The 72,089-nt window shown below is 37.8% G+C and overlaps 2 protein-coding genes and 1 long non-coding RNA gene across 3 annotated transcripts; 1 reads left to right on the top strand and 2 right to left on the bottom strand.

The window, feature by feature from the left end:
* Positions 1–23,011: 23,011 nt before the first annotated feature.
* Positions 23,012–24,033, bottom strand: LOC109214239. Its single transcript, XR_002066136.1, has 2 exons — positions 23,883–24,033; positions 23,012–23,729 (listed from the first exon to the last, which is right to left on the bottom strand). It is a non-coding gene; the product is annotated as an uncharacterized LOC109214239 (long non-coding RNA).
* A 7,614-nt stretch (positions 24,034–31,647) lies between these two features.
* LOC109214238 (RNA cytidine acetyltransferase 1-like) lies at positions 31,648–46,971 on the top strand (the record flags this gene model as incomplete). Its single annotated transcript, XM_019378132.1, has 25 exons — positions 31,648–31,730; positions 32,542–32,713; positions 32,847–32,969; positions 33,238–33,411; positions 33,635–33,745; positions 35,553–35,686; positions 36,007–36,100; positions 36,403–36,501; positions 36,933–37,069; positions 37,324–37,418; positions 38,095–38,218; positions 38,301–38,388; positions 38,493–38,592; positions 38,688–38,740; positions 39,048–39,224; positions 40,661–40,698; positions 43,085–43,178; positions 43,506–43,685; positions 43,777–43,885; positions 44,286–44,355; positions 44,432–44,579; positions 45,270–45,399; positions 45,580–45,704; positions 46,074–46,139; positions 46,218–46,971. Coding segments are annotated over 25 exons (2,979 nt in total), but the record flags the coding sequence as incomplete, so codon positions are not given.
* Positions 46,972–59,070: 12,099 nt separating this feature from the next.
* Positions 59,071–61,234, bottom strand: LOC109214240 (calcium uniporter protein 4, mitochondrial-like). Its single transcript, XM_019378134.1, has 2 exons — positions 60,591–61,234; positions 59,071–59,739 (listed from the first exon to the last, which is right to left on the bottom strand). Exons 1-2 carry the CDS (start codon positions 61,164–61,166, stop codon positions 59,272–59,274), a joined length of 1,044 nt encoding a protein of 347 aa, XP_019233679.1. The 5' UTR covers positions 61,167–61,234; the 3' UTR covers positions 59,071–59,271.
* Between the last annotated feature and the right edge of the window lie 10,855 nt (positions 61,235–72,089).

The following is a 72,089-nucleotide window of genomic DNA, read 5'->3' as shown; positions in this document are numbered from 1 at the left end:
TTTTTGAATTGATTCTCATTTTTCTGCTTGGCTAGCCTCTGAGGATAAGGGGGAGGTGGCCTAGGCAAGGGTGCCTTGGCTTTTGGCATAACCGGCTTCGGCATGTCTATTACGTGTTCCCTAGACGGGTTCACGTCATTTTGCGTTTCCACCTCGGCATCTTGAATATCAATCCTCACTTCTTGATTCACGTTTTCATCAACCACATTCTGAACCACCAAAGGAACTTCATCTTCTTGCAACTCAACTTCATCACCCAAAACTTGCTTTTGTTTGGAGGCATTCACATCACCGCCTCTTCCACTCCGTGTAGTTACCGCCATAACATGATTGTTACCACCCTTTGGGTTAACCACCATATCACTCGGTAGAGCCCCCTTTGGGCGAGTATTCAAAGACTATGAGATTTGGCCTAGCTGGACCTCCAAATTCCTGATTGAAGTGTTGTGAGAAGCCAATTGCGCATCGGAGTCAGCATTCTTTTTCATCATCTGTTCAAACATCATTTCAATTCTACCCATTTCATTGTTGGAAGAACTAGGACCCTGGGATAGAAAAGGCGGTGGGTTGCTCGGTTGTTGGTACATTGGGGGCCTTTGAAAGCCTTGCCCCTGATTTCCTTGGTTATTGTTCCATCCACCCTAATTGTTGTTGTTTCCACCCCAATTATTGTTGTTGCCCCAGTTTCCCTGATTGTTCTGATTGTTATTTTGATTTCCCCAATTGTTGTTCCCTTGTTGTTGATTGTTCCAATTATTATTGCCTTGTTGTTGGTTAACCCAATTGGCCTGGGATCTCCATTGTTGTTGTTGGTTAGAAGAATTGCCTCTTTGGCCTAGGTAATTATTCACATCTTGCACCTCTTCATTCTGCCCATCATAACAATCATCTTGGAATCCACCACAATCATTGTCAAATTGATACGAATTCCCTTGGTTCTGTTGACCTCTCTGTCTTCTATTGTTCACAAGCATGTTAACACCCTCCATGGCATTTACTTGGCGAGGATTCTGAACTTGTTGCAACTGTGCCTTTGCTAATTGGTTCATTGTTGTTGTAAGTTCTGCTATAGCCTGTCCATGGTCATGTAGTTCTTTGTGTAAATGAGTGACCGTGGGGTGACCCTGTGGCACATTGGCTCTACTTTGCCAAGCGGAGGATGTGTCGGCCATCTCGTCAAGAATAGCACAAGCTTCATCATAAGGCAGCTTCATGAAATTTCCCCCAGCCAATTGATTCACTATGCATTGATTCGTTGTATTGATGCCCCGATAGAAGGTCTTTTGTATCATCGCCTCTGTCATATCAGTGTTGGGGCATTCCTTCACCATAGTTCTATATCTCTCCCAAATCTCGTGTAATGGTTCGGTGGGCTCCTGCTTGAAGGCTAAGATCTCATCCCGTAGTGCTGCCATGTGCCCCGGTGAGAAAAATTTGGCAATGAAGTTATCCGCCAACTCATCCCAAGTTGTGTGGAATGGTTGCAAGCCAATCCAGTGCCTTCCCTCTAAGTGAGAATGGGAAGAGCCTCAATTGAAGTGCATCCTCGGACACATTGGTTTGCTTGTTCCCCCAACAGGTATCCACGAACCCCTTGAGATGTTTGTAAGCATTTTGAGTGGCAGCGCCCGTGAAGTACCCACGCTGCTCCAGCAATGTCAACATCACATTATTAATTTGGAAATTGCCCGCCCGGATCCGGGGTGGGACAATTGCACTTGCATAGCCTTGGTTTGGGAGCACTCGAGGAACCGCTCTTGGTGGTGGTAGAGGAGGGTCTGGCATGTTCTCATTTGCATTGGCCTGGCGGCCTCTACGCTGTCCTTGAGGTGCAAGAGGCACCTCTTCATCGCCATTGTCATCAACCTCCTCCCCAGCAATCACGTTTCCAAGAGGGTCATTAGCATTTAATGCCATTTTGTACTTGAAGTTGTGACACACATAAATTCGTAACAAAGAAGGAAAGAAGAACAAAACACAAAACTATTTAGATAGATAGCTAAAACCGTTAGCTCCCCGGCAACGGCGCCAAAAAGTTGCTCGAGGCTAACCCTGCACTACTATTGAGTAGCGAGAGAGGTCGAAGCACCTTTTACCCGATTTAGGGTCGGGATCCATTATTAGAGGGAACTAGATATTGGAGTTGGGTGTCTATCTAAAGTGGAGTTGTGTATTTGCTCCAAATTGCACTTCTAAACATTTTTGGTTTTAATTATGATTCTAATTTTATAAACTACAATGCTCAAAACTAAAATAAGCTAGGATTAACTATTGCGAGTTGTTCAAATGATTAAAAGGCACTAGGGTAGTGACTTTCACCTAGGTGGTCAATTGACAGATTCTTGAGTCTAAAGCTAGATTGACACATTTGGGGAGTATGATATAACCATTGCTTGATTCTACTCACTCTATACCTCTCGGTAGTTCGAGTGATTTTGCCCGAATTAACTTTCTCAAGACCAATTGGGTATGCAAATTTGCACAAGTAATTAAGGTTCAAGTCGGGTATTACGATCTCTCGGTTTAACCCTTTAATTGGGGCTATCAATTCTCTTGAGTACGCCCCAATTCCTTGTTGGACTAATTTTAGAGACTTAGGCTCTCTTTCTCAAGAAGAGCAAAAGTCAACTAAACACAAACTAGTGTTTGCAACCACTAATTTAGCAATAAAATATGAAATTAGCCCAAATATCAAACACCCACAGTCAATCAAGCCCTAAAACACAAGACCCATCAACTACCCACACTAGGGTTGAGCCACAACCCTAACTGATGGGTCTAGCTACTCATAATTAGAGAGAAAAACAAAGAAATAGATGAAGATGAACTCATAAAAATTAATTACTAAGAAGAACTTGAAGACTCAATGGTAAAATTAAGCTAAAATTACTCAAAATAGCAAAATAACCCAAGTCACGAGCGCAGCTCTACGTACAAAACTATCTGATTACCTAAAAATGGGAAAAGAATTTATTTATACTAGGCTAAAAATCTCGAACAAAAATACCCCTGCGGGGCTAGTGCGGACCGCACAAAATCACGTGCGGCCGTACTAAGGCTCTTGACTTGAATTTCCAGCTCTCTGAACTTGGGCAATGCGGACCGCACAAATTCTAGTGCGGCCGCGGTGGCTTCTAATGCGGTCCGCATGAAATGGAGCGCGGACCGCATTGGGCTTCAAACTTGAAATCGACAACTCTCTGAACCTTCTTTCTGCGGACCGCACTAAATCGAGTGTGGAAGGCACAAAACCTCGTGCGACCGCATTGCCTGAGTGCCTGAATAGTAGCCTCTCTGAACCTCACTTGTGCGGACCACACAGAATGGTGTGCGGCCGCATTAGCCCTGTTTTTCCTGAGCTTTGTCTTGTCTTGGTACTTGTGCAAGTTTCACTCCTTTTTGAGCTGATCTTTGACACCTTGTCACCTTGTTGATCAAACCTGCAATCAAGCACAACTTGTGAGCCTTTGGGACTATTTTGTACACATTTCTAATCAAAACTTGAGCATGAAGGAGTGTAAAATGCGTCATATTCCCTAATTATCATCCCTTTCAAATGGGACCAAGCATGTAGCAATGCCATTGAGAGCATTAAATCCTACTTGATGAAGCCTCCGGTTTTGGAAGCCCCTATACTTGGAAAGCCGCTGATACTATACGTTTCAGCACAAGAAAGGTCTATTGGAGCGCTGTTGGCCCAAGAAAATAGTGAAGGGAAAGAAAACTCCCTTTACTACTTGAGCAGGATGATGACACCAAATGAGGAATTATTCGCCAATTGAAAAGTTATGTTTGGAACTAGTCTTCTCAATCCAAAAGTTGAAGCACTACTTTCAAGCTCATGTCGTTCGTTTGGTTTCTAGAGCGAATCCCATCAAGTTTGTAATGTCAAAACCTATCCTTAGTGATCGACTAGCAAGGTGGTACCTCCAGTTTTAACAATTTGAAATCGTGTACATCCCACAAAAGGCTATAAAAGGACAAGCGTTAGCGGACTTCTTGGCAGATCACCCTATACTTGATGATTGGGAGCTAACTGACGAACTACCTGATGAGGACGCCATGGTCATTGAAGTTCAGCCTCCATGGAAGATGTACTTTGATGGTGCTGCACAGCGTGGAGGAGCTGGTGCTGGTGTAGTATTTGTCACTTCTCAAGGTGAAGTTCCGCCCTACTCTTTTACGTTGACGCAACTCTGCTCTAACAACATTGCTGAGTATCAAGCACTAATACTTGGGCTCGAAATGGCTGTCGATATGAAGCAATTGCAATTGCAAGTCTTTGGTGACTCCCAGTTAGTGGTCAATCAGCTTTTAGGTAGTTACGAGGTTAAGAAGCCTGAACTACGCCCATATCATGATTACGCTAAAAAGTTAATGGCGTGGCTCGGTGATGTGACTATTCAGCATGTGCCAAGGAAAGAAAATAAGAACGCTGATGCTTTAGCCGCCCTAGCTTCTTCGTTAGCCCTGCCTGATCAAGCGCAAGTTACTGTCTGCCAAAAATGGGTAGTACCGCCGCCAAATGAGGCTGAAGGTGAAGAAAATGAACTCAAGCATCTTGTCGCTGTTTCTGAAAACGAGAAAGAAGAGTGGCGACAACCCATTATCGACTACTTGTACTATGGGATACTTCCAGAAAATCCGCGGAGAAGAATTGAAATCCGTCGTCGTGCACCTCGCTTCCTTTACTACAAAGATACCCTATACAGAAGATCATTCGAGGGAGTACTCTTGCGATGCTTAGGGGAAGATGAATCACTCCAAGCTTTGCAAGAAGCACATTCGGGGGTATGTGGGTCACACCAGTCTGGACCAAGGCTCCACTTCCATATAAAAAGGATGGGATATTATTGGCCAACGATAGTAAAAGATTGCTTGGACTACGCTCGAAGATGCAAGGCTTGTCAATTCCATGCGAATTTTATTCACCAACCTCCTGAAGTGTTGCACGCGACTGTGGCATCCTGGCCGTTTGATGCTTGGGGATTGGATGTTGTTGGACCACTGCCAAAGTCCTCTGGTGGGCACCTATACATCCTGGCTACAACCGACTACTTCTCAAAATGGGCTGAAGTTGTTGCTCTCAAGGAAGTAAAGAAGGAAAATGTTGCAAATTTCATTCGAGTAAACATTATTTATTGCTTTGGTATTCCTCGCTACATAATAAAGGATAATGGAAAGCCATTCGATAATAGGTTGATGAACAAGATTTGTGATCTCTTTGGCTTCAAGCAACGTAACTCTTCGATGTACAATGCTGCCGCCAATGGTCTAGCTGAGGCATTCAACAAAACTTTATGCAACTTGCTAAAGAAAGTCGTCTCCAAATCCAAACGAGATTGGAATGACCGTATGGAAGAAGCTCTATGGGCATATAGGACGACTCACCGCACGCCAACACAAGTGACTCCTTATTCACTGGTTTATGGAGTCGAAGTCGTCTTGCCACTTGAGCATCAAATACCTTCGTTATGACTGGCTATTCAAGAAGGGATCACTGATGAAGAAAATGCTCGACTTCGATTTGCAGAGTTGGAGGCCCTTGATGAGAAGAGGTTGGTAGCTCAACAGAGTCTTGAATGTTATCAAGCTCGATTATCTCGCGCCTTCAATAAAAGAGTTCGCCCGAGATCCTTTTAAGTAAGAGATCAAGTCCTCGCCGCACGAAGACCCATAATTACTTCCCACAAACCTGTAGGGAAGTTCACTTCAAAATGGGATGGGCCATATGTCGTACAAGAAGAGTACTCAAGTGGGGCTTACAAGTTGGTTGATGCAGATGGCATGAGAATTGGCCCTATCAATGGCAAGTTTTTAAAGAAGTATTACCCTTGAAGTTGCAGCGCTCCTTGACGCATGAGCCTAAACTGCATGTTGCTACACTCCTGGCCCGCATGAGTCTAAACTGTGTACGGCCCCTACAAAAAAATAACAAAAAAAATGGAGTCCGCTAGGTTGAAAACTTCGAAAGAGGCAGCCTAGGCAAAAGTTAGGACATATAAAAATAAAAAAAATAAAAATCACCCAGTCTGAACTACGGTATGACTTGATCCTCTTCACCGAGGTACGTAGGCAGCTTAGAGTTTCATTCTAAGTTCAGTCGCATAAGTTCAAAAGATATATATTGCCCCAATTGATGTTCAAATGAAGTATGAAGGAATGTAAGATCAAGCTGAAATGCCATCCTCCTGTTGAACTTTGATCTCATTTGATTTAAAGGGGGCAACCCTCCATGGTAAATTGATATTTTCAATAGGCCAATTTTAGGAGGATATCAAGTATTTGCATTGAAGTCCAGGGATTCTCTATGTCTTCAGGTTCGCCAAACCTTCAAGTTTGTTGGTCTCCAAGTCTGCCCTCTGCCTTAAAAAAAAAGGGAAGAGAAGAGAGGCGTCAAAAGGAAACACAAATATAAGGAAAAGATTGCTTGGCACTACGTTTCAAATTCACTGAGACTTGAACCCAAGATATTTGTGAGAACATAGCTCTTAAATTTCGAATGATGGCAAGTAAGACATCTTCCAATCTGGAGGCTTCCATACCAAGATATGAATTTTTTTGGTGAGATTGCGCAAATCTGGAATTGATAGCGTGGTGCAATATAAAGTTGAATTCAAAATATTATCTGGGACGATTTTGAAGTTGTTTGATTAAGAATTTTGGATATGTTCTAGATCTTGAAGTCTAGTTTTCAAGAAATTAAATGGTTCGTAATTTCGACGTTTCTACACCAAGATATGACTTTTTTGGCGTGACTGCACAGATCTGAAATTCGCTACGTGGTGGAATCTATAGTTGGTTTTAAAATATTATCTGGGTCGATTCTGAAGGTGTTTGATTCTAAGTTTTGGATACGTTTTAGATATTGAAGTCTAATTTTCGAGAAATCAAACGGTTCGTTATTTGGACTCTCCCACGACAAGATATGAATCTTTCGTTACAATCGCGTAAAGCGGAAAATTATGCAACTAAGATAAATGTCGGGCAATGTAAAGCAAAAGAGAAGCAATCTTATTTAAGATGAAATAAATATCCACTAGGTCAACCTAATATAAAGATAAAAGGGGAGATAATGCTAATAGCCTAATCTAAACAAAACTTGTAGTTGATCAATTCTTGATAGTTAATCTCCAGGTTCTTCTTCTTCTCCTCCAAATTGGCCGAATCATCAACAGTCAAAAAATTTACATTGTCATATGAAGAGACCTCAGTCTCGGCAGTTGAAATTTTTTCCTGAATCTCTTCAACCTCCTTTTGAGTCGCTTCTATAACACCTTCGAGGTTCTCCCTCTCTTGTTGTAATGTCTGCAACTTCTTCACAACTCTCTTCAGTTTCTTTTCACTAGAGGAAACTTTCTTGACTTTCTCACTTGCTTCAAGTTTGAACGATTCGAGACGCTCTTTAGCTTTGGAAATCAGCTCTAGCTTCTCATCTTCACTCGTCTTATCAGCCATATTGGATCGCTCTTGGTCATATGATGCAGCAAGTTCAAAAAAAGAATTCAGTAAACCTTCTAATGGAGAAAGATCCAAAATATTCGTCTTCTTCATATCCTCGAAAATCTCAATGATTTGCTCCCTATAAAATGAGAGCAATTCCGGACGAGTTTTGGAGAGCCTATTGCAAATATCCTCCCAAAGTACCAAGATGAATTCCTTTTTACGATTAAAAATAATGCTTTTTCCTTCAAATATAGATACCGCCGTATTTGTCATTGGTGGAATGCGAGTTATCTCATTTGGAGTTTGTCTTTTTAGGGATTTGTCATGAGGAAGAGATGACGCCTTTGAAGATGACTTCACTTTACACGTAGGCCCTCCAATAGATTCATCACTCACTTGCGGCTTGTCGTATGGGGATACCATCGGATGCCCAATGGCATTTAACTGCATAAAGAAAAGGCAAAGAAAGTAAGTAATTTATAGTGAAGCTACTTATAAAAAAAAGAAGGAAAACGGCGAGGTGATTGTATTTTACCTCTTTGTTACAAGCTGTATGCCTTCTTGAGGGACTATCAACACTTTGAACCTCTACGATCTCTACTCGGTTAGGCCATTTCCTTTTCCAATTTTGATCTTCATTGGTACTCTGGCTTGTATCTTGAGGAACTCGCGTGTTAAATGGAAGAACTGGAGGGTGTTTCCCTATATCTGTTGAAGTGCACACCACGTCTTTCAATGCTGCCTTTGAGGATTTAAGCTTCCTTTTTTTATGTTGTGTAACTACTTTTGGGATTGGAGTTGGTGGTTCTTTGACTTTTGAGAGCGTCTTTCCAACACCTTGATCTTCACATCCTAAAGGCATAGTAGATTTTAGCCTAACATTGTCTACCAGAGCTTGTAAATTATCTCGAGAAACTTCCCATGCGCTTTCTCCCACCAAGACATATAATTGGCGGAGAAAGGCTTCTCCATAGGATCTCCCGTTGGGGCAAAAACCGCACGTGACATAGACCGATACAGGGTACAAATCCTCCAAAATCTGAGTCCTTCATCTAGAGAGGCACTACGGATATCATTCTCCAAAAAACCGGGAACGTTCTGCTAAAACCCAAATTGATGACGAAACCGATGAAGGCTATATGGCTCGATGATGAATGAGTTATCATGCCTTAAAGGGAGGTGATTAAAACGTAAGCTCATGAAGTAATTTGACTCTAACTCTTGAGGGGCATCATTACCCACATAATAATAAGGATGAGAATTGATTAACATTGTTGGTGTCCAAACTATATCCTCCCCATTGTGGATGCGTTTTCTTGCACCCTTCTTATCAAAGTACCTCGCAGCTCCCTCTCCAGAGTATGCCACTATCAAAGGGATAGATGGACCCTTAGCAAATGGATAATAAGTTTTAAGGTAATGTGCAAGCCAGCCGTAAACATAATGGATAGGAAAATAAACTTCGACCTGATCAAGTTGTGAAGAACACGAAATCTTATTCAAACCATGATAAATACTTGTCAAAATTGGGATCGCAAGGCTAATCTTTCGCCCGCTTGCCATCATGCTTGCCATCTTAAAAGTCTCAGGATGAATGAAGTTCTCTGCCTTATTGGGAAATACAAAAGCACATAACCAAATTGATAAGAATTCTGCTATATATGTTTCATCTTTCTTGTCAGACCTCACCCTAAGCTGGGAGAATATAGCTTCTTGATCACTCGACCACCTAGTTGTCTCCGGAATAACTCCGTTAGGATTATGTGTTGATTTTAGGTGCGCAGATTTCTTTTCCTTTCACAGTGGGGCAGGTTTATATATTAAAGCTTTTTTATACCAGAAATTTGTCCACTTGCTCAAGGAGACCTTTTGGTTAACACCCGTACCTTCCTTAAGGTGATGAACGACAGCAAATAAATACTCGCAAGATCGAGGAATGAATCTCATCTATTTTTCGTCTAAACCGATAAGTTCTCTTGTCTCAGGTACCACTTTTTCGTACGGAGAACCTACAATGGGCAGACCTCCAAGGATAAGTAGGTCCCAAAGAGAGATAGATAGTTCCCCAGCTGATGTAAGAAGCGTGTTCGTCTTGGACACCAAGCCTCACAAAATGCTTGCAAAATGTTCGAGTTTCGATCATAAGTGAAAGTGAGGCATAGACAGTATCATAAATCTTTGCTGTACTTAGAGTTTGTTGGCTTCCGCCAAGTACATCTTCAGCCCATTCCCAATATCCTGGAATATGACGATACTCGCCCTCGATTGTTGGTGTGTTTCCCCAACATACTTCGCCTTGAATTATGCGACGCCCTAAGTTTGGAAGGGTGCTAGCAATGTTTACCTGGCGATGGGTTGGCGCTTGGAGAGACCACATCTTGGACAATGGATTAGAAGTAGACTTGTGCTCCAAGGTCCAGTTTTCTACATAAAGAGAGTTCCTCAAAGAAGGCCATGGGGCTGGATACCGGCCAGCTTGTGGGGCGTGAACCAAGAGCTTGGTTTGTTCTATGCCATCTTCAGTTTCGATTACGAGATATCTAAATTTGGAGGAAGGTGAGGTATAGTCTCTGAAATTTGCCATCTCTTTGGGCTACAAAAGAAAAGAAAAAAAAAAAGTCATCAAAGTCCATATCAAGAATATTAGAATGCTAAGTCATAAAGCTACTGAAGAGCAAGTTGGGCATGTGAAACCATATTCTATAACTGGTACTTTGCCATTGATAAGAGATCTGCAGGAAGAGGGTTTTTATGTTCAAACTTCTAGCTATGGCTTAATGGCTATATACCATGCAAAGAATGAATATTGTCTATTTTCAGATATGTGCCAAGGTCACCGCGTCTTTGCAAATGTCGTTTCACAGTTGGAAGATAGATATGGGGTTTGATTATGTCATAATTCAGAGAATGGTTGACAAGAACAAGATTTGATATAATACATGAAAAGTAGCTCTTATCAATGACTTCTGCTATAGTTTTATTATGCTATAGTACTACTGGTTTTATGTTGAATCATGACTAATCTTTCTAAGTACTGGAGAAGAGATTTAACTTCTATTTGAGTTCAATTTTAGATTCTTAAAGAGTAGGAAAAAAAAAGAATATTAGAATGGGCGCAAAGGTCTAAATGGATGAAATGGCCTCTAATATTCGGTTCACATTGAGAGTAATCTCTCCGATAGTCGAGCCACATTGAGAGTAATCTCTCCGATAGTCGGGCGACATTGAGAGTAATCTCTCCGATAGTCGGGCCATATTGAGAGTAATCTCTCCGATAGTCGGGCCACATTGAGAGTAATCTCTCCGATAGTCGAGGCACATTGAGAGTAATTTCTCCGATAGTCGGGCCACATTAAGAGTAATCTCTCCGATAGTCGAGGCACATTGAGAGTAATCTCTCCGATAGTTGGGGCACATTGAGAGTACTCTCCGATAGTCGGGGCACATTGAGAGTAATCTCTCCGATATTTGGGCAGGGATGAGTACCCATCCCCTCACACCCTAAGACCGCCTTCTTCATGCGTGGATCATCTTGTTGAACAAGAACATATCTTTCTCGCTTGACCTACAAAAAAAGAAAAAGAAAAAAAGACAACAAAACAAGAAAGCACAAGAAAAGAAGAAGAAATTACCTTCGCGTCAATGCTTCCAAGTCGTCAAAAGTAGGCTCAATGTGGTTTGCAAACGCGGAAAGTGATGCTAATACAATAAAGGATGTATGGTATTTATAGATGTCAAAAGGTGGCCGTGAAAAGAATAAATATACCGATGTGGGAGGTAGATTATACAACTGGTCTCCTAGAAGGATTCGGCTACATGCGGAAGTCTTAACTAATTTGAACACTGTCGGATTATGACAAAATAATGTCGGACGTGGTAAGGGGCGTGAATTTAAGGTCTTAGAAGTCTATTTGAATTAGAAAAGTTGGAAAGTGAGTCACTGGTGAAAGCCCACGTTAATACCTAACTTAGTTTAGAGTTTAACATTAAAGTGTGAAGGAGTTTTGTTTTTTATGGAATGTACTTGCCAAGTTGCATATTTCTTCCAGTGTACTAACGTGATTCGAGGGCTTTCAATATCTTGCGGCTGGTAAAAGAAAGAGCCATAAATGATGTAAACATCTATAGTTTAATTGAGCTGAAATGTAACTGGAAGTGTAAATGATGTAAACATCTATACTTCAAGACTGGTCTTTCGAGATAAGTAAATATACATATCGACAAGCTTTGAAGTAGGGGTATTTGTAGACATATAAATTTTACTTAAAATTAAATCCATAAAATAATTTGGACTATATTTTAAATTCAAGATATATTAGTCCAAATAAAATATTATGGGCTAATATATAAATGAATTAATTATATAAGTCCAATACATATGGGTTAAATAAATAAGTCTTAATCCATTGGGCTAGCCCATTTAATTTGGCTAAAGTGATGAGCCCACTTCATAAAGCCCAAGATGTAATCTTCCTAGAGGCCCAGTTTGGTGCCACGTGTCAAATGACGTGGCGCGCCAAGTCAAGCGGAAGAGCCAATAGGATCATGCTAAGTGTCAAAATGACAAGGCATGCCCAGTCACACTGAAAGGCCAATGAAATCGCGCCACATGTGCAAGTGACATGTTCTGGCCAATCAAATGCGGCCATGTCACACTTCAATTTGATTGGTCGGAAAGAGTTTGTTCTTATCATGACTCCCCCCTTCCACAACTATAAATGGGGGTCTTCATAACTCAGAAAAGACACCAGAAGTTATAACAAGAAGCAAGAGGGAGCTCGTGGATCAAACGCCGCAAATTTCTCTACAAGTTTCAAGCTTCAAGCAACCAAGTTCAAGCTCAAGAACGAAGAACAAATCAAGTTCAAGCTCAAGAATGAAGAACAAATCAAGGTCAAGTTCAAGCAATCAAGCTAAAGCCCAAGAACAAGATCATCGTTCGTGGCGACAACTATATATTCAAGATCAAGCTCAAAGGCCCTTGAATTTATTTACCGTTGAAAAGAAGAATCAGAGGATTCATAAAGATTGTACACTCAAAATATTCGAAATAAAATACTACGATTGTTGCGATATTTTGGATCTTGATTTTATTTTCTCGACGCAAATTTATTGTCTACAAATTATTTTAAATAAATTTAATAATTTAAATTCAATTTTAATTTATTAATTTCTCGAAGCAAATTTATTGTCTACAAATTATTTTAAATTTATAATTATTATAAATAAATTTAAGGGTAGCCATTCGAGTAGAAATCTGCTTATCATTATTTTTTTACCAAGAGCATTAACTACTTATTATCAATTTCGATACTTCTCACCAAATACACAACTACTTAATTACTACAAAATTAATTTCAGTACTCAAAAATACTTTTCAACACAATACTTATTAGCAACGTACTCTCAACCAACTAGCCCAAATGTGCTCTTAATACTCCTATATAAGTTTTATCAAATTACCTTTTAGTTCTTTGTATTGAATTTTGATGGTATAAATTTTTTTACACACCTAATGTAATTTGGTTATGAGGCTATTCACAACATTTCTGAAGTTACCAACTCATGATTGGTAAAACATTTACCTACAATTAGCTTTTAAGTAACATGTTTGTACATGTATTTTTTTATACAATCCATGAGAAGTTTATTGTCGAAATTATGAATAACCAGTACCTTTGTAATCCAATTTGTTAGATGATGGTCCTACAATAGATCGGAACAATGTCATGTTGGTGGATTGTTAATGGTGAACTTATGGATTATTACATGCTATTTTGGAATATTTAATTGCAAATATTCCAAAGATATTAGTAATTGATAACACAGTGAACAATTAGATATGGATTCATATGCAATGAATACAATGAATTTTAATACATGAATTGATTATTTTCTATGAATAATAGTACATGAATAGTTATATACTTATGAATTTATGATATCAGAGTCAAGAATTATCTTAACCTTACTGGTATTATTGTACATAAATTGTTAATTTACTTTTTATCTTGCAATTGTTAAGCGGAGTGTTATTCCAATAACTAAATTTTGTACCAGAAATTCAGATAATACATACAGAGTTTTATATCCTAAGCTAAACGTGATATTAATTACTAATGCAAAGTTTTATGCTAAAACTATTTGTTCTTATAATTATGCCAAATTAAACGACCGGTCAGCAAGTGGCGAGCTGAACAACGAAATGGCAACTGTTTTTAAGTGACACGGATGACTGAACTATACGACTATACAAGTACAGCCACATTGAGATACAGCCAATTCAATTAGCTAGTAATTGCTAAAGATAGTAAGTCCATTATCTTTAAGATGAGGCATAAACTATTTCGTTTTGACGTACGGAGCAGATCAACCAGAACTACAGCGAAGGCAATTTAATGTGTAGGCTTGAACGAATTTGAAGAAGAAATTTTTTAATTGGAAAATTTTCTGTATATTCCAATAAATGAATCAGGGATTGTACAGAATATTGCTTATATACAACAAAAATGGAATCTAAGAAATAACTACCTTTACACTTGTCTCTTATTCTATTAGCTATTCTATAACAAACTCACATGCTATTTACAAGAATAAATAATGTATGCAAAATATAAAACTTAATCTTATCTTCAGCTTCTTCTAGTAGCCCAAGGAAAACGAATTAATTCATTGAGCCCAATGAATGTGTGAGCCCAAGATTGATACAGAAGCCCAATTTTCTCTATAAAGTCTGGTCGAGACATTTGTTTGTGCAAGACCGTTGATTTCCTCCACGTGGCTTGATCTCAGCTACTCAAGTCTTCACAAAGATGTTCAGACATCAAATGTATCGAACATCCTAGAAGACCAAATTTTACCTTCTCAAAGAGGAGTTCTTCTTCTTCTTCTTCTTCTTCTTCTTCTTCTTCTTCTTCTTCTTCTTCTTCTCTATCTTTGAGTAAAACTCCATGAATCCCAGAATTAGAATGGGGTTTCGTCTTCCCAACATCCCCCCTCAATTTGGAGCGTAACCTTGTGACCCCCAACTTGCTCAAAATCTCTGAGTGAGAAACCCCTGAAAGTGGTTTTGTGAAAAGATCCGCCAATTGGTCTTTAGAAGGAACAAATATAGGGTAATTAGTCCGAAAAGGAACCGTTGACTCACAAAATGACAGTCAGTCTTCACATGTTTTGTGCGTTCATGAAAGACGGGGTTACGGGCGATGTGAATGGATGCTTTGCTGTCAGAGTGAATAGGTATGGGAAGGTTTACTGGTGTAGAGAGATCCTCAAGAAGTCGAACACGCCAAGTAAGTTCTGCAGTTACTCTTCGCATAGATCCGTATTCTGCCTCAGCAGATGATAAAGATATTGATATTTGCTTCTTTGATTTCCAAGAAATTGGTGCTCCTCCTAGTGTGATGAAAAACCCACTTATAGACCTTCTGGAATCCTTGCAAGAAGCCCAATCACCATCACAAAATGCAAGCAAGGAAAATGATGGTGCTGCTGAGAGAAGAATTCCTTATCCCGGATCTGAGCTCAAGTATTTCAACACTCGCAATGCAGCAGTGAAGTGAGAGAGACAGGGATTCTGCATGTACTGGCTTAGAGTAAGTACTGCAAAGGAAAGATCTAGCCTAGTGTTAGTCAGATAGTTCAATTTTCCAACTAGATGACGATACACTGTGGGATTTTGCAAAGGTCGGCCATCATTAGCTTGAAGTTTGGAAGAAGGATCAAGGGGAGAAGTGACTCGAGTCAAGGGAGAAACATCAAACTCCTGCACCATGTCCAAGGTAAATTTCCTTTGACTCACAATGAAACCTTCCTTTTCTCTTAGAATTTTCACCCCCAAAAAAATAATGTATGCTTCCTAAATTTTTGACTTTTAATTCAGTTTTTAGAAAACCCTTGATGTGTTGGATCTCTTCCAAGTCATCTCCAGTTAGTAGAATGTCATCTACATAGACAACTAGGATAGAAATAAGGCTTCCTGTTTGTTTAAAGAATAGAGAATAATCATTTAATGATGAAGAATACCCTTTAAAACTCAAAGCCCCTGCAAGCCTGGCATACCATTGCCTGGAAGCTTGCTTCAAGCCATATAATGACTTCCTTAGTAAACAAACATGCTTAGGGCTAGGAGGTGTTAAACCTAAAGGAAACTTCATGTATACCTCCTCCTGAAGATCACCATGCAAAAATGCATTGTTGACATCCAATTGAGACACATTCCAGTCTCTTTTGGCTGCAATAGTGAGCAAATATCTTATAGTAGTCATTTTCACCACTGGTGAAAAGGTCTCACCATAATCTATCCCTTCTCTTTGGACATCCTCCCTGACCACCAGCCTTGCCTTTAATCTTTCAACTCTTCCATCTGATAGATGCTTTACCTTATACACCCACTTACAAGGTAGAGCTCTTTTCCCTTTAGGTAGTTCAACTACATCCCATGTGTGGTTGTCTTCTAGAGCTTTAATCTCAAAGTCCATAGCCTCTATCCAACTTGGATGTTGACAAGCTTGTCCAAAACTGTTAGGCGATGTGAGAGTAGAAATTGACTGCATGACATGTTGATTGTTGGGAGATAGAGAAGAAAAACATTACTCCCTAGGTTTACTTGGTTGAGTGAAACAAGCAACTCCTACATCTGTGAACATGATATTACTACACACATAATCCTTTAGGTAGGTTGGTTGATTGGAAACCCTTCCTGGCCTCCTCACTGGTGTAGGCTGTTTAGGTGCAGGAACAGGTGAGCTAGTATGTGGTGTATCTGAGATAGGTGGAAAAGAAACTGGGCTAGGGGATAATTGGGGATGGTGAGGAGTAGATGAAGATCTTGGTGATGGTGAAGAGAAAATGTCAGAAACTTCAGGTTCTAAAGAAATAGGTGAGAGTTGATCCTGTGATGGAGATGGGTAGATAGATTCTGTACTGAAGGTTGAGCTTGGGAATATAGGTTGGTGTGACGGTTTGTTCTTAGCAAAAGGAAAGTGTGTTTCATGAAACTTCACATCCCTTGACACAAATACTCTTCCTGTGGAAAGCTCTAGTAGCTTATATCCTTTTTGATGAAGGGGATAACCAAGCAAAACACAGGTTGTTGCCCTTTCATCAAACTTTCCTCTTCCTTGTGCTAATGTTGAAGCATAACAAAGACATCCAAAATTCCTTAAATAATCATACTTGGGCTTCTTCTGGAACAAAACTTCATATGGTATTTTGCCTTTAAGAACACTGGAAGGCATCGTATTAATAAAATGTGTGGCAGTTAGGATAGACTCTCCCCAATATGACATAGGTAGCTTTGATTGAAACATCAACATTCTTGCAGTCTCTAATAGGTGTCTATGTTTCCTTTCAACAACTCCATTTTGTTGAGGAGTTGCTACACAAGACAATTGATGCAGAATTCCTTGAGAAGCTAGGAAAACTGCCTCTTGTATACCTTTCCCCAATTCTGGTGCATTGTCAGATCTTATCACTTTGACTTTCTCATTGAATTGTCTCTCAACCAAAGACAAAGAAGATTTAAGCATAGGGAAAGCATTACATTTAGCACTCAATAAAAATGTCCATGTTCCTCTACTATAGTCATCTACTATAGTGAGGAAGTATCTGAAACCATTGTAAGTATTTGACTTATAAGGTCCCAATGTGTCAACATGTATAAGTTCAAATTTATGCTTGGACTTTATGTTACTGAATGGGAAATGGTTTCTGGTTTGCTTAGCCTTAGGACACACATCACAAATGAACTCAGAATTTGATTTACAATGAAGGAAATCTAAATGTTTCATTGCTGAAAATGGGAGGTGTCCCAATCTTACATGCCAAAGCTTAAAATCTGAAACAATATTAACTTGAACTGGACTAGAAAAAGAAACAAACTCCGAAATGGAACTTCTTCCTTTTGGAATTGAAAATACATCACCACTAACAAACCCTTAGACTTAAGATTACTTGGTTCCAATAAGTAGAGCCCTTCTCTAACTTCACCAAAAGCTTAAGGACTCTTCATTGAAAGGCCTTGCAACACACACTTAACAGATGTGAAAAGGACATCATATTTGAATTGAACACAAAACTATGAACTGATAACAAGTTATACTTGAATTCTGGAACATGCAATACACTGTTCAGAATATGACCAGGAAGAATAGAAATGCTCCCTATATGAGTAATAATCACCTTGAAAGAGTTAGGTAAACTGATGTTCAAAGGTACAAGGAGTGGAGACAGAAACAAGAAAGAATTAGGTTCAAAACACATATGCTCTGAGGCACCTGAATCAATGATCCAGGTGTCTGATTTTAAACTAGTGAATACTGAACCTGCGTATTTTAGAATAGTACCAGCAACTGCATTAGCATTTATTCCTGTATTTCCTGCCTGTGCTATCTTTGCTTGCTTATACATGTGCATCATTTCTGCAACCTCTTCTTTGCTGAGTTGCTGTCCAAAATTATTGCCATTGAGTTCAGTGCCTTGTCCTGCTGAATTTTCATGTTCCTCATTTGTCACCACTGTATTTCCCTTAATCTGATTCTGATATCCTTTGTGATTTTTGAACTCAAAATCCTCCGGAAATCCAATAATTCTGTAGCAATCTTCTTGTGTATGTCCTATTTTTCCACAATAAGTACAAGACACATTTGGATTGTACTTCTTTTTTCCTTTGAACCTCTGCTGAGGCTTAACAAACCTTTGTCCAGAGTTGTTGAATTTGGGTGCCATGGATGCTCCCTTTTGTGTCTGGTTTCTTACCTTCTGATAACTTTTCCCTTGTCCTGTGATCATGAAAGCTGCAAAATCAGCTAAAAGCTGTGCATTATGCTGCTTGTTCTCTCCTGCTGCCATGAATGATACTGATTGAGAGTTAAAATGTGCATTTGCATAAACTTTCCTTTGATTTTCATCTTGTAAGAGAAGTGAATAAGCAACATCCATGCTAGGCAAATGACTCATCATGAGGATGTTTCCTCTTGCTTGTGCATAGATGTCATTTAATCCCATTAGAAATTGGATCAACCTCTGATCCTCTAGTGACTGAGTTAATTTTGCATTTCCTTCACAAACACAAACACAAGAGCAGCATATGATAACATTCAAAGCATCTAATTCATCCCACAATCGTTTGAGCTTAGTAAAATATCCCGCAATATCACTATTTCCCTGTACTAATCCTGATAATTCCTTCTGCAGATGTTAAAGCTTTGCTCCATTTGATCTCCCAAATCTCTGTTCAAGGCTGTCCCAAAGCTCTTTTGCAGTTTTAGAATAAATCACATTATCTGCAATATCCTTTGAAAGAGCATTAAGGATCTAAGAGATGACCATGTCATTCACACAACTCCATTGTTCATGTTCTGGAGATTTCATATCTGGAGATTGACAAGCTCCATTGATGAAACCAAGCTTCTTCTTGGCTGACAAGGACAAGAGAATAGATCTTCTCCATCCTGCATATCCTCTTCGATTAAATACAGTATTGACTAGAGTCATACCAGGTGAATCAGAATTGTTGAGGTGATAGGGGTGATTAGCATCATAACTCACAGCCTTTGTAGCATTGCTGGTTTCTGCAGTGATGGTTATCACCCATTTTGTTCTACTGAAAAGTGATGTAATAGATAGATTAATTGATTGAATTGTTGGATCGATCTAGTTTGTAACGACCCGACTGATCGTTTTGAACAATTGCATCCGGTTTGATAGTTTGAGTTCAAGAGCAGCTTCACATTATGTATATCGACTTGTGTGCAGGGTTGAATTCAGTTTTCGGATGAATCAGAGTCGAATTGGAAAGAAGGAATATAGTTCTGGAAGCTTAAGCGAAGAGAATTTGACCGGAATTTGACATTTGAGTAAACAACTCCGGAATGAGTTTTGGATGATGTCAGTAGCTTTGTATGGTGATTTTGGACTTGGGCGTGGGTTCGGATTTGGATCTGGACGCCCGTAGGGTAATTTGAGGCATTTCGATGAAAGCTGGGAAAGTTGAAGTTTGGAAAATGGAGAGGTTTGACCCATAGTTAACTTTTGTGTTATAGAGGTCAGAATGCGATTCCGAAAGTTGGAACAACTCCGTTATGTCATTTGGGACTTGCCTGCAAAATTTGGTGTCGTTTGAAGTTGATTTGAGGTGGTTCAGACGCTTGGTTGCAATTCTAGAGGTTCTTGAAGTTCATAGTGATTTTCATACGTTTGGGCATCTGATTCGTGGTTTTAGCACTGTTTGACGTGATTTGAGAGTGGGGCTAAGTTCGTATGATGTTATGGGATGTGTTGGTACATTTGGTTGAGGTTCCGGGGGCCTCGGATGAGTTTCGGGTGAGTTTTGAGCGAGTCCGGACATTCCGGAACTTAGAAAATGGTTCTGATGCTTAAATCTTTGCTGGGGGCAGAAGTCTTACCGCTGAGGCGGTGGGATTACCGCTGAGGCGGAAAATGGTCGGCGGTCCGCGGTGAGGAAGAATCCGCAGGTTCACTGGTCTAACTTCGGAAGCATATATCTTTTGATCTACAAGGAATTTTTAGATGATTCAAAAATGAAAGTTGTAGCCCTTCATATCTAGTTTTCAGAAAGCTAAAGAAATCATAATTTGGACATCTGTAGAGAAAGTTATGGCCAAAATACTAAAGCATGTCACTGCAGTCAATATTTTCCGCTGTAGCGGTGGATTAACCGCGGTCAGCGGTGGTTTTTCCACGGTCAGCGGTGATGGAAATCTGGGAGGTGCACTATAAATACGAGATTTAGGGTTTTATTTCATATTTTTACCTAGAGAGCTCGGATCTTGGTGATTTTTCGAAGGTTTTTCAAGAAGTTCATTGGGGTAAGTGATTCTAACTCGAATTTGGCTAAAATACATGAATCTATCATTGAATTCATCATTTGATTCGTGATTTGGGAAAAATTGTAAAATCTTTCAAAAATGTAAAATGATGATTTGAAGGACCAAATGGTATCAGAATTGGATAATTTTTGTATGGGTGAACTCGTATCGGAATGTGTATTCGGTTTTTGTAAATTTTGTCGGGTTCCGAGGTGCGGGCCCGGAGAGTTGACTTTTGTTGACTTTTTGCAAATTGTATAAGAATCATAGTTTTGTTAATTGGAATTGTTTTCTCTTGCATTGTTAGGTGTATTCAAATTGTTTTTTTGCTAGATTGAGCCGAGCGTTGATGAATTGGTAAAGGAAAAGCTAAATTGAGTATTGAATTGGCCGGATTGAGGTAAGTATCTTGCCTAACCTCGTGTGGGGGACTTCCCCTTAGGATTTGAGTCTTCTATGCTAATTGTAGTCCGTGCATGCGAGGTGACGAGTGTGTGCTCGGACTTATTTGTGAGAAATTCGCATCTAGGGTTCTTAGGTCCTTATGTTCATTATATGGAAAGTATCTCGTTATGATTGGGTTTCCTAATTGCTTAAATTGCCTCTATATGCTCCATATGATGTTGTTAGCTTCCCTCTAATTCATACGTGTTACTTGACCCTTAATTGCCTTAATTGAAGTGATTGCCTTCCTTATTGTTTTGATACTTCTTGATTGTGATTTCCCCTATGACTTTGTGCAAATATGTTACATGTCCATTTGTTGTGGTTACCGGTGTAATTATTACGTGCTTATTATGTCTTGTTGCGTTGTTAAGGTTAGTGTGCTTCTTGGTTTTCTTTTCGTGATCCTTATTATGTACTATTCATGCTTGACTCGATGAGTATTCATGTTGAACCAAGCTTATGGTAATTCCTTGGTATTTGACCGTTGTTGAGTATTGACTCAAGTTGGGATTCATTTTGTGAAGTTAATTATTGGGACGAGATTGGTTATTGTTGATTCCCTTGCCGGGATGTTATTGCTTATGATCTTGTTTTCCTTGCTGGGATATTGTTATTATACTATTGTTCCCTTGCCGGGATTCTATTGTGATTTTATTGATTCCCTTGCCCGAATTGCTTTGTGATTGTTGCTTGGGTAAGGAAGAGTGTAAAAGCACGAAGGGTGATGCCGTGCGTGATATTTGTGAGTGAGTGTAAAAGCACGAAGGATGATGCCGTGCCATGATATGAGTAATAATGCACGAAGGATAATGCCGTGCCATGATTATGTGAGGTAAAAGCACGAAGGGTGATGTCGTGCCATGATATGAGTGATAATACACGAAGGATAATGCCGTGCCATGATTATGTCAGGTAAAAGCACGAAGGGTGATGCCGTGCCAAATATATTGATTCTTATGGTGAGAACGAGAGTAAAAGCACGAAGGGTGATGCCGTGCACTTTCTGTTTGCTATGCTTATTTGTCGTTACCAATTCAAGTGTTTTAACTGTTCAAATTCCTTTACCGATGTGATCCTTTGTGATGGAACCCCATGGTGTTTTCAATACTTCGCCGTATTTATATACATATTTTTCAATACTTCAAATGTCAATAATTTTTTCATCTTCAATTCAGTTAGTTACTCAATTAAATTTCCTTAAACCGTCTGAGGTTGTATTTTACTTAAAAATGGAATTTCTTAAGTTAACTTATTAAATCCCTTGTTAAAAGTAATGATTCATTCGATGTTGTATTTTAATTGAAAATGGTACTTTCTTTATCCAAATGATTTCTAAAAATAACTTCGTCTTTTCTTGCTGAGTTCCTAATTTGTTTAGAAGCTGTACTCTACTTTATGTTATGTAAATTAGACTCCTTGAACATCTTAATTGCATTGGTTACGGACCCTATGAACTGAGTAATATTAGAATGTTGTTGTGTAAAGTGAGATAGCAATATGTGGGCACAAGGTGCCGGGAGTGCTAAAAGTTTGGTAATTGAGGTTATGATATGAGACAGCGAGTTTGAGATGGCTGGAAATTTTGCATCAGAAACGATATGATTTATTGAGCTGACATCGCCTTCCTTGTTTGAGTACATTATTACTTGTCTGTGTTCTAGCTATGTTGGTGTTAATTTATTTGGTTATCTTTCGTGTCCACCCGTGTTTCTCTTTATTGTTTCTACTGATTGTAGTTTGTTCTTTCCCTGTTGTTGATATTACTTTGTCATTTCTAGGTTGATAGTTTATTATCAAATCCTGTTAAATTTATTTGACCAGTAGGTGTCTGGACTGTTTCTTGTCACTACCCCACCGAGGTTAGTCTTGATACTTACTAGGCACCGCCGTGGTGTGCTCATACTATACTTCTGCATATTTTTGTGTACAGATCCAGGTATTTGATCGGTAGTAGCTGTGCGAGTCGTTGCAGTGGAGACTCAAGGTAAACCTGCTACAACGTTCGCAGGCCTCAGAGTCACCTTCATTTGTACTTATTTCCATTTGTTCCTTTTGTTTCGGAACAGTGATGTATTTATTTTGTATAACTACTCTTAGAAAGGCTTGTGACTTGTACCACCGGTTCTAGGAATTGTAATTTGTTCAGAGTAATTTAATTCAAAGTTAGTAAATATCAATATTATTTCAGTTTATGTTAGGCTTACCTAGTTTAGAGACTAGGTGCCATCACGACTCCTTTCGAGGGAATTTTGGGTCGTGACATAGTTGCTCTGATACCATGAACGAACTTGAAGAAGAAATTTCTTAATTGGAATTCCAATGAATGAATCAGGGACTGTACAGACTACTGCTTATATGCAACAAAAATGGAATCTAAGAAATAACTACCTATACACTTGTCTCTTATTCTATTGGCTATTCTATAACAAACTCACATGCTATTTACAAGAAGAAATAATGTGTGCAAAATATAAAACTTAATCTTATCTTCAGCCTCTTCTAGTAGGCCCAAGGAAAACGAATTAATTCATTGTGCCCAATGAATGTGAGCCCAAGATTGATACAGAAGCCCAATGTCTCTGTAAAGTCTGGTCGAGACATTTGTTTGTGCAAGACCATTGATTTCCTCCACGTGGCTTGATCTCAGCTACTCAAGTCTTCACAAAGATGTTCAGACATTAAATATATCAACATCCTAGAAGACCAAACCTTACCTTCTGTCAAAGACGAATCCTTCTTCTTCTTCTTCTTATTCTTCTTCTCTATCTTTGAGTACACTCCATGAATCCCAGAATTATAATGGGGTTTCGTCTTCCCAACAAGGCTATAACTGAATGACAAACAAGGTCAAATTGAAAAAATAGTTACTTTCGTTCTTGGGATTTTAATTTTGGGTATGATATAGTCAAGGTGAGCAACCAAAGTCCTCCTTTCTAAACATTCAACTTCGTCCTGAACTCCTTTGCAGTGTTCTTCCTTTGCAACTAGTTTTGGTTCCACAACATCCTGAAACGAAATAAATAACAAAATATCACTTCTATGGGGAATCACAAGTTAACTAACCAATTAACAAACAAGAGGCGAAATCAATTGCTTAGTTTGTCGTTGGACATAATATATATCTCATGCCTTCTAGTAGTTTGACTGTTTAAGTTTTACCTGGTGTAGAATCTTGTTGAGGGTGGCCAAATGAAAAGCTGGCTCAGGGCGAACGGCGCAGCAGGACATGGTAAAATAGAGGAGAAAGATACTAATGAAGAAAGAGCTGGTAGAGGATTTAGACATTGTTAATTGGCTGTTTTGCTAGATGCTAAAAGTGAGAGTACCCTAACTTCAAAGATAATTTACTAAATTATTCTTTAAATAATGAGTGACTCTAATACCCTTTTGACATATTATATTTATTATTATACCCTTTTGATATATAAATATACTTGCTTCTTTCATTGACCGGTACATTAACCAACATTCAGAAGAATTTGAGGAGTTGTATCAATAACTAATACACTAAATTCATTTGATTAATTGATACAAAACCAGATTCATTCATTTATTAAATGCGTACATAGTGAAGAATCTAGAGACAAATATCTTGTGACGTTAGAAGAGCTCATACACAATGGTTTGAACTTGCGTACAATCTATTTTCCCAAATTCTTCACCCTTGTTCGTTGTTCCCAATACCATTTCTTACCTTCAATTCCCTTTAAGTTCTTAATAAAGTTTAAGTTATAATAATTCTCAAAGTGAGTATCTTTCTCCCATTTAAGAATCAGTTATAAAAGAGAGGTTTTGTGGTTACCTTGGAAAGAGAAATTAAAATGGTAACAATAATATTAGTCTCCATAAAAGAGAGGTTTTGTTCTTCTCTTCACTCCTAGAAAGATAGTATATGCAACAATGAAGCCACAAGAGCATATAACGATAACGTAATCACTCTTCCTCCTAGAATGCTAAGAATCCAGTAATGAGGTTGACGTTACTATTTGATTCCTTTTTTCCTTACGGCTTGTTTGGATGGTTGTTACCTATTGAATTGTATTGTATTGTATCGTATTATTACTTTAAATACAATATTTGTTTTGATTTCTACTTAAATTTTATTGTATCGTATCGTTAAATCCGTCGTTACGTAACGATGCAATGTGCCACTTTATGTAACGACCGATTTGGTGTGGTCGAGTCGTTACCTTGTCTTTTTCTCTCAATCTCACCCTTCATTATTATTAAATAATTTTATTTTATCATTTACCCTACCTTTTTATATACCGTATCATAATCTTTCTTTATAATATTGCTAGTTTATTCATCAAATTACTAGTGTGTGATACCATGAAACGACGGCAAAACGATACAATCCATCCAAGCATTGTATTCATCAAACGATACAGTACAATAAAATAAAGTACAATACGATACATTATGAAACGATATGTAACAACCATCCAAACAAGCTGTTAGGTAAATTAATTATGTACTTTTCAATTATGTGATAGCACAAAGTTAGACTTGTAGTATTAGCCTTTTGGATTTACAACTATAATTTTGGTGCTAAATAGTGTTAATTTTTCCTTTGCACTTTAATATCTTTATTTGTATTGTGCTTGTGATGAACTCTTGAAGACATTTGAATTTTTAGAGTTCAAAGCTAATTTTTTGCAAACACTCATTTTGGAAACTTATGTATAACTCATATTTTATCATCTAAAAAAATACATATTTTTATATAAAAAAATATGTATTAAATGTATAAAAACTTAATTTCTTGAAATTACAACAATATATGTACAATTATGTAAATAATTTTTCCGATCATTCTAACTTCATTTTTTTAATTTTTTAGGAGGAAAATTAGAGATTTTGTTCTGAATGATTGTATGATTTTAACTTCTTAAAGTTTTATCTTTAAGTGAAAGAAATTCAAAACCGTTAAAGGAGAAAATTACCAAGGGCTGAATGTGTGCGTTGGAAGAGGTTCCAAGAATTAAAGTCTAAGTAGGTGGCAGAATAGCCGTTTTTTGTCCAAAAATATTTAGTGAAATTTTGATTACAATTCTTACGATGAACAAACAATTCATACATGTTTATTGTGAAATAGTCCAATTATTGATAATCACGACGTCACGAATATGTTGGAGGAGATATTTTATTGTCTCTCATTTATGATAACAGATCTTGCAGGTAAAGAGTTGGTGAATGAAGTACTAATCCAAATCTCTTAAAAATTTGTTGATTCTGGTCAAGATTGAAGGGTGAAAGTTACCCATCAAAATTGAAAAAATTTCACCATTCCTTTTGAGAGAGATGTTCGCATAGATGGGAATAGTAGAATAGGTTCCAGAGCATGTACTTTCTACTCAAGCAAGCAGAAGAGATAATCAAAAGCAGCCTACTTTCCATATCAATTCTACTCAATAAAACCTCAATCCATGAAAGAATTATCGAAAATTAAACTCACAGAACAAGAAGAGGACCAATTAAATCGTAGCATCGACAAACCTAAGGAAGCTATAGATGAAAATAAAGAAAACAACACTCAACCTCTCAACCCACTCAAAAGCAAGGTAAGTTTTCGTGACACACTTTCCCCACCCCCTCCTCCTCCAATCAACACCAGCCTAGAAGCTGATTTCTTGAAAAAACTTACCATAGATGATGAAAACTCAAACCCCTCTAATCATCCTTTTTTATCCCAATTTCCTCAAATGATAAACTAAGACTTTACAGCCCGTGGCATCAAGCCATTATCATTAAACTCTTAGGAAAAAAAAATATCCTACACAAATATCAAACTTAAACTAAACTCACTATGACAACTAGATGAAACCCTTCAGTTAATAGATTTAGGATACGAATATTATCTAATCAAATTCCAGAGCATTGAAAGTTTTAATAAAATACTCCAAAATGGACCTAGGTTCATAGCCAATATATCACTATACGTCAATAGGAACCCAATTTCAATCCAGCCCTAGCTCACACAAACTATGCCACTGTGTGGATCCGTCTACAGGAATTACCAACTGAATACTACGATATGCATATCCTCAAAACATAGCTGCTTTTATAGGAAAACTCATAAAAATTGACACATGCACAGTTCATACATCCAGAGGCCGTTATGCTAGACTTTGTATCTTAGCACCACTAGGTAAAACCCTCACATCCGAAATTCTCCTTGGCACACACACTCAACCAATTTATTATGAAGACTCAATTATAATCTGTACCAAATGTAGATGCTTAGGGCATAACCTCCATTATTGTCCAAAATTTTCAACCCCCTCCACTTCGAAACAACCAGAAATAAACCAAAACGCATCCTCCAGTGAAGATGGCCAACATAGCCAATGGGAAATAGTTACCTATACAAAGAACAAAAAATTTACTAACACTAAGGACAAACAATCTACCCAAACCACCTTCCATAACCAAAACCACCCCCAGCAACCAAACCTCCCTAAAAAAAATCCTATGGACCCACTGACCCCACACGACTCCACAAAACCAACCAATAACACCACACTACAAAATCAGTTTGAACTACCAATTCATATCCCTACACCGGACCCACTCCATACAAAAAATAATACCACACATGACAATCCTATACCACCTATAACACAATCAATCAACCCTACCCCTAACACGTTCAAACCATTATCACCCTCCCTCCAATTCCCAACACCCACGCCTACCGTAAACCTAGGAGAGGAAAATCATCATTTTATATCACCTCTCCTTCACCCTTTAATTCGTAAAACAATGTCCAAACACTTACTTTCAAAACGTAATACCAATAAAAAACTATCTAGGATAGCCAATTATAATGACTCCTACTCTCAACTCCCGAAATCAAACATGCACATGTATGAACACGGCTCACAAAAGGCCAAAGAAAACCTAAATACAACTACATCATTACAAAAAATCGTATCTCCTACTACAATACCTAAACCCCAAATTATACAAACTATACCTCAATCATCTTCTCAACTATCACACACGTCTGCCTCACCATCATTTCATCCCAAAGAAACCTCATCCAACAGTACTCCTAAACCTTTAACTTCATTACCACACGGCAAGACATTGCATGCAAACTTGCCAATTCCCTCAACCAATAACAATGGCCTTTATCCACAACCAATCACTAAAAATCTACCCACCTCAATCCCAAAGGCTTCTTCAAATACCCCCTCCCCCCTAATAAATCAAGCTACTATCACAACTCTAGAACCAACTCCTACTACTTACTGCACTATCAATAACCACCATGCATCGTTCAAACAACCACAGGAATCATCACCATCAATACCGGCACCGGAGATACATCAACGATGTCTAGATCAATCACCACCACCACCTCCTCCTCCCATATCCTTCACCCCCACCCCCCATGTCACTTAATCATCCAGCACCAACCAAACCATGCACAACAGAGGCCATCACTACACCTCAGACTCCCATTTATACACCACCATCCAACTATTCCTCCACAACAAATACCACCATCACACCAGTTTCTACTGATAGACCTGCAACTACTACAAAATCACGTCATACTCCTTTTGGAAACATCAGAAGAGATGGCCTTCACAGTGCAAGAGGAAAATCTAAACCAAGCACAACAAGACCAAGTCTTGAACCTGATCCATCAACAAGATATCACCCTTTGGCAAATGCATGAGATCATCAATCATTATCAACAATGGCAAGCACAGGCACTCCATCACCCCACCTTCTTGAATACACACCCACAGATCAACTCCTCACCACGGTTACTCCATCAACATCCAGTAGCAACTGCTCAACCTCCAGTGTCAACACAGATGCAACACCAAGTGATCGACAACCACATTACCAACTCTCCACCTGCTTCTCCACAGCAGGAGAATCAACATCAAGCAGAAGAAGGCAACGACCTGCCGGAGACCTTCATGGAATCAATGATTTTGAACGACTTCCTGACGATCTCCATGTCAGAAAATACAAATGAAAATACCTCATTTTCATCCCTCCAAACTTCCAGAAAACTTCCTTGAACATACGCCTAGACCTCTTATCCTTGGAAGAGAAGTATGTGATTCCCATGATTCCAACCCTTCAAGACAATATGTTACCAACTGCACTTTACAATCCTCCACACCTACTAATGCATTTAGAACTTTTTCTGGCACCGGAAAGAAGCACCCCACATCATGAAGATTTAATGAAGATAATGATTTGGAATTGCCGGGGAGCTCATAATAAAGAATTCCGCCAGAACCTCAGATTCTTGCTCACATGGAATAATCCTTCCATTCTATACCTTACAGAAACAAGGATGGCAGACCACACTGATCTCCTCATGGAATTCAACTACACTGATTTAATCCAAGTTGCAACACAAGGTCATTCAGGAGGAATTGTACTTTTATGACGAGCCCATGATTTGGTGGTCAACCCAGTGGCAGTCACAAGCCAAGAGATCCATGCTTCTGTCGATGTCAATAATCCAAGAACCCAACACCCAACAACTTAGCCATTTTGATGCCATTGGCACCATTACTGTCAGGATTCTGTATTTTGAAGAATCTCCCCTCCCCCTCCCCTTTGTCTTCGTTTTTGTTTTTGTTTTGTTTATGTCTTTTATTTGCATGCATTTAGATTTTGATGTAACTAGTAGTAGCAACTTACTTTCAATCACCCTTGTAATTTTCGTACTTAACTTATAAATGCAATCCTTCGTTTGAGCAAAAAAAGAATATATTGGAGGAGGATATCAGCCCAAGAGTTGTGATGAACGGATAAATTTGACATAGGCGAAATACATAAATGGCCCATCCAAGTTATCCACAACGGTCATTTGAACACCTCAATAGACCTATTTATCAAGTAGACACCTCAAGTGTATGTTAAGTAAATCAAATAGACACCCCGGTACAGCATACCGGATGCGTGAGTTACACTTGCCAAATGAGTCAATCAATGAATGACACGTGTAATTTGTAATTAAAACTTAACACAAATTAACCAAAAAAAAAAAAATTTAAAGATCAGTTCTTTCTTTTTCTAATTTATTTTCTCTTTCTTTTTTTCTCCTCTCTCATCGACCTCCCGTCTTCCCAAAACCTACCCTAGTTTGGTTTGCCGAAAAGAATGGAGATCGCCGGAAATATTTTTAAGAAATGTAAGTTTGATATTAAGTTTGATATTTTTACCTCTACAATAGAAATTTAAGTTTGATATCACAATTTTATAATCTGATTTTAGAAAACAAATAGTATCATCGGCGATCTCTGGTTCTACGGAGCCGTCGAATATTGGGTGGGGCCGGTGGTACAGTTTGAAAGAACTGGAGATGTCCACCGGTGGGTTTGTTTGGGCAGAATTGGACCAAAGAGGAAATTCTTGAGTAAAATCAAGATTCTAAGTTGTTTTGAGGCACACAAGTCTTTAGGAATTGTACCAGTGAGCTTGTTTGATGACAAATCCAGCTCTTGGAGCACCCCGTTTTGGCCTAGCTTCTCGGGGATTATACCGGTGAAGTTGTTCATCCAAAGACCAAGAATCTTCAGCTCGGAAAAATCAGCGATGAAATCCGGTATAAAACCATGTAATTTATTCATGAAAAGGTTGAAAAGCCTTAGTTGCTGAAGATTAATGAGCTCAAATGGGATTTCTCCTGTAAGTGCATTGGCTGAAAGATCAAGATTGACTAAGGCAGTGAGGTTGCCTAATTCTTTAGGAATTTGACCTGAGAGAAGATTAATATGCAGAAAAAGTGTGTTCAACAATTTCAAGTTCCCTAATTCAAGAGGAATTGGACCATCTAATTCAGAATTGCAGATGAGTTTGTTTGGGCATAAGGTCGGATGATTTGGAGAAGAAAGAGTGAGGAAATATGGGCTCCACCAGTTAAATTAAAAAAAAGAAAAGAAATAAACATAATTTTGAAAGGCTTCACTTGCTGCAAGGCGAGTGTAGAACACACATTTTGCCATGTCACTCTGAAGGGTTTAAGTGATACAGTGAAAAATAATTTGAGGTGTCTACTTGATAAATAGGTCTGTTGAGGTGTTCAAATAACCGTTGTGGCCAACTTGAAGGGGCCATTTATATATTTCGCCTAATTTTTATCCTATATAAACAAATGAAAAACACAACAGAGAAAATTATTGCCTAAACTTAAATACAAAATTGTAATTCGGTCGTTCTTATATTCACATTAACCTTCTTTAAACCCTAGTACAAGAACATAGACCAGTGTAAATTTGGTAAATAACTAATTATCATATCGAAATTAAAAATTTTGGTATTTGATTTAAATTTTTTAATAAGTTGATATTAACTATAAGGTATTTAAAAATAAAATATCAATATCGTACTAAAATATATATTAAGTTATATAATACACTTATTATTGACTATAACATTAATATTAAAGATCTAAATTTATTTTAGTTATTTTTTTCTTTAACCTTTACCAAAAATTTTCCACTATACTTGTCTTTTTCTCTTTTCTTTGGTTGCTGTGTTTAAACTTTTCTCCCATCTAGGTTTAGCATTTTTTATTTTCATCTTTTTTTTTTTCTCTCACTATATTATAATATTTTTATTTTTGTATTTTATATTCGAGCGGAACAGGAATATGGAAGGGAAATGTATAAATACCATGCCTCTCAGAGCCGAGACAGAATTACAACAGTTGAAGTAGAAGAAAACCCTTAACAGAAAACAATGAGGATTAAAGTGGATGAACACATTAGAACCCTAATAGAGAATGGGGTTAGAAATCGTCACCGTTCTATGTTTGTCATGATTGGTGACAAATCCCGTGACCAGGCACGCACTTTTCGTTCCTCTATTATATCTGCCTAAATGCTGTTAAAAATTTGAACTTGATTCTGATTGTTCACTTTTTTATAAAACAGATTGTTAATTTGCACTACATGTTGAGCAAAGCAGTAGTGAGGTCACGGCTTACTGTGCTTTGGTGCTATTAGGACAACTTGAACTTAGTAGGTTGGTTCTCTACTTATTCCCAAGTTTTTTTTTTTTTTTTTGAATTATGGATATAGTCGTTTTTGTTAATTATTGCCCTTTATTAAAATATGAATTTGTTAATTCTATGTGGAAGTTAGATTACAACAACAACATCAGACCTAGTGTAGTGTGTACGCAGACCTTACCCCTACCTTTAATAAGACAGAGAGGCATAGATTAAAATTTGTAATTTGAATAAACTGCCATGAATTTTATTTGACGTTAAGAAACTGTGAAAAATCTATGGAGCTGCTTGACCAAAATTCTTGACTTTGTTGTAGCAGTTATTCTGTTTAGTTGGAATATGATAAAATGTAGGCTGAAGTTTGATGTTAGGGAATATTATTATTATTTTTAAATATTGGAACTTTAGTCACTGCATCCTATGCTTTTATTGGAGTTGTTTAGCCTTCTATGTCAATATAATGCATTCTAGTACTTATTATTACTATTGTTAAACTTGGTCAGTGACGATTTATATAGCCGACCCCAACTTGTTTGGATTGAGGCGTAGTCATTGTCTTGAAACTTTAGTCACTTTATTTGTTGCATGAAAAGTTAGTTTCAGCTTTATATCTGGAGTAAATTTTCTGGCAAATTTTCAGGCACCGGAAGGAATGCTAGGGTCATTCTTTTGTGGAGGTTGTTATATTGTGTTGATTATCTTGCGAGTGATTAGTGGGGACTTTGTTCTGTTTTTTTTTCTTGCTGTGTTCATCTAAGTTTGTCAGTGGATGTTATTAGTCATTTAGACAGTTTGTCGGTGATAGAGGCAATCGTCTTTTTGCAGTCACAAGCAAAAGAGAAAGAAGCAAGTGAAAAAATATATGCAGAGGGGACTACTGGACCCTGAAAAAGTAGAACCTTTTGAACTTTTCATTGAAACTGGAGGCGTCAGCTATTGCTTGTATAGAGATTCAGAAAGAATTCTAGGAAACACTTATGGCATGTGTGTACTACAGGTAAATGAGAGGTTTTAAATCTCCATGAACTATTTGCAGCAAATCGACTTCCTATTTCCTCTTTTAAGCCTCTATGTAAATGTAATCGTGATCTTTTGGAAAATTTCATTTCTTTTCCTCTATGATGTTCTAGGATTTCGAGGCTTTGACACCCAATCTTCTTGCGAGAACAATAGAGACAGTTGAAGGTGGTGGGCTAATTGTATTGTTGATTCGCGCTTTGTCCTCTCTTAAGAGCCTCTACGCCATGGCCATGGTACACTCCAGTCCCAACTGCTCAGCCTTCTAGGCTGGAAAACTTTGAATAATTAGTAGATTCATGATGTCCCTTCCTTTTTACTTCTTATTTGTTTTTTCTTTCTTGCTCTTTATTGTTAAATAAGATTTCAACTGATCTCACACACATATACTCACACTAGAAGAAGAGTAGTTGAATGAAGAAGCTGCTACTGGCTTGCAGATTGCTAATTGGTTTTCTGTGCGTGCTTAATATTAAGACTCACTGAAATTTTGTGAAAATGCAGGATGTTCACAACAGATTTCGTACAGAATCCCATTCACACGCTACCCCTCGCTTTAATGAGCGTTTTATACTCTCTATTGCGTCATGTGAAATGTGTGTTGTCATGAATGATGAATTAAAAACTCTACCAATCTCCTCCCACATGAAGAATATTACTGCTGTTCCTGTTCAAGAGGTAAAGTTCTTCCCGGATCAGTTCGGTCATGAGTCGTACTATTTACTGATTTCGATATCTTAGATGATATGCATTGATTCAGATGATAGTCTATATAAATTATATTTCTCATATATAATTACACCATATCGATGTTGAACTGCGAAAGAATTACTATTTGGAGTCACTTTTAGTACAGGGTAATCTCTTGATATAAGCATTCATGATTCTTACTTTGATAAAGGATTCTGAGGGGCTTTCAGAAGCAGAAAGGGAATTAAGGAATTTAAAAGAACAATTGAATGAAGACTTCCCTGTTGGTCCTCTTATTCGTAAATGCAGTACCTTGGACCAGGTTAGTTACTTATGCTTGAACTGTAAAAGTTGGCATTTGTTTTTTCAAGTGTTCTCTGAATATGTCACTCGTAGCCATTTACTAGACTATGTGGAACTAACCCCAGGATAAAGAGTTACTTGCATGCAAGGTAGATGTTTGACAGAGTTATTGTATAGAACACAAGATTAACAGGAGATAATGACTTGATACTTGGTAAAATTTACATTTACGGTGGTCACTTTGTCCTTTTCTTTTGTGGCGGAATGTTGGATTGGTTGCAACCACTGGTAACTAGAATCACTAAGTAATCAGACAATATCCAGTTAATAGGAGGATTTAAAAAAAAAATGGATAGCATAAGGGGGTAGTTCTTTGGGATTTGAGATTTCAGAGGAACCTACAACATTGGGAAATGGAAGAGTTCCACAACTTGATCGAGTTATTGTATGGATTGGATTCGTCAAATAATATATCCGATTTGTGGAGGTGGCGATAGAGTAGGGAGGGTATTTTCTCTGGTAAATCTTTTTATAAGAAGCTACTAGAGAGAGTAGCATATTTCCCTTCATCGCTCTATTGGGATTCCTAAAGCACCTAGAATGGTGTGTTTCTTTGTGTGGTTGGCAGTGGGGGGGGGGGGGGGGTGTGATTTTGACAGCAGAAAATCTAAGGGGAGGATTATTAATGTTACTTGGTGTTTCATGTGCAAAAGCTCGGGCGAAGATGTAGATAATCTCTTATTGCATTGTCAAGTGGCTAATCGGTTGTGGAGGTTGGTCATTAACTTGTTTGGGATGCAATTGGTGATGGCAGGCACAATGAAGGAGGCGATGCATGGTTGGGCTCACATGAGGGGAGTAGGAACAAGATTTTAGAAAATTGCAATATAGTCTTTTGTTTCTCGTTTATTTTTGGTGTAATCATGAGGTTCCGGTTTGTATAGAGGATTGGGCCTCTTTTGTAGAGAACCATATTTTGGTGTAGGTTCTCTTCTTTTGATATATGGCTTGTATACGGGGTTCACCCCAAATGTTAATAAAATTATTTGCCTTATTAATAAAAAAGTGGGTGCTGTAGTAAGTACAACCATACATAAGAACTTGTCCAAAACTTTGAGCTTGTTGATTTAAAGCTTAATCATTATCGGTGCTTGTATTGTTTTTTTTCTCTGTTTGAATAATTCTTTTCCTACTTTTTTGGATTGAAAATTAACTGTCAACAAGTCAAAATTGTGAGAGTTCTCAGCACTTACAAGTTCTAATATGATTTTTTCTTAATTTTTGACGAAATCACCAAAAGTAGATTTCTCCATCCAAAGTGTTTGACACTGAATACAGACTAAAGAAGCCACTGGTTGAATTGTGCAATCCTTTTGTTGTAGAATCATGCAGTTCGGTTGGGCCAACCGCTTATAAAATAAAGCTTCACGACTTGTGATAAATAAAAAGAGCTTCACTTACAAAGTAAAAGAATATGACTTGCTGATAAAGAAATATCAATTTGTGGGCTTTGAATCTTGAAGTTAGTAATTTTACTAGCACGTTAAGTCCTCATTGCGTCAATTATTATCTGTTAGAGTTCCTGCATTTCCCTTTCATAAAAAATGACTTCTTGTTCTTCCATGCTTTCATTAAATAAGTCTTAAGTCTTTTCTAATTGCTTAGTAAATTGTTGAAAGAACTATTTTTACTAGCTTAAATGGATGGATTCAATATCTAACTTTGTAATACCGAGATCACCATAAATAGCAGTTCTCTGTCCACCGCAATTTAGACTTTTTTGTCCTGTTATTGTAAGATGCTATTAATCAAACAGTATGAAATAGGGAAAAGCAGTGATCACATTTCTTGACGCTATCCTGGATAAGACGCTCCGCAGCACTGTTGCTCTGCTTGCTGCTCGTGGCCGGGGGAAGTCAGCTGCTCTTGGGTTGGCAGTTGCAGGGGCTGTTGCTGCAGGGTAAATCCGGTTTTGGTTTCAATATTTATTCCTCTCTGTGATCCTACTTTTTTTTATAACGGTGGTGTCCGGGCCAGCTTGTGCGCACCTTGACTAAATAAACGGGATACGTCCTACCTCCCCACCGGCAACAAGTCCACCAAGGCTTAGACAGATGAGAAGAAATAACCTAGTGTTTTTTGTCTCCATTGGGGTTTGAACCTGAGATCTCATGGTTCTCCACCCACTTCATTGACCACTAGCTACACCCTTAAGGAACCCTTGGGTTCCTCTGTGATCCTACTTTGTGCTTTACTAACTTCTATAGTTTGCTATTACAGGTATTCCAATATTTACGTAACAGCGCCTAGTCCTGAAAATCTGAAAACTCTGTTTGACTTTGTATGCAAGGGTTTCACTATGCTCGAGTACAAGGTAAGAGGCAGATATATCTGTTTGAGCAGGGTCGATTTTCATAGTCTCTATGAAATCTATCTTTTCCAGGGATGTTATTTTTCCTTTTGAGTCAGTCATTTGGCCCTTCAAGTCCTTTTAAGTGAGAAAATGCTTCCCGTGCTGAAATATGCGTAGAAACATAAACATGGTATAAGATCTTCTTAAAGTTCTCGTGTAAGGGATTTTTCCCTGTCTCACATATAGTTGGCATCTGAGATTGGTTTCACGTTCTGCTGATCGTATATAGAGATGTTGTAACTTACTATATGCTTCTTTTACAGGAACACCTTCATTATGATATTGTGATAAGCAATAATCCGGAGTTCAAAAAATCTATCGTGAGGATCAACATCTATAAGCAGCACAGACAAACAATTCAGGTCAGTAATATTGGGGAGGAGTTATATCATGATAATGGCTCTTCCATTTTCCAAGCTCATTTGTGCGGGGAATAATCCTGGAATCAGATATCACTTTCTGCACCTTCTGTTGTCCCTGAACATTAGATGGCATTTTGAAAGCTTGCTCTAATTTAATTCCTCTTGGTGGTGATTTCTGTATGCTGGCTAGATTTCTTGTATTTCTCTCTTGTGCTTCTGTGTTCTCTTAAGGTTGTCAATATATTGGTATTATTAAACTAATATTTTTCCTATTCTTACAAACATATGTATCTTTTACACCCGTACTGTTCATTATTTGCAAAGCGTTTTTGCAAGTATCCGATCATTGATGTACTTTATCATGTGTAATGCAATTAATTTTCCTTTTGTCTGAGTTTCTGATATTCTCTGCATCATTTGTGCAATGCCAGTATATACTACCACATGAGCATGAAAAGCTATCACAAGTGGAATTGTTGGTGGTTGATGAAGCAGCAGCTATTCCATTACCTGTTGTCAGATCTTTGCTTGGTCCATACCTCGTCTTCCTTGCATCAACTGTTAATGGGTATGAGGCAGTGTTCTGCTTAGTTTCCATCTAGTAATGTTATGCTCTCCAAAGAACCTCCTTTGCCAATATATGGTGCTTCTTCTAGTTTTGTTTCTTACACCAAAGAACCTCCTTTTACCAGTATATGTTTCTTCTAGTAGTTTTGTTTCTTACTCACTTATACAGCAAAAGAATATTTCTGAACAGTCTTGTGTGTTTACCCTGGGGTTAACGGCGCTGATGATGAATCTATTCTTGTTATCTTTTTAAAGCTATGAAGGTACTGGAAGATCCTTATCATTGAAGTTGCTGCAGCAACTAGAGGAACAAAGTCAGAAGTCCAAAAGTGCAGACAATGCACTTTCAGGTATTTCAGCTTCAGTTTTGCTAGTCATCACTCGACTTATGGTGTGTAGAGTCCATGTGGCCTGAAATTTAATGGTATCAGGAGGAACTATGTAAGCAAAGAAAACTGAGATGAGAGAGCATTGCTATTGGGTTCGGAACTCCTTATAGTTACTAAAAGCCAGGAGATACATCTGGAATTGTGCTTGTTTTTGTCAAATAACATAGTCTTTCTTATCTTAATTCATGCCTTAAATTGTGCCTTCGGCAATACAGGTCTATGACTGAATGTTTGCAACTAAAACCAAGAATTTTGGTGAATAAGGCTGGAGTTATTCAAAGTAAATACTTATAATACAACAACAACAACCCAGTAATACAAACTTATAATACATGCTTTTAAAATATTCCAACTCCAAAGTTCTTGCAGGTCCACTTGTGAATTTAAATGATGAAAAGTTTCCTATGACTGGACGTCCCAATTTAATTAAATGCTGACAATAGGCTCGTCTTTAAAAATATTGCATTCTCTCAGGGCTTTGTTCATTCATAAGTGTCACTCTTTTTCTATGATGTAGTTTTGCCTCTCATGATTATCGATGTTTGAAGTAGTGGTATGATCAATTGTCAAAGGTCTGCGCAAAATCTTGTTTCTTTCATCTAGTTGTTTAAAATCTAAGTTTTCCCCTCAAATGTAGGTCGGCTTTTTAAAAAGTTAGAATTGAGCGAATCCATTAGATATGCTTCTGGCGATCGCATTGAAAGATGGCTTAATGCTTTGCTCTGTTTGGATGTTACAAATACTATCCCAAGCATCAGAAGGTAAAACTTCTTTGGCTTAACCTAGTTCCTACAGAAGTCATCCATGGTTTATCTCCAGTTACAATTCTCTTTTTTTCACCAGGTTACCACAACCGGGTGATTGTGATCTCTACTACGTTAACCGGGACACACTTTTCTCTTATCATAAAGATAGTGAGTTATTTCTGCAGGTAAATCACCTTTCCTCTTGAAGTAATGTATTGTTTACCATTAGGCTATTTTTGCTTGGTCAACTTTGATATATTGTGATCCTTTTGCATTGAAACATTTGCAGCGAATGATGGCCCTCTATGTTGCTTCGCATTACAAGAATTCTCCAAATGATTTACAATTGATGGCTGATGCTCCAGCTCACCACTTGTTTGTGCTACTAGGTATGATTAAAACCAGTTGATGCTTTTTCAATAGAACATAATTGATTAATTGCGCATTAAGTAAATGCAAGAGCGCCTAACTATTGTTTTCACAGGCCCTGTTGATGAATCAGAAAATCGTCTTCCTGATATTCTATGTGTCATCCAGGTTAGTGGTCTTGTTTGATAAGTCAATCATGTAAGGTTGATTTGGTAAGTCCTTTGTGATAAGGACAGTACTCGTTGGCCTCGATCCCGGACAATGACATTGTCTGTGTTTATCTCTCATGATATCATAAGCCTTATTTGTTATACTTGATAGAGATTACTTTTTCTTTGTGCTCTTTTTTCTGGTTCAATTTAGTTCTTCTGAGAATTAAACAGGTGGTATTTATTTCAACTTAACAGTTTCTTGGAATCAAAGAAGCAGCACTAAGAGTTTTTGATCTATGTCTTAATTTGCCTTAAACACACAGGTCTGCCTTGAGGGGCAAATCACCCAAGAGTCGGCTAAAAGAGCTCTGAGGGAAGGTCACCAGCCCTTTGGAGATCAGATACCTTGGAAGTTCTCCCAGCAGTTTGCCGATGATGTATTCCCAAGCCTTTCAGGTGCCCGCATCGTACGCATTGCTACACATCCGAGTGCCATGAGGGTAATGCTTACCAATTCAAAAAATTTATGAAAAACTTCTGAGACCTCCCTCTAGGTTTATCTGTGTAATATTGATCTCCTTCGTGGTTTAAGATGTTAGGTCAACCTCCTTGTTTCGCCTTAAAAGACAAATAGTTTGATATTGAAAGAAGAGACCAAGGAAAAGAGAAACTTTCAACTTCAAGAATTTCATTCTATATTTCATATTAATATTTAATTACTATTCTTCATGCACTTGATAATATGGCAGGATACTTCTATTAAAATTGCATATACTGTTGTATTTGTCAAATGTAACCAATTTAAAACTAACAAAATTAAATTCACTTACATGTGTAAAACCAATCAAGCCATAACATTACATCCCAAAGAATAGATTACAGTATAATTATAATACTTAAACAAAAACCTTAAGAAGGCAACAACAGTGTTGGAGGAAGCGTTGAAGCGGTAAAGCGAAGGGTAGTCCGCTTCAGGTGACTGAGGCGAAGTGGTTTTAATGAAGCGAGTGCTTCTTCCACTGAAGCATGAAGCGCGTGCAGCTACTTCAGCGAGGGAGGCGTGCATTTTTTTTAATTTAAAAAAGGTGGACTTTTTTGTTTTTTACGGAGAAAAGGAAAAGAATAATTTCTTCTTCTTTTATTTATTTGCTTGCTTTTTGTTTTGCTGTTAATTTAATTGTATTCTTTAAATTGTTCTATTTTTTTTTTCCAGTTTGTTAATTTAACTGAATTTATTTATTTATTTGTCTTCTCTCTGTTTTTTCACTTTGTTAATCTAATTGAATTTTTAAATTATTCCATTTCTTTTTTTTAGTTTGTTAATTTAATTGAATTTTATTTATTTGTTTTTCTTCTTCTCTCTGTGTTTTTCATGTGCTCTAAAGTTTATTTTGATATTTTTTTTTAAAATTGCACTTCACTTCAATGAAGGTAGGGCTTCTCTTCACACTTGTAAGCGAAACGAGCCCTCGTCGCTTTTTGTTGCTTCACACTCTCAAAATCATTGAGCAACAAAATGTTTATTGCTGACCAAATACAGAAGTACTTCTCGGTCCACTGAACCCATTGTCGTTGTTAGTTGATTTATTCTATCCATGTGAGAAAGAAGATTTTATTTTACATTTTGTTATTGGTGAAGATATTAGCTAAGGTTTCACACCAATTTTGTAGTATAAAAAGAATTTAAGGGGAGATTTGTGATACAAAATTTAGCACTAATAATTAAAGCTGCAAATAGATAGATTTGGAATATGACAGAAGTCTTGTCATCTTAACCCATCTCGTTGAAAAAAGTTTAAATTGGGGGCGGTCTGCATATCTTACGACAACGGAGGTTTGTGTTTAAAAGCAGACATGGAGGGAGGTTTTTGATAATTTTCGATCAGTTTATTTCCTTTATCAGCATGTCTAACCATGTCTCACTGTGGTGTTGCAGATGGGTTATGGTTCTGCTGCCGTTGAACTCCTAACCTGGTAGCTTCAAATTTCACAACAATTCTCACATCTTCCGGTTTCCATATGATTTTGATAGTTGCTTTGATCACCTTTGCTTTCTATAACTTGTGAAACATTAAGCTACTCCACAGGCCGTTGCTTGTTATGCATACTGGTGCTGCATGTTGAGAGCGGGGGTGGGGGGAAGAGATAGAGAGAGTGTAGTAGGTTAGCACCATAACAACAACAATATGCCCAGTGTGATCCCACTAGTGGGGTCTGGGAAGAGTGGAGTGTACGAGACCTTTCTCTCCTACTTTGTGAGGTAGAGAGGCTGTATCCGATAGACATCTGGCTCAAGAAAAGCGTTTTCAAACAGGTTTGAAAAATACAAGAGTAAAAAAAAAATTAAGATGAAAATACTGAAGAAAAGAAAAGTATTGACAACAAAATAGTTGAGGTAACCAAAGTAAAAGAAACAACAATAGTAATATAATTGAAGCACAAGATGATGATGATGATGATGATGATGATAATAGTAAGAGGAAGAGGGAGCAAATAAGGTGCTCTAAACTAGAATCATGTCTCCCTTAGAAAAGAGAGAAAACACTTGACTACCTACTAACCTTTTATCGTAATATTCGACCTCCATGCTCTCTTATCTAGGGTCATCTCCTCGGTAAAGATGTGCCATATCCTATCTAATCATCTCTCCCAATTCTTCCTCGGTCTACCCCTACTTTTTCTTAGACCTATCACTGCCAACCTCTCGCACCTCCTCACCGGGGCATCTGCGCTCTTCCTCTTCATATGCCCGAACCATCTTAGTCTCGCTTCCTGTATTTTGTCCACTACGGAGGCCACTCCCACTTTGCCCAGTGTATCTTCGTTTCTAATCTTATCTCTCCTAGTATGCCCATACATCTATCTAAGCATCCTCATTTTCGTTACTTTCATCTTCTGAACGTTTGAGCTCTTGACTGGCCAACACTCTGCCCCATACAACATAGTTGGTCTAATAACCACTATATACAACTTGCCTTTAAATTTTGGTGGCAAATTCTTATCACATAGGATACAGGATGCAAGTCTCCATTTCATCCTTCCCACTCCGTTTCCTTGGATTATTGACCTAAGAAAATTGAAGCTTCCTCTCTTGGAGATGACTTGTATATCAATCCTCACTTCCCATTCGCCTCATGTGATGCGTCATTGAACTCGCACTCCATGTACTCCCATGTACTCTGTTTTAGTCCTGCTCAACTTGAAACCTTTAGACTCTAGGGTCTATCTCCAAACCCCCACTATATCGTTAACTCCATCGCGTGTCTCGTCAATCAATACTATGTCATCTGCAAATAATATACGCCAAGGTACATCACCTTGATTATGTCGAGTCAATTCATCCATCACCAAGGCAAATACTTTTTTAAAATGGAGACAAGAAGCCCTCGTGTTATCAAGGAAGAGCCCTCATGTTATCAAGGCAGCTTTTAGATAGCAAGAAGCCCTTTTCTCCCATACATCGAACTTAACAGTAAACTCTTTGTTTGACTGTCATCATTCTATTAAAAAAAGGAGTAATCTCTTTGTTTGGGTAATCATCAAGAATAGTTTGTTCATGGGTAATCATCAAGACTTTCATGAAAAACTATATAAAGGAAAAAAAGTCAAGTTAAAGGGACTATGAAGCCAAATGGTAATCACTTCAGATCCCTTCAATCCTCAGAGAAGCAAAACAGAAAGAGAGGTTTTAAGTGGAAATGCCCTAAAGAGAAAGAGAGTTCAATTCATTATCACCTACTTTAATTCTCCAGTCAATGATGTGACACTTCTAAGTAATTCCATCCTTTCAATTCATATGTTTGCACTGAAAGCAAGCCCATTTATCCTTCATTTCTACCCCGTTCTGTTATTTTCTGATATTTCTCAAATTTTACTTCACAGAAATTACTTTAATTTATTGTAAAATGGGTGGCATTCATCTTTCGGTGATTATCATTTGACACCAAAATGCTCTGAGTTTGTGTCTTTTAATTTTTATGAGCTCTAATGTGAGAATAGAGAGACTTGAACTGAAACCTGAGTGGAGCTTGCTGGAACGGCGAGAAATTCACAAGGGTAAGGAAAAAAAGAGACGGGGGATGAGAGAAGAATAGAGGTGGGTTTGTTTGGTTTTAATTTATCTAATGAAAGAACAGAAAAGTCCTCACTTTTGATAAGATAGTGAGGACATATTAGGTAAATAGAAAATAAGGATGGTGTTACATATTAGGTAAATAGAAAATATATATATGTATCAAAAATTGAAAGCGTTCTTCTCCACTCTGTTTTTTCCTTCTATTCGTCGTTCACGTAGTAGGTTATTGCTTATCTTTCCTACATGGATTTTTTGAGGCACAATAAGTTAATTTACTGTTAATAGGTACTTTGAGGGTCAGTTGACTCAATTATCTGAAGTAGAGACAGAAGATGCTCTGGAGACTCCGCAAGTCAATGTAACTGAAGCTGCAGAGAAGGTATTCTTATTTGATCTAATTTTGCAACTTGTGCTTTAGGTTATGGGCTTTCCTGTTATCATTTGGGTGTTCGAAAACTGCAAAAGGTACTTCTTTTTAACAATGTTAAATCATAACACTATTCCTCACTGAATCTGTCTTTGCTTGATGTTGATGTGGTTTGTCTGCATAGCACTTTGTAGTGCATGATATAATATGTTAAGGCCTTCTGATTGACCATTTTCTGTAATATGGCAAGTGAGTTGGTTGAAAAATCTAGAAAACTTCTATCTGGAATTAGAACCTTTTTAGGTAATTGTTCTTGAATTCAAACTACCTTCCTTTCAGTTCTCTTTGCTCGAAGAAAATATAACATCGAGAACAGATCTTCCTCCTTTGCTTGTCCCATTACGTGAAAGACGGCCTGAAAGGCTCCATTACCTTGGGGTCTCATTTGGACTTACCTTGGATCTCTTCCGCTTTTGGAGAAAACATAAGTTTGCTCCATTTTTCATTGGCAATGCCCCGGTAAGTCTCGGAATCCTTTGTTCCTGAAATTCTCTTTAGATGTTTGCTATTGGGGACTAATTATGATCAAACATATGATTGGATGAATCAGAACAGCGTAACTGGCGAATACACATGCATGGTCTTGAAGGCTTTGAAAAATGATGATGTTGAAGCTGCTGGGTCAGATGAGTGGGGCTTTTATGGTCCCTACTACCGAGGTATCAGTTGCTTTTGTTCTTCTCGAAAATTTGAAGGAGATGGAAGAATCTTTTGCAATGATAAAAAGGAACAAAAATTTTATGATTCCTAATATCTCCCTAGTTTTTTTACATTGTCAAGAGAGTAGTGACTTCTTATTACAAGCAAACTCTGGAATTATGAAAAATCTCATCGAGGAGGTGAAAATTGTCTTCCTCACTCCGGTTCAAATTTTGGAGAAAACAGAGATATACAAGTTTTCATATGTTGCCCCCTCACTTTCTTATCTCCCTTCCTTTCTATCCGCTTCCCGTCAATCTAACTAGCTGCAGATCTTGTAGTAGCTAATATTTATTCTATTAGTTCTTTTCTTCTTCTTTTTTTCTTTCGATATATTGATGTTGTCTATAACATTCACAGAATACAAGCGAAGGTTAGTCGAACTGTTGGGTTCTACCTACCGGAAGATGAACTACAAGCTTGCTATGAGGTAAAATTGAATATTTTGGTGTTTAGTTAATATGTATGTCTCTTTACATATTCTTGTGATGGCCATAATCGTGCAGTGTCTTTGATCCGAAGATCAACTTTGTCGAGCAGGACCCTACTGCTTCTGCTTCAAGTGAATTCTTAAACTTCATGAAGTTTGTTTTGGAACCTCATGAGATGAAGAGGCTTGAAGCTTACTCAAATAGCCTAATTGACTATCCCTTGGTAAGATATGAGTTGATTAGTGAAGAAATACATTATATTAAGTAGTGAAGCAAGATATCTTGTAATACAGTTTTTACTTGTCAAAATGGTTAAGTCGGCGGACGTCCTATACCAACAGTCATATTATAGAAAAAACGCCGAGTACTTTGAGCCACTCAAACAACCTGATTGACTTCTCCTGGTTAGATCTCAATTAGTGATGAGAGTGAAAATATGCTATATCAAGTAGTGATAGAATATTCTCTGGTGGTGCTACTATTGAGATGTATGTTTCAGTATCTACAATCATATGGAGCTTGTGATTAAGAAGAAAAACATAATGGTAAACATGCCTGAACAACTTGAAACACCAAAAAGAGATTAAGGTTGTGCATCTCTCCAATTTGAAGCACCATTAATCAACTGGAATTCACTTCTAGGTTACTCATATTGGTACATATTACTTTTGGCAACAAGAAAATTCTGAACCAAAAATGATATGTGAAATATCTGTTATATTTCTTTATAATTTAATAGCAGGTGCATGGTTGTCCTCTCTTAGTCTGTTTTGTGTCTAGGTCTTCAGTTATAAAGGTTGAAGTTCTAATTTGATACATGAGTTGATAATATTTAAATATCTCAAAAGCGCCTGACATTTGGTTTTTTGCTTATTTTACACGTTAATTATTTGCATGGTCGATTTTTTCACAGATTCGAGATGTTGCTCAAAAACTTGCGCGCGTGTATTTTTTGGAGCATTTGCCAGTTTCACTTTCATATGCCCAGGCTTCCCTTTTGCTTTGCTATGGCCTGCAGCACAAAGACATCCCTGAAATAGAGGTTTGCTGGCTTGCTAGTCTTTATTTTAATAGTTTATTCTGCTCTGTCAGACCGTGTGCAGCGAAATACCCTTCTCCTTTTTGTTTAGGCCGCTAGTTATCCTTTGCATCCAAAATAAGGTACTTTTATTCAATGAATTTCAGTGCTCTGAGTTTACTCTTTTTAATTCTTATTTTACAAGGAGAAATGAATTTGGAAAGACAGCAGATATTATCCTTGTTCATGAAAGTCATGAAGAGGCTTTGCAAATACCTAAATAATTTAACATCGAAAGAAATTGACTCAACTGTATCTCGGCTTAAAGCGGTAAGTAGATGAGTTATATTTCGCTCTGGCGTTTTGCAAATACCTAAATAATTTAACATCGAAAGAAATTGACTCAACTGTATCTCGGCTTAAAGCGGCAAGTAGATGAGTTATATTTCGCTCTCGCATACGTCCTATGCTAAGAGCAGTTGAAATAATCTAACACTAGCAAGCGAACAGTATCTGCATGTGTCATAATGCTGTGCGTCAATTAGTCAACATAAACAAATATTCCAACATTTCTTGTGTTAGTTTGCCTCAAAATATGAACAATTTATTATTAATCAAAGAGCAGTTGAGGCCCTGTAACTGCTTATCTTCTGATCATCTGTCTTTGCTGAGCATTTCTCTTTTCTTGCTTGTTTTTAGACTAAGATGGAACCACATTCTATATCTGTGGATGAAGATCTCCGCGATGCTGCAAATAAAGTCCAGGTTTGAAAATACTTGCTAATGTCTCTGCAAGTTTTCCCCCGCTTGGAAAGTTCTCTACTTACCTAAGATTGTATGTAGGATGAGATGAAAGCCAAGTCGGATGGTTTGTTGGACCCAGAACTAATTCAGCAGTTCGCTATAGTGGACAGAGAAGCTGATTTTGAAAATGCTCTCCAGAATGGTAGTGGGAAGATAGTTCCTGGTGGTGTAATTAGTGTAAAATCCAACAAATTCAAGCTTGAGAAGCATTCCGAGGCGGAGACTGAAAAGAGTGGCAAGAAAAGAAACAAAAACCATTCTGGACTAAAATCAAGTAAGAAGACGAGGAGATGATCTTGCTCGCACAATAAGTTATTCCCTCTCGTTTTCAATACACCGCCAACAACAAAAAACCAGTGTAATCCCACAAGTGGGGTCTGGAGAGGCCAATGTGTACGCAGACCTTACCCCTACCTTATGACGATAGAGTTCCTCTCGCTTTCAATGCCAACTTCATTTCCTCGGTGGTCTCTCCTATTAATTTATGGCAAGGGGGAGTAGAGCGCGATTATGCATCTCACTGCATATTGCCATATTTATTACAACCATCACCACTATTTGTGCAATAATTTATAGTTCTACAGGTTCTGTTCTTTCATTCCAATTTTGTGAAATTTTCTTGGCAAATGTAAAATATTCTTGGAATATCTTTTGACTATGTAAATAGGATAGGAATACTAGTTGTCTTGTCCTTCAGTATTATAGAAGCTCTCCGTAGAATTTTCCAACCCCTCTAAATTAACTCCAATTGTTTTATTTTAACACCTCATTTTAGCTTTGGTCCTTTTGAACCTTCACCCTCATTTCTAATTTGTCGTTTAAACCCAAAAAAACTTCACATTGAGTGAGTTCCCTCACCTGGTAAGCATGTGAGGTGTATTTTATATTTTCTCCGTCATAATTTACATGACACTTTTTTATCTCTAGTCAGTTCCAAAAAAAAAGACATCTTTTAATATTAGTAATTTAAATTGGGACGCAGAAAGTATATGTTTTCGTATCATTTTAATGGTAATAAAATTACTGCTGTTTATTTAGGAACATCTAACGCGCAGGCTCCTAAATTGTTGTTGGCTTTACTTCTATCTTAATTATTCTCTTAGATGAGAAAATATGCTTGTTGAGTGTATACTTGGTAAGAAAATTTCGAGTTCCTGCAATAAGTCAGTAAATCAAGAGGACAGTGACTGCGAAAATAATTTTCAGCTCATGTCTTTTCTTTTTTTTTCCCCCTTTTTTCCCCTTTTTCCGGGGCAAGTGCACACAGATGCTCATTCTCAGGGATGCTATTTAGAGATTTTGCCAATATTTATTTTTGTCCTAAAATTTTAAACTAAAAATCTTAACTTCAGGAAAACTCAGGGCATTTTTTGTCCTTGAAAATTGAACGGAAAAACTGAAATTCAGGGCGCACTGGCTAATTTTTAAATACCAGCCTTTTATAGTGGCTACCTGGTGTCATTTCTACCCTTTTCCTGCTTCCTTTTGGGCTACAATTGTCTTGAATCCTAGGTAAAAATAGCACGAGCTAACCAGTTTTCAGACTGGTCATTGCAAAATAGTCAGTGATTGCAAAGTCGTTGAAAAATAGCCACTATTTTGCTGCAATACAAAAGTTCCAGCATAATATACTGGAGATTGGTGCACCTCTGTATGAACTTCCAGCATATTATGCTGGAACTTCAACACACGAAAAGTTCCAGCATAATATATTGGAGATTGGAGTACCTGTGTATGAACTTCCAGCATATTATGCTGGACCAGTATATTATACTGGTGTAACTACCCGATCGGTTGCTTTGAGCTCTAGGGCGTCATTCAGCAGTTTGAGGTCATGAGCAGCTTCACTTCAGGTATTATGACTATTACGCATGGTCGGAATTGAATTTCGGGAAGTTCGGTGTTGATTTGGAAAGAGAATTCTCATTTCGGAAGCTTTAAGTTGAAAGAATTGACTAAGATTGGATTTTTGAGTAAGCGACCTCGGAATCAGGATTCGAAGGTTCCAGCAGGTTCGTATGATGATTTCGGACTTGGGCGTATGTCCGGATCGGGTTTTAGAAGACCCGGGAACGTTTCGGCACCTATTGTGGAAGTTAGCATTTTTGGAAGAATTTCATAAGTTTGGGTTGAAGTGCATTTCAGTGTTATCAATGTCCGTTTGGGATTCCGAGTCTGGGAATAGCTCCGTATGGTGATTCTGGTGTTGGGAGCGCGGTCAGAAGTGAATTCGGAGGTCCGTGGGTCATTTTGGAGTCATTTGGCTAAAGATAGAAATTTGAAGGTTTTTGAGGAGTTTGACTGGAAGTGGACTTTTTGATATCGGGGTCGGAATCCAATTCCGAAAGTTGGAGTAGGTCTGTAATGTCGAATGTGACTTGTGTGCAAAATATGAAATCAATCGGACGTGATTTCATAGGTTTCGACATCGAATGTAGAAGTTTGAAGTTCTAAAGTTCATTAAGCATGAATTGGGGTGCGATTCATGATTTCTATGTTGTTTGATGTGATTTGAGGCCTGGAGTAGGTCCGTCTTATGTTATGGGACTGGTTTGTGTGATTGGACAAGGCCCCGGAGGCCTCAGGTGTGTTTCGGGGTGGTTTCAGATCATTTCGGGCTGTTTTGCAATAGCTGATGCTGGTGTCTGGTATTGTTCTTCGCGTTCGCGTAGAAGGATTTGGCTTCAGGGACTCTGTTCTTCGCGTTCGCGAAGAAGGAAAACTCTGTTGCACAGGTCTGACTTCGGAGGCTCATATCTCGCAATCTATAAGGAATTTGGAGATGATCCAAAAATAAAAGTTGTATCCCTTTGTGCCCAATTTTCAGAAAAGTAAACCATTTAGCATTTGGATTTGTGTACAAAAAATTATGGCTGGTACACTACAGGATGTCGGGGAAGATGAAGAAGAAATTTGTGTTGCACAGGGCTGACTTTGGCAGCTTATATCTCAAAATCTATAAGGAATTGGGAGATGACCAAAACATGAAAGTTGTAGATCTTGGTGTCTAGTTTTCAAAATATTAAACGATTTTTCATTTGGAGTTTTGTACAAAAGTTATGGCCATTAGTTTATACTAGAGGCTGTCTGAGAAGAGTTTGGAAAATGGTTTTTGGAAATTTTCTTCTCCGTGAACGTGAAGGGGTTCTCGCGAACGCGAAGAAGAGTCGTCTGGGCAGTGTATAAGTGTAAAGAAATGGGTTTGGTTCATTTCATCTCATTTCCTCCATGGGAGCCGACCTAGGAGCGATTTTGGAGCTCCATTTTCATCATCCATGTCAAGGTAAGTGATTCCCACCTATTGCAAGTTAATTACTTGGATTATATCTAGATTTTAACATGGAAAATCATGTAAATTAGTAGAAATTTTGGGATTTTGAAGAAAACCTAGGAAATTTGTATTCTTGGATTTTGACCACGATTTTGGACATGAAATTGAGAGCCAATTATATATTTGAGTTCGTGAGGTTGTGGGTAAACTTTATCTTCGAAAAATTTCAGAATCCGGGCACGTGGGCCCGAGGGCGTTTTTGTCGACTTTTCGATCGGGGTTAGGGATTGCTATAAATTGGATTATTATGAGTAATTGAATATGTATTAATGGGTTTACTTAATTATTGGCTAGTTTTAAAACGTTGTGCATCAGTTTGAGTCTTCGAAAGGGCGTGGAATGCCGGTTATGGAACTTAGGAGCGAGGTAAGTCTCCTTTCTAACCTTGTAAGAGGGAATTGTCCCCATAGGTGAAATAATTTGTTATGTGCTCCTATTTGTGGGGGCTACGCACGCACGAGATGACCAGAGTCCGTGCGTAGCTACTATTATGTTTAAGTCCGGGTAGTCTAGGACCCAAAAGCATGCTATACCTGAAATATTTGTAATCTTATTGACAACTGAAATTGCCTAAATCATATCAAATTGGTAAAAGAATTTCTAAAAAGGGTTAAACCTCATTTTCTTAAATCGTTAAAAGAGAATTGACTTTTCCTTGGATAAATATTTTTTGATGAATTCTTAGTTGACTGTTTGAATGTGTGTATCTATGAGTACCTGCGCACGTATGATTCGCGAGCGGGGTAACTCTATTATATATATTTGACCGCGTTGCATGTATGATTCGCGAGCGGGGTAATAGATGCATTTATGATTCGCGCCATTCGACCCTCTGGCAGTGCACAGTTTAAATATTTGTTGAATCGGGTCGTACGACCTCGGCATGATTTGCGCATACTTGTAATGCTTGCTTGAGATTTACAAATTGATATTGCCTCCCTAGTCTGAGATAAATTGATAAATAATGGATTACGAATTTGGAGACTTCTAAATATAAAAAATGTTTACTTGTTTCTTGACTTACTTGAGTTTACTGCCGTTCTTAATAAATCCATGATTATTCGCATTATTAATATATTCTTATTGGACCACTAGTAAGTGTCGAAGTCGACCTCTCGTCTCTACTTCTTCGAGGTTAGACGGGATACTTACTGGGTACACGTTATTTTTGTACTCATACTACACTTGCTGTGCATTTCTGTTGCACATGCACATGTATGTCTAGTGGCCTAGTTAGGCGCAGCGGCATGGTTGATACAGAGACTTAGGTGAGCTGCACCTCTTGAGACGACCCGCAGCCAGCAGAGTCTCCTTCAGAGTATTGTACCGTATTTTCTTTTCTGTCCAATTTGTATTCCGGACAGTTGTTGTATAACATTATTTCCTAGAAACTGCTCATGCACTTGTGACACCGGGTTCTGGGATGATTATGGGTATTCTGTATTAACTTCTAAACATACTTTTATTTATTTTGTAAAGATTATCTTTTACTAGCCAAATTGAAGGAAAATTATAGTTTTCACAATTATTTAAACGAGAATTTAATTAAGTATTTATGGTTGGCTTGCCTAACAGCGGTGTCCGGCGCCATCACGACCCTTAGTGGATTTTGGGTCGTGACAACTGGAACTCCAGTATATTATACTGGAAGTCCAATATATTATACTGGAACTCCAGTATATTATACTGTAATATTTTTCGGATTTTGAACAGTGTTTTTGTTCAGATTTATCTTTACATGAAAAGTGGCTAAATTTCGATTACTTTTGAAACTGTGGCTATTTTTTAACTACCACTTGTAAATCTGGCTGTTTGAATTCACCCGAATCCTCGAGAAAACTTCATTTATGGCCAGCCGCTAGAAACTAATATCAGCTGGTGGCCACAAATTGCTGTATGCATTTTATAGCCCAAAACTAATTAAAAGGCTGGCCACCGACCCAACTATCACGAAAGTACAGTCCCCTCCTTCATCCAAAAACCGCTCTTCTCCAATTCCAACCCAAGTTCCAAAATAGAAAAATAAAATCTAAGATAAGAAGCAGGAATTTGAGATCTTCAATGCCGTCGTATTATACATACATAAAGCCATGACCATTGGCACAACTCAGGAACTCTAAAATCACTGCTAACTCAAGACCAAATGATGCTCAATCTCCAATTGCAATGTGGTAGAAAACACCCAATACAGAACAGACCTCTTAGCACCAACCACAGAGGGCTTAATTTCTTGTTTCAATTTAAAGATTGCTAACCACCGTCACTATAAATTGTGTCACTTCTTCTGGTTTCTTCTTCTCTTCCTATACCCAAAAAAAAAATCAGAAATTCCAAACAAAAAAACCAAAAAAAAAACGAAATGGGGTAAAGAGCAAAGCAAACCTCGCCCATTGATGTTCTTGGATATGGATAGAGGTAACTGATAAGCTTAAAGACAGAAAGAGAGAGAGAGGGAGAGAGATTGAATTGTTTCTCTCTCCTTAAGTTTTTTTGTTATTTTGTGTGTGTACTGTTTGGTGTTATTCTCAAGAAAGTTCAAAAGAGAAGTGGTGAGTATGGGCTACATAGAGATCAACGAGGCACTCACTAGTTTTTGTCCTCTAAAAAAGTACAACTGGTGTGGCTTTTATATAGGTGGCACGTGTGACGGACATATACTTTGCTGTTTTACGTGGTTTTTTTTAGTTTATGTGGCTTTAGGATTAATGTAAGTAATGTAGTTACGTTAAATTGGTGCAACCAAGAAATTAATGTGCTTAGTAGATTGTATTTACATCAATGAAGTATTCTGTTTTGCTTTATTTATGCTTATTTGTCTTGCATGTGAATTAATTTCAGTTTTAATGAAGTAACATGTTGTTTGACGATTATTTCAATTACATATTTGTGTTTACTAATTGTGTTCAATCACTACATAATATATATATATATATATATATATATATATATATATATATATATATATATATATATATATATATATATATATATATATATATATCATTAATAAAAGTAAAAGTAAGAGAGAGAAAAAAGGTGTTAGAATTAAAAGAATTGAAGAAAAGAAGTAAACAAATATAGAAAGAGTAAAAAGTCAAGTGTGATGCGTAAGAAAGAGAAAACAATTTGGTGTTGGGAAGGAAAAATATCTAGGCAAGATAAAAAAGTTAGTACCAAAATTTACTTTTGTCTTTTATCTGTTGGTTTTATCCAATGGGCTACAACTTGATATTATTTGTATCCGACTGGACATTTCGGGTTACGTGCAAAACTTTGGGCTAATACTTTTTTTCAACGGCCATACAAGGTAGTTTTCTCAAGGAAATTTTACACCCTATAGAAAATCTTAGTACCCTATTTATTTTAAATAAATACCATTTTAAAATATTACATCCTATAAATACCTTTTATCCTTTATAGCAAAATATCTAAATATAGTTACATCCTATATTTAAGGCACCATATATGCTAAATAATATTTTTCTCTCTCCTTTTTAGTATTTTCTCTCACATAATTACCGCATATCTGCTCTAACCACGTTCACTCTCTCTCTTTTTGCATACACTTTACTCTCTTCTCCCACAAACCCACGTTTCTTAACTCTTCTCCCACCCAAATCTCTATTTATCCGCCATTATCAATCCCACATTCATAATCTTCACGGAATCACTGTTTTACTAGCGATTTATATACGCCTGGTAAGTATTTATCTTCGATTTTGATATAACTGAAGAATAGCATATCATCAGCGTCTATCTTCTCGCTTTATACCGATTTTTCATAAATTTCTGAAACAATAACCATTGGTATTGTTTACTCACCAGGAAGCTTTGGTTTTTCTCTCCAATGGCGGATTCAACGCCACACAAGATGATAACCAGAGGTATACCCACCAAAATTCTCAATTTTGATGGGCCCTCTTTCTCGTTACAAATAACTCAAGCGGAGTCGGATTTTGCAGGTTTATCAGCAACTACAGATTCAGAGAGAAGAACTAAATTACACAATGACAAGTCGAAAGAAGTCCAAGTTGAGAAATCTTCAAAAGAAACAAAAAATCCAGTTGCTTCAAAGAGGAAAAAACCTATGAATGATTCTTCATGTGTCATGTAAAGGAAGTTGCTGCCAAAAAAATATCAGCTATATTCAGTTGTATTTTGGTGTATTCATTTACTAACAGTGCTACTCAACTGTATTATTTTATAATAATACATCAGCTGTATCCAGTTGTATTTTTAGTACTCATCTATACTCAGTTGTATGCTGATGGTAGGTTATATAAAAGAACTCAGCTGTATTTTTTTCTGGTTTCAGTTGTATTCAATTGTATTTAACTGTCAAATTCAGTTGTATTCAGCAGCATTCATTCAGATGTATCTTTCAAGTTCAGATAATACATATTAAAGAACACAATTTCATATGTATTAAACAGGTTGTACGTAGTCAGTTATATTCAGATGTACTCAGTTGTATTTAAGTGTATTATTCAGCAGTAGTTTGTTGTATTTAAGTGTATTATTCAGCTGTATTCAGTTGTATTCAGTTTTATTCAGCAGCATTCATTCAGATGTATCTTTCAAGTTCAGATAATACATATTAAAGAACACAATTTCATGTGTATTAAACAGGTTGTACGTAGTCAATTATGTTCAGATGTACTCAATTGTATTTAAGTGTATTATTCAGCGGTAGTTAGTTGTATTTAAGTGTATTATTCAGCTATATTCAGTTGTATTTTGGTGTATTCATTTACTAACAGTGCTACTCAACTGTATTATTTCATAATAATACATTAGCTGTATCTAGTTGTATTTTTTAGTACTCATCTATATTCAGTTATACTCAACTGTATAGTTCATATATATTTATTGTATAAAAATACTTCAACTATATATATTCATACACGATTTTTCCAAGAGTCGTGTATGTCTGTGTAGCTTCTTTGCGGTTACTACAATTCCAACGTCCAAACATCTTCCTAACTTCTTCGAGGAAGTCGTATTGGAGAGAAAGTCGAATTTTTTAAGAAGTTCAAAAGAAATGCTCACCAAGAGCTTCAATTCCGCCAAATGGTAATTTTGGTCAACTCCCCATAGCTGTTGGTTGATTTGAATTTATGTGGTAGGCGTATTCATATTGATCATTGTGAAATTTGATGCAGTAAGACGTCGTTAAAGCTGGCGTCATCAAGGTTGAAATTGTTGAAGAACAAGAAGGAAGTGGCAGTGAAGCAGATGAAAAGAGAAGTGGCGCAGTATTTACTCACCAAGAAGCTTTAGTTCGTTGAGTTAAATTAGGAGAATATCATGTGATTTGATTTCCTTCCGTTTTTAACCAGTTTAACTTTCCAGATTTTGCGCAGATACGTTACTGTATTTAAGGTTAATGTCGCTTGAATACAGCTAAATACCTGTCAAACTTAGCTGGAATTCCCGTTTTTACGCCTATTTTTTTGTTGTATTAATGAATACAACAGCTTAAATACATAAAATACATTGTATAAAAACATAAAAGGTATCTATAACACGTAATATAACAAAAGGTATCTATAAATGGCTAATTAGACCTAAAAGATGGTGCTTTATGAAAAATTTTCTTTTTCTCAATCCTAGAGCTGCCATGCGCTGCAGCCCCAGCCCAAGTCATGATCATGTTTATTATGGGCTTCTCGCATATCCCACACATTCTGCCAATTCTCAATCTATACGACAGTCTATATATTTCGTATGTCTCTACAAAATAGTAATAATCTTTTCTAATTCTACAATTTTTAAGAATTTAAGGTTAAGTTTCAGAAGAAAAAAAAATGGTTAATTTTGTATTGGTAAAAAATAGACTCACCACGTGGATTAATCAAACTTGACACGTGTCAGGAATATTAAAAGATCGTGGAAAGGGCTAGTCTGAGATTAGCCAAGTTGAGAATTAATCGGTAGGCGAAATATTGGGAGAAATTCAAAAATAGCCAGATTTACCACCGGTCGTTGAAAAATAACCAAGTTTCAAAAGTCATCGAAATTTAGCCACTTTAAATCTGAGCGAAAACACTGTTCAAAATCCGAAAAAATACGCCCGCAAATTTTACGGGAGTTCCAGCTTAAGTATGTTGGAACTCCCGTAAATTTTACGGGAGTTCCAGGATAACTATGCTGGAACTCCCGCAAATCTTACGGGAGTTCAAGCATAATTATGCTGGAACTCCCGCAAATTTTACGGGAGTTCCAGCAAGTATAATTATCCAGTATAATATACTGGAGTTTGGAGCACTGGTGCTCCAGTCTCCCGCAAATTTTACAGGAGTTAGCAAAGTATACCGGTCCAGCATAATATGCTGGAGTTCGTACACAAATGCACCAGAACTCCCGTATATTATACTGGACCGGTCCCTGTTGCAGCAAAATAGTGGCTATTTTTCATTGACTTGGTAAACGCTGACTATTTTTCATTAACCAATGTGAAAACTGGCTATACCATAATATTTTTAGGAGAACGACTGCGAATAATCTTGCTATATAAGTCCCATTTCTCCCATCTGAGAAATCATTTTACAATTCCCTCTATGTCACTGCATTGTGCTCGAATCAATCAGAAAGTGATCCGGAAAAGGAGCTATCTTGATCAATAAGAATTGTCTTTCAATTTCTTTATATTTGATTTCTTTACTTGCTGTTGATATCAATTTTTATTATTTATATTAGAGAAAGTGAGTCAAATCGATTGTTTGTGCCCTAAAAATACAAATTTAACTAATTTGACCTATGAAACTAATTTTAGGTTAAGTAACTTTTGCATTAACATATTTTTCTATATCGAAGAAAAAATCATATATTCCGCAGTTGATGAAATGATAGAAAATCAAGTTGAAATTCTAAACTTCATGTTGAACCAAATACAATCACATATAATTAAAATTAGAGACATTAATAGAGGACCCCGTTGAAAGGTGATATGAACTGCTAAGTAATGAAAATGATGTTAAGCACTTTGGTAGTGCAACTTTTATGTTCAAAAGTCAATGAGATACTATTAAATAAGAAGCAATTAGAGTATCGAGAGAGTGTATAGGTAAGCTCTTTTTTTTGTTTTTTTGTTTTTGCAATGAAAATGATTCTCTATTTATGCCTTTTTTTCAGCTCGTTTGCTGGTTGGAGAGTGTTTTAGAGGGAGGTGGGGTTGTGAAATTTTCGTGGTGAAGAAGTTCGAGAATATTATATAGATCTTTACGTAAATAGTTGGTCGGATTCATGGTTTACATTTCTTAATCAGTTAACATAGAATGCACACTGGTTATATATAATTATTCGCCATGAATTATATATTATTTATAGGGTGCAGTGCAGCAATAGCCACTTTTAAGCCCATTATTTAAAATATATCTCCAATTTACAATGTATGTAAAAATGAGCCAATATACCCAAACTTAAGAGCTAAGTAGGCATTTGGACATGAACTCCAACAACAACAACAAACCCAGTTTAATCCCAACATGTGGGGTCTGGGGAGGGTAGTCTGTACGCAGACCTTACCCCTACCTAATGCAGGTAGAGAGGCTGTTTCCAATAGACCCTCGGCTCAGGAAGGGCAAGAAGAAGAAGAGGGAAGCAAGGAAGGAAAACAGTATCCAATAATAGCAACACGGAATACAATACCTGAGGCGGACAAAACCACATACCGTAATAAAAATCAAAGAATATGAAGGGAAATGCATGCTACTAAGCCTATCGGTGAACACTATAAACTACCAACTAACCTTCTACCTTAATCCTCGACCTCCATACCCTCTTATCAAGTGTCATGTCCTCAGTGAGCTGAAGCAGCGCCATGTCTTGCATAATCACTTCTCCCCAGTACTTCTTAGGCCTACCTCGACCCCTCCTCAAACTCTCCATGGCCAACCTCTCACACCTCCTGACAGGGGCATCAATGCTTCTTCTCCTAACATGTCCGAACCATCTCAGCCGCGACTCCCGCATCTTGTCCTCCACGGAGGCTACTCCCACTCTGTTACGGATAGCTTCATTCCTAATTCTATCTCGCCTGGTACACCCACACATCCATCTCAACATCCTCATCTCTGCTACTCTCATCTGCTGCATGTAGGAGTTCTTGACTGGCCAATCTGAACTCCAAAAAAAAAAAATTCAAATTTGGAATTTCACTAAAATTTGAATTGAAGTTGAAGTTGTGTTTGGTTATAATTTTTGCAACATATTTGAATGTCGTTTTTTCAACATATTTTGCAATAAAAGCTAGCAATCTTCCCATTTTCAATTGGAAAACTGATGAGGCACCGATTTTTTAAATTTGAAAATGCATTTTCAAGTTAGATTGGAAAAATTGTCAGATTTGGATAACCAAACACTGTTTTAAAAAAAAATGAAAATAAAAAGTTTCTTATGCCCAAACAGGCTCTAAGTATCCTGAATTTGGAAATTCAGGGCTTAGTGTTCTGAATTTTTGAGCTACTAATTTAAAATTCAGGACACAAATTTCGAACTTCAGATAATAATTTTCGAACTTTAGGACACGATATCCTGAAGTTTGAATTTTGAGGTTTTAACTCTAGGACGTCGTGTCCTGAAGTTTGAGCAAAATTGATTAATCTTTAAATACATTGTAAAGTGTAGATATATTTTAAATAATATGCTTAAAAATAACTGCCAGGTGTCATTTCCAGTTGCTTATATGCCGACTGGCTACTTTTACTTTAAACAATTGGATGTGCTGCTATTTAAATTAATTCTTCAAATCAGTAAAAAAGAAAAGGGGAGAGAGATATGGACACGTGGATGTTTCTTAATTTCTTTGAGTGTCGTGATGTGTGGAATTAGTTATGAAAGAAGACATAAGGAAAAGACGAGGGTGTAAAAAGACAAGAGAGGAAAGAATTGGGAACAAACGTGTAAATGAAAATAAAGAGTGCATCCGAGAGGGATCAAAGTGGCGAGGGAATTAGTTAGAGCAGAGAGAGATATCTTTTGGTGTTTGTATTTTTAACAAGGAAAAAAGATGGGATCATAATGATGAAGACAAAAGTATGTTAATTACATCTTCTTTAGCACTTGCTTTTTTTTTTTTTTTTCCTTTCAGAAATAGAAGTCAAATTATTTGATAAATTCAAAATTCTGAAATCACTCAAACTTAATTGGTAAAGCATCTGTGATGACGACGGAGGGCGAGCCGATGAGGTCGGGTTGAATATGACTTACTGGCTTTTAGGTACTTATTTAGTAAAGCATTTGTGATGTTTGTGACAAAACGGGTTAAGTTGGATTGACAGGCTTTTAGGTCTGCAAACTTTTGAAGAAGGAGTACACATATCACCTTAAGCGAATCCCACATCGGAATGAAAGAGGAGCGTGAAAAATTACATAAGGTATAATACAAGTTCAAATGGTACGCAAGCTTTTAGGCTCGATAATTGTGTTAGCCCAATAGTCAATAGATAAATCCGTGAGGTTTGTTCGGCCAAAGCGAACAAATGAGTTTGGAAAGTGACTACATTCCCATAAATTGCAAGATTAGAAGAAAGTTTAAGAGATTATGTGCGAATACTATCGTAATTCAAAAGAGATCGCATTGATGTCAATTTTGATAATCTAAATTCTAAGTTTCTCATTCCATACTCGAGGAAACATAACATTTAACATCCAACATCACGAAATTTTCATCATCATCATCATCATGTCGTCTTCTACCTACTCTCCATTTTTTCAAGAAAATCAAGTATATACATACTTAACCATGCATAGTACAAAAAACTAGACTTCTTGCATGATCGAACTCGACGAGAAACCATAATATGGTTGGTTATAGTAAGTTGGATAAAATACTTCTCGAAGCTTATTATATTTTTCAAGATCGAAATTATGAATCTTCATTAGCTTCTTTTGCTTCACTTTAAAACGTCTTTGGAAAAACCCTTCAAAAGTAGGCTCTTTCGATGTTTTTAGGAAGAATCCATAGGCAAGGGCAAAGTGAAATGAGGTAACGAAGAAGCAAATGGGCTCCATTACATCCCAACTCAGCTCCCAAAATGTTAGCCTCATAAAGCCCAATGTTTGAATAACTAGAAAGCCCAGCCCACAATAAAGTTCGCCTTTGACTAGTGATTGGGATTTTTGATCAATTAAGGCCTTTTGCTTTTCCATATATTCAAGTTCTCTTCTTCTTGGGTCGTTTGGGGATGCTATGGATTCTGATATTAGTTTGTCCATTGATTTTGCCACCTGTAACACATCAAGCACATCACGAGATAAGTTAATTTATATACTTAAAATTTTAAAAAGTATAAAACAATTGCCCACATATATATAAATATATAATTTTTTTCTATCGCAAACCGTCTCTACCTTCACCGGGTAAGGTTAAGGTTTGCGTACACATTACCCCTCAAATGTTTTGAGTATACATCACTCTCTCAAACCTCACACCGTGAAATTAGACTGGATATGTTGTTACTCATTTATGTGAATCTGTTTGACTTGGCACGAAGTTTAAGAAAAAATGAAGATTTTTAGAATTTATGGTCCTTAACAAGTCAAAAAGGGGCCAGAGTACTATTGTGGTTATAAAAGCTTCTCATTAAGGATAGAATTGTAAGTTTAAAGTAAATTGTTTCCAAATTTAGAAAGGGGTCATTTTTTTTAAACGGACCAAAAAGGAAATAGGTTCACATAAACAGGAACGGAGAGAGTATTCTTTATTTTTTCTGAAAATTTTTGAGGAAAATCAACATCACTGTGTAGTAGCTCGTAAACTACATCAGAGATGTAAACCGCACTAGACAAACCCTGTATGGCGAGCTCTAATTGAGGATACTAGTAAGGGAACTCGATCCCAGGTCTATTTGTGGGATACCTCTCACCCAACCAACTCAGCCAACCTTTGCGGACATGTGGTTGTTATTGTAATTAGGTCATATATATATATATATATATATATATATATATATATATATATATATATATATTGTAGCAGAAAAGATAATCCAATAAACTGCTTGACTTTCTAATATTAAATGATAGTAAAATAATATATTTAATAAAGACACAAAATAAAGAAAGTATAAAACTTTTACCTGATGGGGACGGAGCAAAACAACGTCACCAAAAACGATGACGCTGCCTGACTCGTCCAACATCTTTGCAAACTCCAAACCCTGTTCTCTGTTGCTACAAACTTCACTACAAATCTCAACGAATTTAGAGTAGGAAATGGAGTTCATCGGTATCTCTCTAAGTCTCGATCTCACTTTTTCCAACTGTGAAAACCTCAAAATCTTCCTAGCATCATTCACCGTTATTCTTCCCATCGTCTCCACCGAAAAATCCGCCGTCTCCGTCGCCGGAGCAGGTGGAGCTAGGCCTTCGAATCTAATCCTTTCTCCGGTAACATTAATAGACCTTAATTTTTCTCTCAATTTATCTCCCATAGGAATAGATAAAAATTCCGGCAGTCTAGCTGCATGGTTGATTTCTCTTTTTTGGAGGAACCGGCGGAATAAGGCGGAGTCAATTGACTCCGGCGACTTCGCCGGAACTGGCGATATTTTGCGGGTTTTAGTTGGCTCGTGATCTAGACCCGTGACCGATGGAAGTGGGTCCCTCTTCAGGGTAATGTTTAGGCGTTTCGCTAAAGCCCGCCGAAGCGCCATTTTGATGAGTTTTGAGGAGTGAAGTGTGGGAATTGAAACGGAAAACTTGTGATGGTGTTGAGTAGAAGTAAAGGATGGGATTTATATAGTGTTTTAAGCTGGAGGAAGACACAGAATATTACTAGAATATTTAAATGGAAATTATTTTCTTTTTCCTTGATTAAAAATTTCCTTCTACAATTAAATGGAATAATGGTGTAAAAAAATATTTCCTTCTATGTATTGAGAGTGTAATTTATAAGGTAATGAGCGTGAATATTTGATAAGCATTAATTGGTCTTCAGATAAAAATAGTAACTAACCTATTATTGCATATTAAAATTTATTAAATCTTTATATTATCAGCGCATTTAACTTAAATACAAAAAATGGGTATCGTAATATTATTTTATTAAACTGTTTTTTTTCTTCATTTTTTTAAAAATCAAACCAAGATGGTAAAAGTAAAACTAATACTAATTAGTAAATTTTTTGTACAACAAGATTACTAACTCAACCTTTTATTTAAATATAACTTATAATTGTCAAAAATTACGCATAGCGTGAGTCATGACCAGACCTTTTTTTGCTTATTTTCCATCAACATCCACTACGTGTGGGTTGCATGCACTCATGCCTTTTTTTGAGCCAAACATGTTAAGGCATACAAGTGTTGTTTAACATTTCTTCATATTACCGAGTCTACCGTACCCAAAAAAAAAAAAATTAAAATCGATAATTGGACACTCTAGAAATTGTTACTCTAGTTAGAACACTCTTTAAATACTAAATTAACCGAGTAAAAAAAATAAAAATAATGGCCGTCTGGTACACAAGACACTCGCATTCATACAAAAGTTCGAGGGAGGGGCATCTCGCATCATACAAAGTTCGAGGAAGGGTACCTAAGGTATATGATATAGACAGCCTACCCTAATGCTCGCATTAGTTATTGCCTTCACGGCTCGAACTCATAACCATATAGGTCACGGGGAAAAAACTTTACCGTTGCTCCAAGGTTCCCTTCTTACCGAGTATTCATTTAAAATATTATTATAATTAATGATGGGAGTATCTTGCTCAAGTAATTCACCTGAGTCACTTCTATTTCCAGGAAATAAAGTAGTAGGGCACAGGAAGATCGAAACTAAAATACAGGAAGTAGTAACTATTCTTGGATATTTTCGATAACTAATTTTCTGACCTTTTGCTTTCTAAAAATAGTCTTTCGTGTTGATGTATGAATGACGTTCAGAGAAAAACCAAAAATGACTTCCTCGTGGCCATCGCATGCATACAGCCGTCAAGCTGGAAGTACAAATGGTGACAAATGTTCTAATTTTTAAGAGGACCAATGGTAATACTACTAGTTCTTCACCATTAATTTCTTCTTTTAATTTGACAACATGGGATAGTGAGTAAACAGAACTGAATTGTTTCAAAATCTAATGTGATATAGAATGTCGTTTTAACAGCGACGCAAAATAAATAAAAGATTGTTATATATGTAATGCAAAAAATTAATATAGCATGTACGTTCATCCTCCTATATTAGAAAGAAACCTTCAAATTTAAGGTATTTAACAAGTATAGCAAGGGTTTAATCTCGACTATTTTTCCGAGGAGTTGGAAATCTAGACCGGCTCGGAGAATATTCGCTATTTAATTGGCCCTTCATTCCGCCAAAAAAGAAGTTATCATTGACGATTTCTCATTCCTTCCTTGCGGAGCTGCCTCTCTTCGTCATTCAAGCGGCCCTTCGTTCCTGCTTTGAGGAGTAGATTGAAGGGCTTATTGCTTCTCACATTGCTGCTCCCGCTCCCGTCTCGCAGCAGATTGATCCACTGCTTTAACCTTAGAAAGATTGTTTTTTTTCAAAATTTCTTCTTTCTTCTTTTTTTTTTCCTTCTAAAAGTAGCGCTATTGTCCCTGCCATGCAACATCTATCTACCCAAACTCGGTTAGGAGATAGGGAGGATTCTACAAAAGTACGAGATTTCGATTGTTCAAAAAATAAGATCGGTTTTATTAAGAATAGGTCATACAGAAAAAAAATGGACAAGTAAATTAGGTGTGTGGTCATAGGAGTCAAATGAATATATATATATATATATATATATATATATATATATATATATATATATATATATATATATATATATATATATATATGTTGGTAAAATTACAAGTAATTACAGTTGAAACTAAGATGTAGAAAAATAAATAAGTATTCTTCAGGCTGAGGCGCGGATATCTCGCTCTCTTTAAGAAGATTCAAGCTCACTGCGGTAGTATCTTCACCAGTCCAACAGTAATACTCTTGACTTGTCCCCTCCAGGATACAACAACCCAACAACGTCGTATGACTTGAACAAACTCTGGACAAGTTGTTGAGTCCAAAGCTCCACCAAAATGAACACCTTCCTTCAACAAAAATAATATTCTCTTTTGTAGAGAATAAATTGGAGACTTAGATTTTCTTCTTCTCTTAACTCTCTTTTTCACAATACCGACCACATCTTATTCATGTACACCATAACACTTTTCTCATTCTCATTATCATATTTTTTCCATCTACAACATAATGAAGAAACACCACTATTTATAAGTATAGAGTCTCTTCCATGAAATAAATAATAAGATAGTGGGACAATAAAATAGTAGAACATGAGTTGGTGGTTACAAAATATAAGCTTTAGTGCGTAATAAGTGGTAGATCATGACATTAGTGATTTCAAGAGTTACACCAAAGTAATGACCACTTTCTAGTCAATTTATAACCACTATCTCACAAGAAATAATGCACTTTAATATTACGATTTTAATATTAAAATGCACTAACACCAACATTCCCCTGCTCATTTTAATATTTAAATAAGAGAGTTTACCAGTTGAAGGGAGACTATTATGCATAATGAAGGTGTGCTCAGCACTGAACCTCCACTTAGTAAAACAACAATCTCTACTCCAGAGTCAGTAGTGGTCTCAGATATGAACTATGACTGGTTTAGGGAAATAAAGTATCACTGCTAATACATAATAATCAAGTTGTTGACATGAGCTTTATTATCCAGCACATTACGGCCTTGTGCTATCACGGTTTTCATGAGTGTTTTTGAGAACAAGCTCAATTCTCATAGGAAGCGGCCTACTTCCACACTCACATAGGTTAAATCTGTCAAGGGTGCTCCTGTAACTCTAACACCCCACTCATACGAGCTACTGATTCTCATTAAGAGTTAACAAAAATTCATCCCCACAAATCTTTACAGGATAAATGCACACACATCATAGGGATGGAAAAATAATAAATATAATAGTGCATTTCAAACCAAGCCATCATATGATTCGTTCTTCCCATTGAACTTGGTTATAGGATCTTTAGTCCCCATGTTGGGTTTCCTCATATATGACTTATGAGTTTATGGGATTCAATCCCATCCCCCTCGATGTACTCCAGACCCTTTATGTTTCCGAGGGTTAGTGGATCTGCAAGATTATCACACAATCAACATCAATTTTACCACTTTTCAAATATCACACAATCTTTTGCTTTCTCCTTATAGGTCTGGAACCATTGTAATAACTGTTTTGTACTCTACCAATAGCAGCAGTGCTATCACAATGAATTAAAATAGGAAGAATTGATTTTTTCAAAATAAGGAATTTGAAGTAATAAATCTCTCATTCAATTCGCTTCCTCACTTGCTGAAGCTAAAGCAATTAGTTCAGCCTCCATGGTAGAGTTAGCAATTATTGTTTTTTTTTTGTTTTATAATTTCCAACAAATAGCACCACCTCTCAAAGATAAAATGTTCCAGTATGCATCAGAAAAGCCTTCAAGTACAACAGGATATTTTTATAAGATAAGCCATAGGTTTTTGTACCAAGTAAATACCTCATAACTCTTGTTATGGCATGCCAATGTTCATTACCCGACTTGCTCGTAAACCTGCTAAGTAATCATACTGCGTATGAAATCTCAAATTAAGTGTAATCAGTCACACATTCTCAAGCTTCCAATTAAGCTAGCATATTCCTTTTGATTTATCACATCATTGTCACTTTGTACAGAAAATAAGTGAACAATTGAATCAAAAGGGGGTTACCACATGCTTGCAATCAATAAAATTGTATTTTTTCAAAATTTCTCAACATAATGTGACTTGTCATGGAAAATTTCATCACATGTTCTAGTAATCTTCATTCCAAGAATGAAATTTTCCTCACCCAAATCTTTCATGTCAAAATGGCTACTAAGCATGCTTTTAGTTTCTCCAATAACATTCATGTTAGAGTCAAAAATTAATAAACCATCAAAATAGAGGCAAATAATAACATGTGAATTATTCCAAGACTTATGATAGATGCACTTATCGCATTTTTTATTTAATCAACTTTCTCTCGTGCATGAATATTCAAAATTTTCATGCAAGAATATTTTATTTCTTTTACCCCCACTATTTTTAGCATTACAAAATTTATTTTTCATGAAAAAAATATATCACATATTCATGAAAAATATGAGGTAAAACCTTTATACCTTTCCTCCACCTGAGCTAAGCAAGTAGAAAAATACTATACCCTTCTATCTCTTAAAGAGCGTGAACTTCTACCCTTATATCTGCTATTTTTCAATTGCATAAAAAAAGTTGAATCTCATTAAAATTGTTGGTGAAATTACAAGTAATTACAGTTGAAAATAAGATGTAAAAAAATAATAAATATNAAATAAATAAATATTCTTCAGGCTGAGGCGCGAATATCTCGCTCTCTTTAAGGAGAATCAAGCCCACTGCGGTAGTATCTTGTATACGGTGAAATCGGAGGGTCCAATTTTCCGTCATTAAGGCATTCCAGAAGACCATCTCGGAGTCTCGAGGCCGCAAAGCTGTGACCGAGTTCCCTCCCTCGAGGCTCGTCGACACCCGGCCTAGAGGCAATATTGACCGTGGCAAGGGTAAAGACGGGGAGTTCCCAAGACACAGGGCTAAGTCTGGCAAAGCCTAGTTGTCCTACTCTGAACCCGAATCAGGGTATCATGTCTAGCCGTCCCATCTCCATATCTTTATAATTAATGTATTTTATACCGTGTAGGGATTCCCCTTTTATATAAAGGGGATCTTTGTCATTTTGTAAGGGGCGACTGTTGCTCGAACTACTTCACACGAAATATACAAGAACTCTCTCTTTTTCTCTCTAACATACTCTCTCGATATTGTTGCTCTTATTTATTATCTTCATATTTGTTCTTCATTTATTGCTTATCATTGGTCATAAAGAGCCTTCGCCGATTATTTTACAATTGTTAGCCCTTCCCCGATTATCCTTAATAGCTCGAGCCCGAGCCCAGGAATCAACCTCGAGGCCCCGTATCGGTCAGTCCGAGGTCCCAATTGGCTAGCTCGTCAGTTTAATTATAACTCTATTTCAGCTTGCATTTCATTTCTCAACTTGATATACTTAGCATCATCTGCTTAAACAACTAGCATAAAAATAGATCACGTATTTTTAGAGTCCCATCAACAAATTTAATTTTTATTACTATTTTCACGGTAAACAGTTTGGCGCCCACCGTGGGGTAAAAATAATAGTGATTATTTTCTTGCTGGTTTCATCACATAACGCAAGTTATCTTTCATTCTTTTTCTTGTCCAAGGTCTTCAGTTTCAGGTTAAAATGTCTGATTCAGTAAACAACAATATTGAGAACCACGGAGAAAATTGTGTGGCTGTTCCAGGTGTTGGCGAGCCGCCGCAAAATTATAAGAACGCACCAGGACCGTTCCGATGGAAGGAATCTCATGTGACGCTCGACAGGTCGAAACAAGCTCCCACACTAACAGGAGCATACACCAAGTCGACCAACAGGAAGCCCAAAAAACCCCAGCTCGGGAAGAATGGCAAGTTAGCCTTCATGTTATTTTTGAAATGTTGCAGGCACAACAGCTGGCTATTGCTCAGCTGCAAAGTCACCAGAAGACTCCTAGCACGGTAGCACCGGAGACAGCTCCCCCGGCCGAACAGGTACCAGAGAGGTCAAGCAATAACGGGTCGGTAGCCGATCCCGCCATCACAAAAATGCTTGAGGACCTCACCAAAAGGATCGAATCGGGCGAGAAAATGATAGCAGCCAACGACAAGAAGGTCGAGACATACAACTCCAGGGTCGACCAAAATCCCGGGTGCACCCCCGATCCTGAAAGGTGTGGATTCGAAGAAGTTCGTGCAATGGTCGTTCCCTGAGGAAGCAGCCCCGAAACCCATTCCAAAGAAGTTCAGAATGTCAGAACTCCCAAAATAGAACGGGACCTCGGACCCCAATGAGCACATTACTGCCTACACGTGTGTAGTGAAGGGAAACGACCTAAAAGACGACGAGATCGAGTCCGTCTTACTGAAGAAGTTTGGGGAAACAATCTCGAAGGGGGCCATGATGTGGTATCACAACCTAGCTCCCGACTCCGTAGACTCATTTGCCATGCTGGCAGACTCCTTCATAAGGCACATGACGGTGCCATCAAAGTAGCGACGAGGAAGTCTGACGTGTTCAAGATCAAGCAGAGGGAGAACGAAATGCTGCGAGAGTTCGTATCTCGCTTCCAAACAGAATGAATGGAACTACCACCGGTCTCTGACGACTGGGCGGTGCAGGCCTTCACTCAAGGCCTGAATGATTGGAGCTCAGTAGCTTCAAGGCAGTTGAAAGAGAATCTGATCGAGTATCCCGCCGTAACCTGGTCGGATGTCCACAACCGATATCAGTCAAAGATCAGGGTCGAGGATGATCAACTAGGAGCCCCCTCGGGCTCAGTATACCCGAGTAGGCTTCTAACGAAGGAGCCAAAGCCAAATAAGGAAAGATACCAGCCATACACTGAAGACAGGAGGAACGCCCCGAGACGCAACCCACCTCGCAACGATCAATTGATCAACCGAGGACAGAATCCTCGGGGACTCATTAACAGAACCGGATTCGATGGAAACACGGGGCCAACAGGGGCACTACGCTTATCAGAATACAACTTCAACGCTGATGTATCGGATATCGTTTTCGCCATCAGCAAAATCAGAGACGCCAGGTGGCCCAGGCCTACACAGTCGGATCCTTCCCAAAGGAATCATAACTTAGTATGTGAATTTCATAACACTCACGGTGATAGGACCGAAGATTGACACCAACTCCGCGTGGAAGTAGCCAAGTTACTCAATAAAGGTCAGCTCTGAGAATTCTTAAGTGACCGGGCCAAAAATCAGTTCCGAGAAAGAGAAGTGGCCAAAAAGAACGAAGCAAACGGGCCACAACATGTTATCCACATGATCTTGGGAGGCGTCGACGATCCCCAGGAGCCCGTGATGAGAAAGATAAAAATATCCATCACTAGAGAAAAGCTAACTCGGGGGTACATACCCGAGGATGCCCTCACGTTCAGCGAAGAGGACTCTAAGGCCTTGTCTCAACCTCATAATGACGCACTGGTAATCTCTTTCTTCGTGAATACATTTCAAATAAAACGTGTACTCGTGGATCCAGGTAGCTCGACCAACATTATCAGGTCGAGGGTAATTGAGCAGCTCGGATTGTTAGACCAAATCGTGCCCGCCACCCGAGTCCTCAACGGTTTCAACATGGCAAGTGAAACAATGAAAGGAGAAATCACTCTCCCAGTCAGTGTGGCCGGCACGACCCAAAATGTCAAATTTCATGTCATCGAAGGAGACATGAGGTACATCACCTTGTTCGGATGACCGTGGATACACTGCATGAGAGCAGTGCCATCCACCCTCCACCAAATGATGAAATTCCCAACGGAGAACGGGATTAAAACCGTCTATAGGGAACAACACGCGGCAGGAGAAATGTTCGCGGTGCACGACGTGGCACCGACACCAATATCTCCACTCTCGAAAGAACCAAAGGGCAAGCAAACTGCATCATCGGCTAAGCCCGATTAAACATAGTGAAGGACCGTACCGCATTCTAATTTCAAGCGACAGGGACATATCAGACCTCGGAACATCGCCAGCGCATCCGCGCTAAAGTATAATCATCTCCCTTTTCATTTTATATTTCATACTAATCCTCATGCAGGCACCCGATTGAAATAACCAGAGCTCTTCCCAACCCGAAGGCCTTAGGTTTCGAAAGCATGCGTTGTACTCTTTTCCTTCGGCCGGGTTTTCATCCCAAGAAGGATTTTACCGTCAAGGTTTTTAACGAGGCAACATCTATATGCTACCTAAGGAAGATCCAGGCAAATGTTCAAGGCTTCTTTTGCAATCAACCTCGAACGCTGGAGGGCATCCCCCCGGAAGATCATCCCCTCGGATAAGCCAAAAAATGCCAAATGGGGTCCCAATAGGAAAATGATGTACCGGGCCAAACGGTCGAGTGAACCGTGTCTGCATAGCCGGGCCCCCGATGGCGGGGACACATGTACTTGTGCCAAGCAATCAAAGAACACCTTTTGTCAAAGCATCTCATAGTTTAAAGGAAACTCAGCATTTTCGCCAAAACGATTCCTCCATAAAAGACGTCCCGAATACTCGGAGACTAGCGTCAATGATTCGGCATCCGCATGACCGTAGGGTCAAAACTCCAAACTCATAAGCCCTCTACGAGGTAGCGTGGAAATCATGAAACACCTCCAAGGCCAAAAGTGCCCCGAACACTCGGGGACTGGAATCAAAGACTCAAAAATCGCAAGACCTCAGGGTCGGAACCTCCAAAATTGTAAGCCCTCAATGAGGCAATACCGAGCTGCAGAGTAACGGCTCCCGGGCCAAAACAACCTCGACGACTCGGAGACTGTCGCCAATCGCCATTCAATAAAAAACCCGAGGCCATAAGACCCCGAGCGGGCAAACTCGATCTCGTAAGACCTATATAAGGCAACAACAAAAACTGTAAGACCTCAAGCAAGGCATGAATCATACTTGTACCAAGTATCAACAAAACTGTAAGACCTCAAGCAAGGCATGAATCATACTTGTAAACTTGATCTCTGGAGGAGCACGGCCTCGACTCTGAAGGCTCTCCGATACCTACAACAGCAAGATTAATACGCAAGAAGGGGAAATGTCTCTCCAAATGAACAAAGGGTAAGGAAAAAGTAGTACACACACATACCGTGATGTTCTGCTTCCCATTTGCCCCAGGACACGACTCGCCACCTACGCTCATCACAAGTCGAGTGGGTCGCCAACTTCTGGACCCAACCAGGCAAATGAGGAACGTCGCCCGGCGCCCATGAAATCGCTACTGAAAAGGAAGAAACACGGTTACGAACTAGCCTTCGCCATAAACAAATCTAAGAATTTGTTTATGTTAAATTGCATAAAAAAAGTTGTTTTTTCAATTGCATAAAAAAAGTTGAATCTCATTAAAATTGTTGGTGAAATTACAAGTAATTACAGTTGAAAATAAGATGTAAAAAAATAAATAAATATTCTTCAGGCTGAGGCGCGAATATCTCGCTCTCTTTAAGGAGAATCAAGCCCACTGCGGTAGTATCTTGTATACGGTGAAATCGGAGGGTCCAATTTTCCGTCATTAAGGCATTCCAGAAGACCATCTCGGAGTCTCGAGGCCGCAAAGCTGTGACCGAGTTCCCTCCCTCGAGGCTCGTCGACACCCGGCCTAGAGGCAATATTGACCGTGGCAAGGGTAAAGACGGGGAGTTCCCAAGACACAGGGCTAAGTCTGGCAAAGCCTAGTCGGCCTACTCTAAACCCGAATCAGGGTGTCATGTCTAGCCGTCCCATCTCCATATCTTTATAATTAATTTATTTTATACCGTGTAGGGATTCCCCTTCTATATAAAGGGGATCTTTGTCATTTTGTAAGAGGCGACTGTTGCTCCAACTACTTCACACGAAATATACAAGAACTCTCTCTTTTTCTCTCTAACATACTCTCTCGATATTGTTGCTCTTATTTATTATCTTCATATTTGTTCTTCATTTATTGCTTATCATTGGTCATAAAGAGTCTTCGCCGATTATTTTACAATTGTTAGCCCTTCCCCGATTGTCCTTAATAGCTTGAGCTCGAGCCCGGGAATCAACCTCTAGGCCCCGTATGGGTCAGTCCGAGGTCCCGATTGGCTAGCTCGTCGGTTTAATTATAACTTTATTTCAGCTCGCATTTCTTCTCTCAACTTGATATACTTAGCATCATCTGCTTAAACAACTAGCATAAAAATAGATCATGTATTTTTAGAGTCCCATCAACAAATTTAATTGTTATTACCATTTTCACGGTAAACAAATCTTCACCGGTCCAACAGTAATACTCTTGACTTGTCCCCTCCAGGATACAACAGCCCGATAACGTCGTATGACTCGAACAAACTCTGGACAAGTTGTTGATTTGGAATCAAATAATGTTGGTGTTGTATTAACGGGCGATGTTTTATTGATACAATAAGGAAGTTCTGTAAAAGCAACGGGAAGAATTGCTCAGATACCCGTGAGTGAGGCTTATTTGGGTCGTGTTATAAATGCCCTGGCTAAACCTATTGATGGTAGAGGTGAAATTTCAGCTTTTGAATTTCGATTAATCGAATCTGCCGCCTCGGGTATTATTTCGCGCCGTTCCGTATATCAGCCTCTTCAAACCGGGCTTATTGCTATTGATTCGATGATCCCTATAGGACGTGGTCAGCGAGAATTAATTATTCAGACAGACAGACCGGTAAAACAACAGTAGCCACAGATACGATCCTCAATCAACAAGATCAAAATGTAATATGTGTTTATGTAGCTGTTGGGTAAAAAGCATCTTCTGTGGCTGATGATAGGCTATAATTGTGTATTTTAGTCGCTTATTACACTCTGATGTACTGCACTTTAATTGAGTTTGAGTTTTAATCGCTAGTGTTTTGCACTAAATATGTGTTTTATGCCTTGTAGGAGTGATTCCGAGCTATGTAGATATTATGGA

The sequence above is a fragment of the Nicotiana attenuata genome, unplaced genomic scaffold, assembly GCF_001879085.1.
Source record: "Nicotiana attenuata strain UT unplaced genomic scaffold, NIATTr2, whole genome shotgun sequence".
Taxonomy (NCBI): domain Eukaryota; kingdom Viridiplantae; phylum Streptophyta; class Magnoliopsida; order Solanales; family Solanaceae; genus Nicotiana; species Nicotiana attenuata.
Note: the sequence above shows the minus strand (reverse complement) of the source record. Positions and strands in the feature narration are given on the sequence as shown.

What these genes read in the sequence shown, in the direction of transcription:
- LOC109214240 (XM_019378134.1), bottom strand. Translation starts at nt 61,166, where the DNA reads ATGGCGCTTCGGCGGGCTTTAGCGAAACGCCTAAACATTACCCTGAAG. An exon ending in TTTTGCTCCGTCCCCATCAG is followed by an intron (nt 59,740 to 60,590) that starts GTAAAAGTTTTA and finishes GATGTGTTACAG; the next exon opens with GTGGCAAAATCAATGGACAA.